Source organism: Gopherus flavomarginatus (genome assembly GCF_025201925.1).
Source record: "Gopherus flavomarginatus isolate rGopFla2 chromosome 13 unlocalized genomic scaffold, rGopFla2.mat.asm SUPER_13_unloc_3, whole genome shotgun sequence".
Classification (NCBI taxonomy): Eukaryota; Metazoa; Chordata; order Testudines; family Testudinidae; genus Gopherus; species Gopherus flavomarginatus.
In genome coordinates this window covers 2390694-2461146 of record NW_026114611.1, presented here as the reverse complement: position 1 = coordinate 2461146, position 70453 = coordinate 2390694, and the positions used below count along the sequence as shown (strand labels likewise).

The 70453-nt window shown below is 52.1% G+C and overlaps 1 long non-coding RNA gene and 5 other non-coding genes across 7 annotated transcripts in view; 5 read left to right on the top strand and 1 right to left on the bottom strand.

The window, feature by feature from the left end:
- Positions 1-13187, top strand: part of LOC127041585 (uncharacterized) — a 593788-nt gene extending 580601 nt beyond the window's left edge. The window contains exon 3 of one of the 2 annotated variants that reach the window (XR_007771680.1): positions 12955-13187. This is a non-coding gene — a long non-coding RNA (uncharacterized LOC127041585). The remainder of the gene's footprint in view (positions 1-12954) is intronic. The other variant, XR_007771679.1, reaches the window with a different exon arrangement.
- Positions 3567-3639, top strand: TRNAR-CCU (transfer RNA arginine (anticodon CCU)). The gene has a single exon. It is a non-coding gene; the product is annotated as a tRNA-Arg (tRNA).
- A 7396-nt stretch (positions 13188-20583) lies between the features above and the next one.
- On the top strand, positions 20584-20665 carry TRNAS-UGA (transfer RNA serine (anticodon UGA)). The gene has a single exon. It is a non-coding gene; the product is annotated as a tRNA-Ser (tRNA).
- A 21406-nt stretch (positions 20666-42071) lies between these two features.
- LOC127041605 (U2 spliceosomal RNA) lies at positions 42072-42267 on the top strand. Its single transcript, XR_007771695.1, has one exon. It is a non-coding gene; the product is annotated as a U2 spliceosomal RNA (small nuclear RNA).
- A 5867-nt stretch (positions 42268-48134) lies between these two features.
- Positions 48135-48206, bottom strand: TRNAQ-CUG (transfer RNA glutamine (anticodon CUG)). The gene has a single exon. It is a non-coding gene; the product is annotated as a tRNA-Gln (tRNA).
- A 2745-nt stretch (positions 48207-50951) lies between these two features.
- TRNAF-GAA (transfer RNA phenylalanine (anticodon GAA)) lies at positions 50952-51024 on the top strand. The gene has a single exon. It is a non-coding gene; the product is annotated as a tRNA-Phe (tRNA).
- The last annotated feature ends 19429 nt before the right edge of the window (positions 51025-70453 follow it).

Here is a 70453-nt window from a genome sequence, read left to right as displayed (position 1 = left end):
GAAAGGGATAGATAATAAGACAGAAAATATCATATCACCTGTATAGAAATCCATAGTATGCTCACACCTTGAATCCTGTGTGCTGATGTGGTCGCCCCATCTCAAAAAAGATAGATTGGAATTGGAAAGATTCAGAAAAGGGCAACAAAAATGATGAGGGGTATGGAACAGCTTCTGTAGAGACAACTAAAGGGGGTAAGATAGAGGTCTATACAAGCATGACTGGTGTGGAGAAAGTAAATAAGGAAGTGTTATTTAGTCCTTCTCACAACACAAGATCTGGGGGTCACCAAATGAAATTAATAGGCAGCAGATTTAAAACAAAGAAAAGTAAGTATTTCTTCACACAGCCAACCTATGGAACTCCTTGCCAGAGGATGTTGTGAAGGCCAAGACTAAAACGGGGTTCAAGAAAGAACTAGATACATTCATGGATGATAAGTCCATCAATGGCTCTTAGCCAGCGGTGTCCCTAGCGAGCATCTGTTTGCCAGAAGCTGGGAATGGGCGACAGGGGATGGATCACTTGATGATACCTGTTCTGTTCATTCCTTCTGGGGCACCTGGCACTGGCCACTGTCAGAAGACAGGACACTGGGCTAGATGGACTTTTGGTCTGACACAGGATGGCCGTTCTTACATTCTTATCCCATAACCACTTAGTTTTCTTTAGAGCCTTTGGTGAGAGACCCTGTCAAAGGCTTTCTGAAAATCCCAGTTCGCTATATCGACTGAATCATCCTTATCCACATGCTTGTTGAGATCCTCAAAGAATTCTAGAAGATTGGTGAGGTACAAGTTCCCTTTACAAAAGCTGTGTTCACCCTTTCCCAACAGAGCCTGTTTATCTGGATGTCTGATCATTCTTTGTCACGGAGTGTGGGGGAGTCCGGTCCTGCACCCCTCTTCCTGGGACCCACAGTGATTCTCAACCAGCCAGTAAAACAGAAGGTTTATTGGACAACCGGAACGCAGGTTACAGCAGAGCTTGCAGGCACAGTCAGGACCCCTCAATCGAGTCTTTCTGGAGTTTCAGGGTGCTTGGGTCCAGCATAGGATCCCCTGAATTCCCCTCACCCAGCCCAAAACTGAAACTGAACTGCCCCTCCTCCAGCCGGCAGATTCCTTTGTCCAGCTTCCCAGGCCAAGGTGCTAACCCCCACCCCCTTACCTGGCTCAGGTTACAGGCTTAAAGATCCTGTCCCTCACCTAAAGACATCCCCGGCTCTCCCATCCTCCACACAGATAGCCCCTACTCCATCACATTCTTTACTCTAGTTTCTACCAATTTGCCCATTGCTGAAGTTAGGCTCACCGGCCCACAATTGCCAGGATCACCCCTGGAGCCCATTTTAAAAATTGGCGTTACATTAGCTACCTGCCAGGCGTCTGCAACAGAGGCTTGCTTCAGTGGTAGCTTGTGTGCTACGGCTAGTTGTTCTGCAATTTAAAATTTGAGTTCCCTCAGAACTCATGGTTGAATGCCACCTGGTCCAGCTGACTTCTTCCTGTTTAATTGAACAATTTGTTCTAAAACTTCTTATACTGAGATGGTACCTCAGATTTGTCACCCAATAAGGAGAGCTCCAAGGTGGGACTCTCCCTCCTGTCCTCTGCAGTGAAGACCATTGCAGAGAGTTCACGGAGCTTCTCTGCAATGGCCTTGTCTTCATAGTGTGCTCCTTTGTCAGCTAGTGGCCCCACCACCTCTTTGGCAGGCTACCTGCTGCTGATGTACTTAAAAACATTCTTATGCTTAGCTTTTGTGTCTTTAGCACATTGCTTCTCAGATTCTTTCTTGGCCTGACTTCTTAGACTTTGACAATTAACAGGCCAGAGTTTGTGAACCTTCCTATTATCCTCACTAGGATCTGATTTCCAAATTTTGAAGAACGACTTTTTGCCTCTAACAGCCTCCATTACTCTGCCATTTACCTAGTGTGGCTTTCTGCTGGTCCTCCTATTGTTGTTTCTGATTTAGGGCATACGTTTCATCTGAGCCTCTAACTGCAGCGTTTTTAAAGGGTCTGCATGCTGCTTGCAGGCACCTAACACTTGTGACAGCAGCTCCTTTTAATTTCCATCCAACCATCTGTACTTATGCCGATAGGTTGACTTTAGGTCTTTAACTTTGATCGGTAGCTGAGAAGATGGTAAATCAGACAAACCCCTTAATTTCCTTGTTATTTCCTGACTTCTTTATTCATCGCCTTTTCCTTATTTCCAGGCTGAAGTGGCGGCCTGCCAGGGAGCTCCCTGGCACCTCTGGCTGCCTGGGCTGAAGGCAAGAGGCAGGCCTGGGCGTGGGGAGGGCCTCCTGTCCCGGCCTGAGGCTGCAGTGCTTCCTGGTCCCGGCAGGCGGCTGCTGTGGGAGAACACGAGGGAGGCTCTCGGGGTGCTAGGCAGCGCTGTGTGGCTTTCAGGGGAAAGAGCTGAGGCTCCCGACTAGACCTGCTATTGACTCGTGTGGCTCTGCGCACAGTCAGCCGTGGCAGGCCAGAGTGCGGACGTGACTCAGGCTTAGGCAGCATGGCCGCTCTTTTCTGACGAGGCATGAGGCAGGCCAAGAGCTTTGCACAGCGTACAGGGAAGTGGGAGGGAGGCGTCTTTGGGCCGGTGTGTCTCGTCCGTTTCTCACTTGCTGCTTGGACTGAAGTGGGAAAGGAGCAAAACATACACGACTGAAGATTCTGCACTTGAGTTAAGCCCGAGTCCCTGACATGGCTGCTCAGAGATGAGCATTTACGGTGCAGCCCCCACACGCTTCCAGCCAGCAGGTGAACCCACTATGTCCAAGAGGGAGCCTTTGAGGTGGCAAGAGAGGGACATCACAGTTCCCGGCAGACCTTGAGGAGCCCACAAGGAGGCTTCAGTGGCATCCCTAGGGAAGCATAAACTCCCCCTCCTTTCCCGCTTCTGTGCCCATAACACAGAGCTCGATTAATCAAAACCCTCTTCTCCCAGCACCAGACCTCCTTCTTCTTACACTGGGCCTGCAAGCGAGGGGGCAGCTTTCACAGCACCAAGAGTCTAACCTGTGAGGCAGGAGGCGGCTGATGCTTGCAGTCTGCTGGGGAGCTCCCAGAAGTTATTAATGGACAGAGACTCCTCAATGCCCTTAGTAACAAGGGTTTGGGGTTCATTGAGGCCAGTAAGGGGGTCACTATGTCAGCCCTGTAACCCTCAGTGTCAGGTCACTGTGCAGCTTTGATCTAGAGCTCAGATCCCAACAACTGACCAGTAGCCCACCTGGTTACTCCTTACAGGCTGACCTTACCCCTCTTCCAGCCCTGGATTCGCCCCCTAATCATCCTACTGCCACTCAAAGCCACAGACGTGGAGGTGCTGAAGGAGGGAGGGGTGACTCTAGGGTGGGGTTCTTCTCTAAAGATGGCTGGTAGAAAAGTGGTGCTCAGTTCTGTCAGCAACCTGCCCAGTTGCCTCGCTGCCAGGGGATGCACACATTTCTGTAAGGCCATTAAATAGGATATTTGGCTTCTGAGTGAATGTGAGGAATATGCAATTATGAGAGGGAATTTCCATCCCTCTTTCACATGCAATTAAGAGCCCCAGTGGCCTAATGGATAAGGCATTGGCTTCCTAAGCCAGAGATTGTGGGTTCAAGTCCCATCTGGGGTGACAAGCTACTTTCTTCTTGTATATTGCAAAGAAACCTGGTGTTATTTTCCCCAAGGAAGCTGGGAGATGTTTGAACACAAAGTACTCCAGCTTGGGAACAATCCCCCAGAAATGGCATCTTCCACTCCACAAATGCTTTCTAAACCCAGCAGTAGCAAACAGTTCATACCAGTGTTTGTCTGAGACTAGAGCGAAGGGAAGTGTTTACTCCAACACCTCAGTGAAAGAGCAGGGCCATACTGAAAGAGAATGGATCTGTCTGGAGGCAGAGCAGACCTTGAGAATGAGCAACAGTGAGAAAAGAAGAGGTTCAAGTGTGTGTTAGGTGTTAGTTAGGTTGGTCTGACAAATTTCAAGAAAATCCCAATGCCCGTAGACTGGTGCAGACACTGGCTGTTTCTGATCTTTTACTGGGAGTTCATTGAGAAATATTTTCCTTAACTATGTTATGGAATATTGAGTTGTCTATGAAGGCACCATTCTTCCTGCTTTCACCCTTTGAGGCAACACGGCTACATGGCATGAGGCCAATGTGCACCTTCCAGTCAACTGCTAGAGAAGACAACACAGACAGGGGTGGCAGCAGGGCAGACTGGAGCTCCACGGAGATGGTGGGACCAGATCTCATCAACAGGGAGGTGGCCACCCCAGCATGCACAAGGCTGAGCAAGTGCAGTGTGTGCTTCACCGTGCCCCTACTCACTGCACATGGTGGTGGTGGAGGCCAGTTACCCAGGTAGGTTGGTCTGGCAAATTTAGGGCTTGGCTACACTTACAGATGTAGAGCGCTGGGAGTTAAACCAGCCCTTGGAGACCGCAGCAGGGAAAACACTGCTCTGTGTTCACACTCTCAGCTGCAAGAATACTGGAGTGGCCACATTAGCAGCTCTTGCAATGCCACAAAGAGTAGTGCAGTGTGGTAGCTATCCCAGTGTGCAAGTGGCTGCAACGTGCTTTTCAAATGGGGTGTGGGGGTGGAGTGTGACAGGGAGTGTGTTGTATGTGTGTGTGGGGAGAGATAGTGTATTTGGGGGGCTGATAGTGTGTCAGCATGCTGTCTTGTGTGTTCAGACAGCAGCAGACACCGCCCCCCCCATACACGCTCACAACAGCAGCATTCCACACTAATGATTGCTTTGTCCCAGAGCAGATAAGCAGCCAGCTGTCAGAAACAGAGCTTTCAAAGGGGATATCCGCCTGCCTGCAGCCGATTTCAAAACAATGACCAGAGTGGGCACTTGACTTCAGGGGATTATGAGATGTTTCCTGAGGCCAATCACAGTGCAGTAACCCAACACGTCATCCACCCTGATGCCTGGCCGTTTCAGCCGAGGCACAGCGAGCTTTATGCTTCTCATGGAGGAGGATTACCAGGAGTGCTCCAGCTGCAGAGCCCAGGCGCTCCATGTGCCTTGCCAGTGTGGACACCTCAGGAGTTAGGGCACCCAGGGCTGCTTTAATGCACTCTAACTTGCAAGTGTAGCCAAGCCCCTAGACTTGCGACCTGACATCCAGGGTTATAGGGGAGACATAGTGACTCCCTTACTGGCCTTGGGGAACCCCAAACCCTTGTTACTAAGGGCATTGAGGAGTCTCTGTCCCTTAATAACTTCTGGGAGCTCCCCAGCAGGCTACGGGCGTCAGCCACCACCTGCCTCACAGGTTAGACTCTTGGTGCTGTGCCAGCCGCCCCCTCGCTTGAGAGCCCAGTGTAAGAAGAAGGAGGCCCAGTGCTAGCAGAAGGGGGTTTTGATTAATCGAGCTCTGTCGTATGGGCACAGGACTCTTCCACTGTGTCACTCTGCTGGCTTCTCTTCAGCAGCACCTAGCGGCCCTGGCTCCAGGCTAGCGCCTTGTGAGCTCTGGCACTGGCAGGAAGAGTTGCAGGGTGCTGGGCAGCAGCATTGACAAACCAGCTGCTGGTAGGTGTCTCTGTGGTATCATGGGTCAGTGAGTTCAGCTGTTGATTGAAAGAAAGGGGGTTTATGCTCCCTCAGGGATGGCACTTGAAGGCTCCTCGTGGGCTCCTCAAGGTCTGCTGGGAGCCGTGATGTCCCCCTTTTGCCTTTTGCCGCCTCGAAGGCTCCCTCTTGGACACAGTGGGTTCACCTGCTGCCTACAAGAGTGTGGGGGGCCGTGCTGCAAAAGCCCATCTCCAAACAGCCACGCCGGAGGCTTGGGCTTAATCCTCAAGGCCGAGCACAAAACCTTCAGCCGGGAACATTTCGCTCCCTTTCTGCCTCTGACCAAGGAGCAAGGGAGAAGCAGAGGAGACACGCCAGCTCGAGGACGCCTCCCTCTCACTTCCCTGTACGCTGTGCAAAGCCCTTGGCCTGTCTCATGCCTCGTCAGGAAAACGCGGCCATGCTGCCCAAGCCTAAGTCTTGTTCACAGCCTGGCCCACCTCAGCTGACGGAGCGTGGAGCCATGCGAGTCAATGGAAGGTTGAATTGGGAGCCTCAGCTCTTTCCCCTGACAGCCACATAGCGCTGCCTAGCACCCCGAGAGCCTCCCTTGTGTTCTCTCACAGCAGCCGCCTGCCGGCGTGGGTGGGAAAAGGGGACCAGGAAGTACTGCTGCCTCAGGCTGGGACAGGAGGCCCTTGCCACACCCAGGCCTGCCTCTTGCCTTCAGCCCAGGCAGCTAGAGGTGCCAGGGAGCTCCCTGGCAAGCTGCCACCTCAGCCAGGAAATAAGGAAAAGGCGATGAATAAAGAAGTCAGGAAATAACAAGGAAATGAAGAGGTTTGTTGAACGGGTTTCTGCCCGATTTACCATCTTCTCAGCTACTGCTCAGTGTAGGGGGGCAAGCAGATGATCCAGCACAAGGAGGGAGAGGAAATGTGTTTGGGGGGAGGAAAGGCCTTGGGTTGCACTGAGGGAGTGCAGAGCAGGGGTGACACCCCAGAAACCTGCAGCAAAGGGACGGACAGGTGGGCTGCGTGGATAGAAGAGGCAGCGAGCTAAAAGGGGAGTGGGATCTAATGGTCAGAGCAGGTGGGGGTTGGGCTCTATCCCTGGCTCTGGGAGCAGAGGTGGGTCTAGAGGTGAGAGCAAGGAGACTGGGAGCCAGGACTCCTGGGTTCCATAGTGGCGGCTGTTTTTAACTTTGTCTCCCTCCCTAGAGGTTACACCCCAGCCCCCTAGTGGAATCTGACTGGGGGAGGGGGTTGCCCTGCCACTGCAGATTCGTGATTCGAACCCCTCCCCCCACGGGCTCTGACATCACAGAATCTCCCCCCAAGTCAGAAAGTAGGAGCCCCTCTCTGCATGCGGAGGAAGCTAGTGAGATTCTAGGTGGTCTCCGGCAGAGATGACAGCACCTACCAGACACCCACTCATGGTTGCAAGGAGACCCTCCTGCACAGCCCCCTGCTATGAGGGACCGGGGGCGCCCAGCCAGGGTCAGGAGGTATGCTCCCCCGGAGCCCCTCCCCCATTACTCCAGGATCCGAGCATCTTCCTAATTCGCAGGGTAATTCTCCTCCCAGACTCATGCAAGTGTAGGAAGCGCCACCAGCCCCATTTCCCAGATGGGAGAACTGAGGCCCAGAGAGGCTGAGTGATGTGCCCAAGGACACCCAGGAAGTCTGTGGCACAGCAAAGCATGTTTCTGCCTTCCCCCTCCCAGGTCTGGCCTGCTCCTGGGTCACTGAATGGTGCGGGGGCGGGGCCTCGGGGCAAGGGGCAGTGCAAGGGGGGGCCTCAGGGGAAGGGGCAGTGCAGGGGCGGAGTCTCGGGAGAAGGAGCAGTAGGAGGGCAGGGTCTTGGGGGAATGTGAGGGTGGGGTCTCAGGTGAATGGGTGGTGCAGGGGTGGGGTCTTGGGGCAATGTGAGGGCAGGGTCTCAGGTGAATGGATGGTGCAGGGGCGGGGTCCCAGGAGAAGGAGCAGTGGGAGGGCGGGGTCTCAGGGGAATGTGAGGGCAGGGTCTCAGGTGAATCGATGTTGCAGGGGCGGGGTCCCAGGAGAAGCAGTGGGAGGGCGGGATCTCAGGGGAATGTGAGGGTGGGGTCTCATGTGAATGGGTGGTGCAGGGGCAGGGTCTCGGGGGAAGGGGCGGTGCAGGGGCAGGGAATCGGGAGAATGGGCAGTGTGGTATTGGGCACTTCGGGGAAGAGGCAGTGGGAGGCAGGGTCTCGGGGCAAAGGGGAAGCATGTGGGCGGGGTCTCAAGCAAAGTGGTGATGTAGGGATGGCGATTCAAGGGAATGGGTGGTGAAGGGGCGGGGACTAGAGGGAAGGGGCCAGGCTGGGACTGGGGGAAGGGGCAGTGCAGGGGCGGGGTCTTGGGGGGAAGGGCAATGCAGGGGTGAGGTCTCAGGGAAAGGGGCGGGGACTGGGGGTAGGGGTGGTGTAAGGGCAGGGCCTCGTGGGAAGGGACGATGCAGAGATGGGGGTTAGGGGAAGGGGCAGGGCCTCGGGGGAAGGGACGAAGCAGGGATGGGGCTTAGGGGAAGGGGCAGGGCCTTGGGGGAAGGGACGATGCAGAGATGGGGGTTAGGGGAAGGGACGATGCAGAGATGGGGGTTAGGGGAAGGGGCAGGGCCTCGGGGGAAGGGACGATGCAGAGATGGGGGTTAGGGGAAGGAGCAGAGCCTCGGGGGAAGGGGAGATCTGGGGGCAGGGATTAGAGGGAACAGGTGGCGCAGGGGCGGGGCCTTGGAGGAATGTGAGCACAGGGTCTCGGGTGAATGGGTGGTGCAGGGGCGGGGTCTCAGGGGGAAGGGGCGGTGTAGGGGCAGGGTCTCGGGGCAATGTGAGGGCGGGGTTCCAGGTGAATGGGTAGTGCAGGGGCGGGGTCTCGGGGCATTGTGAGGGTGGGGTCCCGGGTGAATGGGTGGTGCAGAGGCGGGGTCTCAGGGGGAAGGGGTGGTGCAGGGGCAGGGTCTTTGGGCCAGGGCCAGCTCCAGGCCACAGCACGCCAAGCGCGTGCTTGGTGCGGCACGCCACAGGGGGCGCTCTGCCGGTTGCCGGGAGGGCGGCAGGCGGCTCCGGTGGATCTCCCGCAGGCGTGCCTGCGGAGGGTCCACTGGTCTCGCGGCTCCGGTGGAGCATCCGCAGGCATGCCTGAGGGAGGTCCACCAGAGCCGTGGGACCACCGGATCCCGCCGCAGGGACGCCTGCGGGAGGTCTACCAGAGCCACAGGACCAGCAAACGGCAGAGTGCCCCCCGCAGTGTGCTGCCATGCTTGGGGCGGCGAAATTGCTAGAGCCAGCCCCTGCTTGGGGCAATGTAGAAGCGGGGTTCCAGGTGAATGGGAGGTGCAGGGGCAGGGTCTCAGGGCAATGTGAGTGCGGGGTCCCAGGTGAATGGGTAGTGTAGGGGAAGGGTCTCAGGGGGAAGGGGCAGTGCAGGGTCAGGCTCTCGGGGGGAAAGGGAACCTCAAGGGCAGGAACTCTCGAGAAGAGGCAATGTGAGGGTGGGGGTGGGTCCTTGGGGAAAGGGTGCAGGGGAGGGGTGTATTGGAGAACGGAAATGCAGGAGTGTGGATTTGAGGGAAGGGGCAGAGTTAGGGTGGGGTATTGGGGAAAAGGGGCAATGCGAAGGCAGTGCCTTGGAGGAAGGGGCAGGGGCAGGGCTTTGGGGAATGGGGCAGGGATTAGGGGGAACAGGTGATGTGAGGCCAGGACGTCGGGGCAGGGGCAGTTTGGGGGCAGGACCCCAGGAGGAGGGGGCAGGGGCAGGGCTTTGGGGGGACGGTGGAGCTCGGGGAATGAGGAGGATTCCAAGGACACCAGACTTTCCCCTACTTCCTGGAACAGGGGGGCTGTCCCCACTGTCCTGTAAACAGCCCCACCATGTAACCCAGAGGTGGCTGCATCTTAGCACCAAGACACCAGTGGTCACCGCTCCAGAGGAGATGGTACATACAGGCCACTGCCCTACGTGGCCACCAGACGTCACAGACTGTGCACTGTCTTAGCTGGCCCCACATGTTACTGCCCCAAGAGGTGAGGTACACACAGGCTACTACTCAAACTGGGCACCTGGGGTCACTGCAGCAAAGGTTAAGGGGGATACAGGCAGGGCTCTGCCGCACATGGCCACCAGGTGGCACTGCTGCAATGGCGCTGGTGCAGAGGAGATGATAAACAGGCCACTGCCTGACGTGGCCACTACCACAATGGCGTGGGGAGAGGGGGAGGGAGATACCAATAGGGCACTGCCACACCAGGGCACCAGAGGGAGGTAACTGCTCCAATTAGTAGAGATACACATCGGGTAGTGCCCCAACTGGGGGCCCTACCCTAGAGAGAGGGCGGGCTGGGGAGAGAAGAGGAAATCAAAGGCCACTGCCTCACTTAGCCATAGGGGTCACTACCTAAATAGGGGACACACACACACACACACACAGGGCACTGCCCCACCTGACCAACAGGGGTCACTGCCCCAATTGGGGGATATACAGAGGGTATTGCCCCACAGGGATGCCAGGGATCAGTGCCTGCCATACCTGGCACACGGGTAGAGGGGATAGGGTGACCAGATGTCCCGATTTTATAGGGACAGTCCCGATATTCGGGACTTTTTCTTATGTAGGTGCCTATTATCCTCCACCCTGTCCCGATTCTTCACACTTTCTATCTGGTCACCCTGGGGGCGGGGGAGAGAGGGGGCTACACAAAGGGCACTGCCATACTGGGCCACCAGTGCACATCCCTAGCGGGGGAGTGATACACACCAGAAGCAGGGCTCACTGCCACAAAGGGGTTGGAAGACACCCAGGGCACTGCTTGACACAGCCACCCAGGCACCCTGCCCCCTTGGGGGAGGTGAAGAATACACCTTGGGCACTGACTCCTCTGGCTATTAGTGGTCACATGCCCAATATAGTGGTTGGGGGGGAGTAAATATACACAGGGGACTGCCCCACCTGGGGAACACGTGTCAACGAGATGAGAGTGAGATACGCAGAGGGCCCTGCCCCAATGGCTGATATACACACAAGGCCCTGCCTCACCTACGCACCAGCACTAACAGGCACAATGGCAGTAGTGGGGGTCACACAGACAACTGACCTCAGTTGCCACCAGGGGTCGCTGCAGCAATGCTAGGGGGGATACATGCCAGGCATTGCTGCCCCTCGCCACCAGGAGTCACTGCTCCTACAAGAAGGCACCTACAGGACACTCCCGTGCCTGGCCAGCAGGGGTCACTATCACTGGGGAGGGGCTATGGGGAAGCAGAGAAAGAGCAACTAACTGCAGTGGGGAAAATCATAATCTACCGGGGAGAAAGAACGGACTCTGCTAGGACATCGCACCAACTCCGGACAGGTTGGATACCAGCAATTCGGGGCTGGAGCAGCTCCAGCTAGAGGCTGGGTGGAGACAGGTGACTTCTGTGCTGAGCAGGCTGCTTTGGCAGCGAGGAGGGACAGGGAACCCCCAGCCAGGGTCTTGCTGCCCAAGGAGGGGGAGATCTGCGGCACTCTTTGGAGTAGCTGGTTCAGGAGCCGTGAGCCACACGCTTCTCCCTGCCTGAGCTCTCCAGGAGCATATTAGGTACAGGTGTGCGCTGGATGTAGGTACCAGTGTAACAACAGGGCCAGACTCTGCTGAGTGCTGCCTGTGAGAGACAGGGCCAGAGTCAGATGGGTAAATGGGGGAAGGACATGACAGAGCCAGCGGCCATAAGCTGATCCCATCATAAGTCCAGCCTGTGACATCACCATCCGTCCCTGCAGCTCTCCATCTGTCCCGCTGTCCATCCAACCCTCAACCCCCCATCCATCCCCAATGTATGTCACACACACCCCTTCACCCATCTGCCTCACACACTCATCTATTTCCTCATGCATCCTGCTGTCCCTCTGATTGTCCCTGCAGTGCCCAGCACAAGGAGGCATAATGGACCCTGAGCAAGGCTTTTGGGTGATGCAGTAATGGAGCTAGCTGGTGATAAGAGGCATCTCTAATTCCAGCCCCACTTCTCCTCTGCCCAAAGCCACGACCGTGAGCCCACCCCTCTCAGTCTCAGACCTCACAGCCCCAAAGACATGAACGGCCACTCACACTGTGACCCAGTTACAGCAATGAGGTCTTCCTGAAGATAGGAGGTGGGAGGAGCAACCCCCAATCCTAGCAGGCAGGACACATCCTTCCCAGTATGGCAGAGACCCTGCCCATGGGCAGATAGACCCAGCTGAGCCCATAGGAGACTGGGGGAGGGGGAGCAGAGGAAGAGAATGCAGGCAACTGAACATGACAGGTGTCCATGAAAGGAAAGAGAGAGAGTTTGAGTGAAAGTTGGCCAACACAGAGAGAGAAACCTAGGAGGACGAAAGAAATTCACAACAGGGAGTCACCCTCATGGATCCAACTTTCTGCTAGGGAGCACACACCACTCCTGGCCAGAGAGATGATCAGCTCTCGCAAATGGCAACATCATCTCCCCTGAAGCCAAAGCTAGTCCGGAAACCAACACCCAGGTAACAAGAAGTCCCTGCCTGGAGCCAGGACGGCTGTGACCAGAGCCCTTCCCAAACCAGATACACATCTCACCGACAGAGACGGTTACTCTCGTTCCAGTTGGGCAGCTCTTGCCTGACATCAACAGGATTCACGCTGCACTGCTCTCGATCACTTTCCATCTCACCTCAGGGCTGGACTCCGTTCCTGCGACTTCTTTTCCCTTGGTATGAAACACAACACAAGAGGAAAAGAAAAAGCAATGGTGGTGAGGCTCCTCTTCTCGCTACTCCCGCACCCCAGGGCTTCGGCTTCAACCCTCCTCCCATTCTGCCATCACAGCTACAATTAGAAATCTGAACCCGGGGCTCACACCTGGTTGTCTCCCCAATCCTAGGCCCTGTCCAGTATGTCTCCCTCCACAGAAGTTATCTGGCCTCATCTTACACTCCATCTTCATATTGCTCTTCTCCTTCCCAGAGCTCCTGCTCTGCTCCTCAGACCTGTCTGTCCTCAGCTCTGCAGGCAGAGGGGAAGGGGCATGATGGGAACACACACGCCCCATTCCAGACACCACACAGCATCCACAGGGCTACCAAAACACCTCATCTTCGGCCAAAACCACACCCCACCCCGAGGGAGCAAAAAGCCTTTGTGAGCACAGCACACACAAGACAGGAAAAGATTAACACCCACACCCAGCCCAGCCAAAATAGGAGCTTCCTCACCTTCCCAGCCACAGGTCCATGGGGCTCATGGATGGAGAAGTTTGCTGGGCTGTGGGGGTCCCTGAAGAACTAGCTCAGCATGTGAATGACTGGGATGTATGTGGAGGCCTGACTGTGGGCTGGGGTGTCCAGGAGGACCTAAGGGAAGGGAATAGGGGGATTAGAGATAGAAGAGGGAGGGGTTACCAAGGTGCATTGTGGGAATGTGGGATTTAGAGAGCCCAGAGTGGATGGGTGTTGGCGGTTGGACGACCCCACAGTGGTTGAAAAGGGGAACCTGGCAGGTTTGGGTGTAGCAGAGATTGAAGATGAGGAACCTCACACCCTGGGGATGATCTGGGGGAGTGGGAGGATGGGAAAGTGGGGCCCAGCAATGAGAAATGGGTTGGAGGCAATTAGGGGTGGGGCGCTGAGAACAGGGATGAGGGGAGGAGGAGGAAGGGGGGGCGGGGTGCTGAGGATGGGGATGAGGGGGAGGGGGGGCTGCTGAGGACGGGAAGGAGGATGTGGGGGATGGGGCGAGAGGAGGAGGTCAGTGTCGGGGTGCTGAGGACAGGGGGGAGGAGGAGGTCGGGGCGAAGGGAAAGGGCAGGTGGAGTGTACATGATGGGGGAGGGGATGCTGGGGGCTGAGGGATCCCCACAGATGGGGGTGGGGCTGGCGAGAGGGTCACAACAGATGAGGGGACACTGGGGGGGCAGGTTGTGGGGGCTTGAAGGGGCTGCTGGGGCCCTACAGAGGGGGAGGAGGGGGCGGTGCTGGCAGGAGAGTCACAGCGGACGGGGGAGGGGACACTGGGGGGCAGGTTGGGGGAGGATGAAGGCCCCGCGGCCCCAGGCTGCCGCTTGCGGGGCTGCTCCCAGGCAGCTCAGCTCACCCCCACCTGTTGCCCCCCCCCCCAGGCCCAGCGGGGGGGGTGAAGCCCTTTCACTCGCACTGCCTCTGCCCTGTGCCCCCCCCGCCTGGCTCCCACGGGCCCGGGGCTGCTCCTGGGTACTCCCCCAGCTCGGGGAGGGCGGGCTAGGGGTTAGAGTGGGGGAGGGGCAGGGATGGGAGTCAGGACTCCTGGGTTCTCCCCCCAGCTCGGGGAAGGGGGGCTAGGGGTTAGAGTGGGGGAGGTGCAGGGATGGGAGCCAGGACTCCTCGGTTCTCCCCCCAGCTCGGGGAGGGGAGGTTAGGGGGTAGAGTGGGGGAGGGGCTGGGGGGTCTCCTGCCCAAGAGGCAAGTCCAGGAGCTGGTGTCAGGCAGCAGGTCACTTGTGGGCCCCAAGTGTCCGATCTGGAAACAGCTGCCTGTCCCTGTGCCCGGGGACTGCGCGTGGCTGGCAACCGTCTCCTTGTACCTGAGAATTATCCATACACCCCAGGGGTGTGAGCCCTGCGCTCCCCTGTCAGTGCCTGGGGCACAGAGCCATGTGTACGAGTCACTCTCTGTGCGGGGATGTCAGTTCGTACAGACTTTGCTGGTGCTTTTTCTGTAGCCTGTGGTAAAATGAGGCAATTAACTAGATGCGTTGATGGAAGTTCTCTGCGTACCCTCAGGGTACACGTACCCCTGGTTGAGAACCACTGATGTAGGGGAACCCAGGCCCACCCCCCTATTCTGACTTCCAACCCTGTACCCTGGGCAGCTGATTCTGCTTTGCTTATCTTGCATCAGCCTCAAGTCAGCTTCACTGGGTCACCACTTCCACCATAGCCAGACATCAGAGAGAGGAAGTTTCCTCTCAGCTGTAAAAGCAGCAAGGGCTCCATGAGGGGTCGGTGCTGCTGGAGAAATTATTGACACTTTCTCTAGTCTCCTTTTCAGATTTTGCCCCATTTTCTCTTTAATTCTCCAATATTAATTTAACAATCTCAGATTTGGGATATTTTCACATCTGTTTGACCTGCAGCAAATTTTATTCCTTTCTTTGGGAAATTGTCCTGAAACATTCCCCAAAGGAGAAGGGGCTTAATGGGTGCAGTTTGCAGAGCCCCGAGACACAGCTGCCTCTCGGGTGGGCTGGGGCGGCCTTTCTCTGCTGGCGAGGAAGGGGACAGGAGGAAAAAGGCTGCAGTGGAGACTGTCCAGCACAAGCCTACGCAGTCCTGGCTACTGCTACCCCCAACTGCCAGTCACCTGCCTGCCCCTGCTTCTGCCTCCTTCCCACTACCAGGAAGTTTTCCTGCTCCACACTCCCCTCACATACCCTCTTAAAGCACCTCCTGAAAGGGCTCCCTGCTGCCATGTGAATGGTGTGGGGGTGTGTGTAGGGGGGGGAATTATTGCTGTCTGTTAATTGAACTTCCACTGTCCAATTAATCTCACTTAATATAAAATATCTTCATATTCGGGTGGTTTTCTCTCATTAGCAAATGCTTCTTTTTAGACTCTTCCCCAGTTCTCAAAGATAGATATAAAATATCCTGTGTGCAGCGCTGTAGTAGGCAGGTTGGTCCCAGGGTATTGGAGGCTTCCCCCTTGGTTTGTATACAAATGTTTGGTGTTATTCTCCAGCCCATTCCTTATGAATACTAACTTGATGTTAACTTTTTTGCTGGCAGCTGTGAATTGAGGGGAGCTTTTCACTGATCTGTCTACAGCAACATGCAGATCCCGTTCTTGGGTTGTGTAGCCGATAATCTGTTCTGCTGCCGTCGCTAGGTGTAATGCATTTTCAGTAGGGGTTTCTCCCCTCTTCCCTTTTTGTATTTCCTCTCCCTACTAATGTTGGGGTGTCCTTCTCCTCAGGTTAGTGTATTAATGATCTCATCTTGGGGTCATATGTGTCAATTCGTTGCTACGTCTTCAGAGAACTATCCATGATGACTCCAAGATCTCTTTCCTGATTAGTTGTAGCTAAATTAGCCCCCATCATATTGTATGTATAGTTGGGGTTATGTTTTCCCAACGTGACATTTATCCACGTTAAATTTCATTTGCCATTTTGTTGCCCAATCATTTAGTTTTGTGAGATCTTTTTGAAGTTCTTCGCAGTCTGCTTTGGTCTTAACTATCTTGAACAGTTTACTATCGTCTGTGAACTTTGCCACCTCACTCTTTACCCCTTTCTGCAAATCATTTATGAATAAGTTGAATAGGATTGGTCCTAGGGCTGACTTCGGAAAATCACAGCAGCAAGATGGAGTTTGGAGTCACACGGGCAGGTCACATGTCCATGCATGATTCAATTTGCAGGCCTACGCCATTGTTTACATGTTAGTTTGAATGTTCCCAGGAAAGCTCAGATGTGGATTGGCATTTTCCAAAGTCCATTGTCAGTGAAGCGTTTCTTGATTGGGCACTTACTGAGAATAGTCCTTTCTCAAGAAGCTGACCAAATGCATCACTGACGCTACTTGAAATCAAATACATTTGAGATACAAGTACATAGCCCATATTCATAATTTCAAATACAAAAATGGTACACACATACAGCTAGTATAATTATAACCAGCAAATCATAACCTTTTCATAGACACCTCACATTACAACTTTTGCACAATATTTGTTGCAAATATGTAATAGTGGTGGCAGCAATGATCTATATGGTCCCAGTTGATATTAATAATGTCACAGCCTACAGAGAAGTGAGAGGGAGGTGTCTTCTAGCAGGCGTTTCTCCTACATTTCTCTATTGCCGCTTGGGCGGAGGCGAGAATGGAGCAAAACACGCCTGGCTCAAGGTTTTGCATTCAACTTTGAAGATTAACCCTGAGCCTCCGGCATGGGTGCTGGGAGATGGATTTCTGAGTTGCATCCAGCACAGTCTTCGGGCCTGAGCTGAAACCACTGAGGCCAAGAGAGACGGGTTTGAGGTGGCCTTTGAGGCTCCCAGCAGGTCTTGAGGAGCAAGGGGTTACCGCCATCCCTGGGGGAGCTCAAACCACCATCCTTTCGATTAACAGCAAAACACAAAGACCCACTGCGCCACAGAGACACATGTCTGCTGTTACCAAGGCTGCTGCCTAGCAGCGTGCGCATCTGCCTGCCAGCGCTACAGCTCGCAAGGCAAGTGTGGATGCTGGAGGTAAAGAGCCAGTAGAGTGACACAGCAGCTCTAAAGGGGGGTGAAGGCCAGGAGTGAGGGGTACAGGGCATGGGAAGGGGCTCTGGACTGGGGCAGGGGGGTAAGGATGCGGGAGGGGGTGAGAGCTCTAACAGGGGATGAAGGGCAGAAATGAGGGGTTCAGGGTACAGGAAGGGGCTCCAGGCTGGGCAGGGGGTTGGGGTGCAGGAAGGGGTGAGGGCTCCGGCTGGGGATGTGTGTAACCTTCCCCTTTCCATAGCCATGTGTCTGAGCCACCAGGGCCAGCACGTACAAGGCCTCCCTGCCGAAGCGCTGACAGTGTCCAGTGACGCTACACCTGGCCCTCTACTGACAGCTCAGGGGTTTGGCGTCCTCTGGCACTGAGACACCACAATAATTACAGGGTTATTTCTAATGGGTTAAAGCAGAACTTGTGCTGAGATTAACACGTCCCTCGTGGGTCTGGGGGTTTTACAGCATGAACTGGCTCTGCGTGTGGGTACTGTGCATGTGTTTCAGTGACACTAACATGGCTGAAACACATAACTCCCCATCCTGGGGGTTTCCATCCCCCCGATTCCTTCCACGGGGGGCGCTGACCCGGCTCCTCTACAGCCAGATGCCCTGATGGGCAGCAGTCGGGATGTTGGGAGAGGTTCTGTTTTCTGTGGCTAGTGACAGCCCCAAAGTGACTCCCACCAGCCCCCATTGCCTTGCCCTGCAGCTGCCAGTCTCTGAATCTTGGCCTGGAATTCGATTGGAACGAGGCCCCTGGGAGCTGGATAGACCATGGGTCAGACACTGCAACATTGTAGCCAGAACATCCATGTGTAGATTTTAAGGCCAGTCAAGACAACTAAATAATCCTGTCTAACTCCCATGCACGTGACAGGCCACAAAGTCACCCCTGCACTGAGCCCAACCACTGGGATTAAACCAAAATATTCCAGCCCTTAGGAAAATATCCTGTTGTGTGCCACAGACGGAGCATAGGAGAGGCAGAGGGGTACCAATACTGGAGGACCCTGAACTGGAATTGATTTGGTGAGATGTACCCAGCTGATCTGGGCAAGTGACTTGTGCCCCATGCCACAGAGGATGACAAAAACTCCAACATCCCTGCCAGAGTGAGCTGGGGGAAATTTCTTCCTGACCCCAGCAACGGAGATCAGGGAAACCCTGAGCATGAGAGCAAGGCCACCAGCCAAGCACCGGAGAGAAATGGTGTTCTATCTCACCCGAGAGCACTTTCTTCAGCCCCCCCCTGTCCCCTCTTGCCACCCCCACGTGGGGTGAAGAATCCATCATTGCCCTGAGTACTTTGTTCCAATGTTTAATCACCCGATTGCAAATGTATCCCTTATTTCTCATTTTAGTTTCTCTGCCATTAACTTCCAGCCACTGGTTCTTGTTCTGCCTTTTGCTGCTGGGTTAAAGAACCCGTCAGTACCCAGGATTTTCTCTTTGGGAGGGGATTTACATACTGTCATCAAGTGACCTCTTGGTCTTCTCTGTGATAAACTGAGCAGACTGAGCTCTTGTCTTGCACTGGAAGGCAACTTTTCAGCACTTTTTTTTCTCTTCTCTGCCCCCCATCCAATTTTTCATTCTTCATCTTAAAATGTGGCCAAGATGACAGTGTGCAAGAGTCCAGTGTTGGTCTGACCAATGTTGTACAGAGATAACACTAGTGCCTTATATCTAGTCACTGTTCTCCTATCTGTACATCCAAGGACAACCACAGCATCGCACGGGCATTTCATGCTGAGTTGTTTGTTCATTATGGCACCTAAACCCTTCTCCGAGTCACAGCAGTCTGGCCTTGCTCGTTAGTAAAGCTCAGTGTGTTTGAATGGACACAGCTTCCCAAGTGCTCTGTAACATGCACAAGGGATTCCCCTCCTCAGTCACCTTCACCTGCTGCTAGTCTCTTGTCTCTTTCTTCTTCTCCAGGATCTGCATGTGTCATTGTGGGGGGAGTTCTCCTCCTCTCTTTGCCTGGGAGCGATGTGACCCCCCCGGATGGACTGACCAAACCCAGGATTCCTTCAGCCTGAAAGCAGAGGGGAGCCTTCACCCGCTCCCTCTTTAAGGCTTCAGTCCCAGGTCCTAAATTTCCTGCCAAAGCACAAAAATCTACACTGAGCCCAACTCCTCTCTCGGTGGTGATTTCCTTTCTCCCACAAATCTGTCCTGAGGACACAGCCCTGGGAACAGGTGAACACAACCCCGGAGATTTCCCTTCGCAGCCTGCAAGGGGCAGTTCGCCCTATTAAACAGCTCGGGAATGTCGTCTTTTTCTTTTCTCCTTTCAAAAGTAATTTCTTGTATTTCTAGTCTCTTTATATGACCCACCGATTTGCCGCTTCCAATTCTCTGCTGTAGACGCCAGCACTGGATTGAGTGAGGTGCCTGGACCCATCCTGTACTGAGTACGTGGGGGACTTGCAGGATCAGACCCTAAAATCGCTTTGGAGGGAAATTCTAACCCCACTCAACCCCAACCTGTTCCTGGGAGGTGTCGGTATTGACCCAGGCCGCCGAGCACCAGGGAATGAAGAGACCAATTTTATCAGTAAGTCAGACCCCCTGGCTGCCCACTGCCTGGATCACCTCCCCCCAGGTGACGGGAGTCACCCTCCAGAGCCATTGCTGGGCCCCGGGGGGCAGCCACACAAGCCATGGGGATGGGCATCTCCCAGGAATCTCGACAACGAATCTCCAGGCCGGAGGGTTTCCCCTAGTGCCTGATCCACCCTCAGGGTCCAGCCAGCCAGCAGCTTCCACCCCAGGCTAGTGCGCTAACAGCAGCAGCGTGGCTGGGGGGTTCGGCCGGTAACTGGGGCCAGTCGTCTGAGCATGAACCCAGCCGACCCCAGGAGATGGACCCGGGTCACCAGCCCAACCCACCACACAGCTGCTGCCACTGCTCCATTAGTGCGTGAGCTCCCATGGACCACGCTGGGGAGATCCCCCAGCTGCAGGGTAGATGCCCCTGAGCGCCTGGCAGGGCACAGCTCCTGGCTGACCTGCCCTGCTGAGTTCTCTACTAGGCTGGGTGGATCTGGGGCCAAGGGTGCTGGGTGACAGGGAGGCGTTGGCTCTGGGCTGGGATTGTCACTTCCCCCCCTGCCCATCCAACAGGATCACAGCAAACGAAACCAGCTCAGCCTGCAGGGGAAGAGTTCAGTCCAGGGCCTGGTGCATTCTGGGAGCAGGGACGGTGCAGAGAAAGGGCAGATACAGGGCACCTCTGAACACTCTGCGCAGAACTGCCTGTCCTGACCCACAGCCCCTGTTATCCCAGCCCTGGGCTCCCCTCTCACTGCTCTGCCAGTGCCCCTCACTCCCGATCCACAGACCTCCCCCGCTGTATCTGTGACTTCTGCTACCGAACCACCAATGCGCTGACTCCTCTTGTGAGACATTTCTCTGCACAATACTGCTGCTATTCCGGTTACTGACTCCAGGAAACATTTTCCTTAGCCTGGTTCCGTGTGTCACTGGTTTCTATAGCAAAGATCAGTCCCTGGCCCTGTGGCCCAGACATCCTCATTCACATCAAGCTTCAAGTTGAGAATCATTTCCCATTCCCGCTCTGTGGGAGGGGAGACTTTTAAACGCACTCTCTGTGCAACTGCACGTGGCTAAGCAAAGAGAACAAACCCAAAATCCCCCCTGTGCTTTGGGAGCCAGGTTTGCTGTGGGAATTCTGTAGTTCAGATGACTTCATGCCTGGGCATTGTGATTCTTTACCAGTTTCTCTGGCAGTGGGGCAGTTTTGTTCTCACAGCTGTGATGGCCGAGTGGTTAAGGCGTTGGAGTTGAAATCCAATAGGGTTCCCCTGTGCAGGTTCAAATCCTGTTCACAGCGAGGCCTGTGTTTTAGCTACTCTCTAACCCGGGCAATACCTCTCTACAACCCCCTGAGACACTCTCAATTCTCTCCCCACCCCAAGTAAATCCTGTTCTGCTCCTTTCATAGAGATGCCTGGGACACCACTTCTCAGCACCTAAAGCTTCTGGCACTCACCTAGTGCCCCAGAGATCAGCCATAGCCCTGGTTCTGCTCCTCTCTCTAGCGTGTGAAAGGAGCCAAGTCAGCGACTCCATGGGGGCTGCAGAAGCAACAGAGAGAAAAAAAAAAAAAGGAACCCAGCAGCCATCTCTGCCCCTGCACCTCCCACCTGCTAGCAGGCCTGGCTGATAAGCTCCTCCTCTTCTCCTTCAGCGCCTCCCGCTGGCCATTGATGGGGTGTGCTGGAGGAGTGAGGAGAGAAAGAAGTGGGGCAGGGTCGGGTAGGAAGAGATTTGATGGTTTGGGGGCAGGGCCTGAGGTGGAGCAGGCATTGAGCACCGCCCAGGAACTCTCAAAGTCAGCACCTCTGAGCGCAGAAGCCTTCCCTGAGTCTGAGCTGCCAGGATCCCTGCCACAGAGCAGGTGCCACAAGTCTCAGCCTCTCTGTCCCACACATGGCTCTGGGCACCACCAGGAATCATTTGGCTCCTGGCACACAAGGCAACTTAAAAGTTGAGTCCCTGGACAGCAGCTCAAAACCTGGTTCCTCCCATTAAGAGCCTGATGCTCTACTGACTGAGCTAGCCAGGCTTGCTAGGAGCCTCCACCCCTCCACTTCTTTTCCACGGCCACTGCCAATTCCTCCTTCTCTTCCTCTCTCCTGCATCTGAGGGTCACTAAATCTCCTCACCTAGACAGCCAGCCCGTCCACTGCACTCCAATCCCCCATGCCTGAGCCTCCCTGCTAAAGTCCTGCACCTGGCTCCATAGAATTAATTCTCACATGTTGCTGGGAACTCTACTTCTTGTGCCCAGAGAGTCTCGGCCCCGCTCAGTAGAAGACCTGAGAAACACAGTGTCTGCCTTTTCTAAAGAAGTGTTTGGAGGGGCTTTTCTTACATGTCCTAATGGATAAGGTGTCGGACTTCAAATCAGGAGATTGAAGGTTTAAGTCTCTTCATGGTTGTGTTGCTGCAGTTTTACCTTCGTGCTGAAAGTCCTGCTACCTTCAGGGCTGGAACCTCTTCTTGGCTGCTCAGGCCAATGCTCTGGCTTCAGCTAGAGCCCTGGGAAGGAGTTGGGGGTTGGGTGTCACAAAGGCTGGGGCATGAGCCGCAGGTGCTTCCAATCAAGTCCTTGCCATTCCTGACTTGCCAAAGATAATGGGCGGCTGCCCGGGCTGGCGTGTAGAGCAGTTTCTCTCTTCCAAGTGTGCACCTGCCCCTGTGCTTGAGGGGGCTTGGTAAATAGCACCTTGGGAGCCTGGGTGTTTCTCTGCTTCTCGCCAGCTGGGGAAAAGCCTCTTGGGATAAAATCTTCTGCCCCACTGCAAAAGTGAGCACTGTGAGTGGGAACAGACAGAGGCCACACCAGGGGGCTGGCCCTGCTTTCCTACCCTCTTCTGATGTTGGCCACAGAGCATCAGCAGCTGCCCTTCATGCTGGTCTGTGAGTCGCTTTCAGTGGGTGTTTGGCATGGCAGGAAGCAGCCTGGCCGGGGGTCTTTGTGGCTGTCTGCTGGCCATGCATAGGCATGGGGTTCTCCCCTCCTCTTGCCCTGCCTTCAGTTGCTCTGTGGCTTATAAACCTTCCCTTTGAGTTGTCAGCACCAGCCGCCTTTGCTCTAGCTGTGCGGAGGAGGGAAAGTGTGAGGGGGTTCAGGCTGGGCTCCACCTCCCTCCTGCCAGGCCCTGATTATTAATCCCGGCCCTGGCACTCCTTTCGTCAAGCGCCATGTGGGTCAGAGGAAAGGTATGGCAGGAAGCACAAGGGCCAAACTTGTGGGCATTAGGTGAAGCAGCAAGAATCCCAACCAGGTCAAACCACAAGACTACAGGCAGCCATAGCCACCTCTGCACCCCAATCCATTGCAGCCATTTCAACCAAAGACCTGGCTCTAGTTTGTGTGAGTCACCCAGCAGGAGGGAAAAGACTCACTCTTAAACAACTGGAGACAGAAAAATTGAGCACTTTGAGCTCCAGGGCTTTACCACAATCCAACACAAGGTCCCACTGATATTTGAACTCAGACTGCAGGATTCAGAGGGCTGCCCATTACACCACGGGACTAGCTTGCATTGCCTTCTCTGGCCATTGGTGACCCTCATGGGGCTGGCTCGTGTAAGGGACTGTTGGCCCTTTACTGAAATTTAGTAGAGTTTTTGGTCGGCTAGTTCCCAGTCCCAATAAAAGGGGGAAGGGTCAATGGGAAATCAGGCCCCTGAGACTGACGTGCCCCTGGGGCAATGGTCACAAACTGGTAGAGAACATGTTAGAATTTGTTAATGGAGAAAAATTCCCGGTGAAAGTTGGCAAAGCTGTGAAGATTTTGAAAAATTCCAGTGAATTTGCACATGAAGATACAAACAGAGAGACAAACACACAGAGAGAAAGAGAAAATCACAGACTGCACAGGCCCACACAGACATAAACAAAAACCAAACCCACACAGCACACAGAGCCATATACACATAAGGGAAAGCCACACAAAATATAGAAAGAACAAATCCACACCAAAAAACACAGCAAAAGCCCACAACAAGAAAGCACAAAACCCACATACCAAAAGAATACTAAGCAAAAAAACAATCTGTATGCAAAAATCATACACACACGCACCCAAAACTATGCTAGGCATCCCCCAAAATCACACAGGACCCACATGCACATCAACACGACAGACGAAAACCACATCAACATACAGAAAGCCAGGCAGGGTTTGAGTCTCACAGCAAAGAGGGTGAACACACAGCTGGTTTGGGGAGCAAAGACTGAGGGGGAGTCAGGGGCAGTGCTCTGGGCTCTGCCTGACCCCTCCCTGAGGCAGGTGGAGAGCAGAGCCTGGTAGATTTGTGGAATCTGCCCTGCTCTCTGTAAAGCAAGGGGACCTCAATGTCTTCTGAGCTGCAACTGTATTTTCTGCAGGGCAAACTGATTGGTAGAACCCATTTGTTTAAAGAAAGCTAGTGCTTCAGGTGAGGTTTGAACTCACAACCTCAGCATTGCTGCCCTCAGCACTGCTACTATAAGTCCTGTACAGTAACCCATTGCCCCTCTGAGGGTTTTGCCTTCTTGATTCATGGATGGATTAGGGATTGAGGGGGTTGCATTAACTAAAACAAATCCATATTAATGGCTGCTGAATGGCAGCAGCAATGGTGGGGAGCCTCCTTCTGTGTGATAGAGCTGGTTCCCACCTTCTGTTGCTGAGAGGAAGGTTGGTGCTTTGAACCCACCCAGTGCTGGAATGTCCCATGGGTGTGATTAACAGAACTCAAGAGGAGAGAAGGAAAGAGAAGGGAAGTCTTTTCTAGTCCTGCCTAGCTCCATTGGTCTCCTGCGGCCCTTTCGGCTCTCTGCTCCCCTGTTGGGGAGATGCAGAGACAAACCCCCATCTGGGTGAGTCACCGAGAGGCTGTGTCCCATGGAGTGTGTGTGGGAGAGGGGGAGGGTTGGACTGGGCTCAAGGGGAGAAGGTTGTGTGTGACAGTGTGTGGGGGAGGGGGAGGGTGTGTTCCTTAGGATATAAATGATGGAAAACACAGGGGCAGTGACAGCGAAGCCCCGTGTCTCAGTGTTATGACCCTGTGTGTTGCTGCCGTTCACCTTCCCCTCCTATGGTCTCATCTTTCATTGAATCCAGCATTTTTTCACCTATCATCACCACAGAGGTGTCCCACATGCCTCAGATACAGAGTGTCCCTGTTAGAGACGCCGAGGTCTGGAACTGATTTCAGCTGCTGGACAGCTCTGCTAGGTCTTTATTCATTTGCATAGGAAAATGCTGAGTGTTTAAATTCATTTCAAGTCCACCCCCCCCGACATTCAGCGAACTCCTGAACATACTGGACATGGGTCTGGAAATCTATTTTCATTCGAAAAAGTTTTTCAAGGGAATCACTTGGATTGGAACTAGGAACCTATTATCCTGCAGGGAAACATTCACCCACTGATCTATACTCACAACAAAAAGTGTCATGTATAGCTCAAAACAGGAACAGTTTTAAACCTAGGGGTTACTAAATTTTCTCTCTATACAAACACCACAGCTTACAAACTTCCCACCCCCGCTCTGTGTCCCCAGAGTACAACAACAACTCTCCTTGGAGCACACACAGCTCCCCAGCTCCGTGGCCGTCAGTCTCTCCAGCATTGCTCCAATCCCTTAAAGCAGGGTCTCAACCTCAATTTACCTTAGGGCCAGTGCCAATCCTCCAGTCCTCCCAGTGGGCCAATAATGTCACTCATACCGCTCAGAACCCACCCCCCAAAACTCTGCCTCTCATCTGCCTAAGGCTCTGGGAGGGAGTTTGTGTGGGGTGAGGAGGTCTAGGGTTCAGACCCTGGGTTGGGGCTGAGGATTGGGGTGCAGGAGGAGTGCAAGCTCTGGGGGGAGTCTGGGTGCAGAAGGGGTGAGAGGCTGGTCTCTGGGAGGGAGTTTGGGTGGGGGAGGGGTTCTAGGGTGCAGGCTCTGGGATGGAGTTTGGGTGCTGGGTGCAGGCTCTGGGCTGGGACAGGGGTAGGGGGAATAGGAGGAGGGATGAGGGTGCAGGCTCTGGGAGGGAGATTGGAGCGGGTGTGTGGAGGGAGGGGGTGCAGGCTCTGGGAGGGAGATTGGAGCGGGTGGGAGGGGGAGTGTGGAGGGAGGGGGTGCAGGCTCTGGGAGGCAGTCAGTGGCGCAGCGCTTACTTAGGGCTCCAAGGCAGGGCAGGCTGGGGGGCCATCGCATGCTGCTGCCCCAGGAATCACCCCCACAGCGTCCCATTGGCTGCAGGAGCTTGGACTGGGGGCACCGCGTAGAGGCACAGCTCTGCCCCGCCTTGCCATGGGGAGGGGCCGGCAGCCACTGGAGCGAGCAGGCAGATACTGCACTGCCAGGGCCCCGGTGGGGAGCGCCTGGGGGCAGCAGGTGGGGCCAGGGAGTGAACTGGTCCCAAAACTGCTGAAGCCCCATGGGCAAGACCTGGGAACCAGGACTGCCAGCCAGACAAACACCTTTAAGAGGAGGCGTCCCTCTCCCTGTCAAAAAATGATCTTCCTCCTTCAGTTCAGTGACAGCCTGAATTGTTCCTTATCCCGGCAGAGCCAGAGGACTGAAAGCAGCAACATCAAACCCATGTGTAGCTCGCAGGGATGGAGATAAACACTCCCTGGTATCTGAGGAGATGTTCAGCTTTGCCCTTGGTCAACTACAAGGCGAAAGGGAAAGGAGGTGGCACCAGATATAAAAAGTGAAACATGACACATCATAGTTACGCCCATGGTGGCTGCAAAATCTTTTTATGTACTTCTTCTTATCATCAGTGTATTGTTTTCTCTGTGTTCTAGGCCTTCACAAGAAATTTGTACCTTGATAAAATAATCAACTGCTCTTGGTGAAGGCAATGGACTTAACACCCACTGGGGTGTCCCTACACAGGTACAAGTACTAACAACAGTAGCTGCCTTTTAGCCATGGTTTTTAATCAGGGCAAATAATTGAAACAAACCCCGTTAAATCATTTCTCAGCCCGAGTCCTTCACGCACATTCCTTAGGGCACTGGACCACCATGTGGACATTTCATTTCCCACCTCAATTTCACACAGAGACACAATTTCCTTTGCACAAATCTGTGAACAGCATAAACTCCCTGTATCTCTGGTCTGAGCCAGGGTATTCGATTCCAGTGAACCCTTCTCTCCTGCGATGGCGATGGGCAGACAGAGGGGTCGTGGCACCTGCATCCCTGCCAGGGAGATATTGGCTCGGCTCTTTCTTTCTGCTGCTGTTGTTCATCCATGAAACATCGAGGGTGAAATGCAAGGCTGAGTTCATGCACCAGCCCCCAGAAATATTTCAGTGCCCCAGAGAAATCCTGCCCCCTGCTATTGGAACGATGTGCTGGAGATTTGACTAGGAAAGAGACTGTCTGAATTGTCAGAGTGGGGAATGAACAGCAATCTACAGCAATGTCGTTCACACAAACACACTCTCATCCTGCTCCAGCCGGAAGGGAAATGGGAAGGAATTCTCACTGTTCAGCCAAGGACACACTTAAACTGATGCGCAGCCATGAGTGTGCTAGGGAAGCTGGTCTGAGCAAACAATGGGAATGACAATTCAGTGAGAACAGAATCATCATGTAGTTAAGCAAGTGTATGTTAAGTAGTTGTGGCTGAGTGGTTAAGGCGGTGAGTTAGAAATCCATTGGGGTTTCCCTACACAGGTTCAAATCCTGCCTACTGTGCTGTTGTTGTTATTGCACTCTTAGTGCCTGAGCATCCACAGTGTGAACTGGAGCCAGATCTAGTTTCACTCTGTCTATACTTAAAACACTGCTGTGGTGCTGCTATAGCTCTCTGGAGCAGACAGTGACTGAAGGGGTTTTCCCATCCCTGTAATAGCTACGTTGACAGAACAGTTCTTTCTTTTCTTTAGCACTATCTAACCAGGGCTTAGGTCACCTTAACTCTATGGGTTGCGGGGGAGGTCACACCCTGAGAGACGTCGCTCTGCCAGTTAAGTCCCCAGCGTACACCAGCCCTTAGATTCCTCTTGTTATTTCAGTGCAGGCACTGACCTGTGAGAGGAGAACATCAGCTCACAAACACAGAGACTGAATTCCCCACATTTAATCTCTCTGCACTTTACAGAAAGTCACAAAATTCAATTCATTCTTGCTAGGACAGAGAAAAAATAAGTGACACTAAGTTTTTGGCTTGGTTAAATAAAATTAAGTTTTTAATTAATATAGTAAAAAATCTGTACTGATTCCTCTAACTAACACCACAGCGTAAAATAGGAACAGAGACAAATCTTGTCCGTGGCGGCTAATTTCGCAAATGATCTTCCCATTATTAATTGCCACGCTGCCCCCATTGGAGGTCTGGGCATCTCCAGTGTCATTGCTCTCCATTCACCTTCCCCTTAGAATTCTTCTCAGACATTCACCTTCCTCTGCAGCGTGGGGCACGGGGTCACTTGCTGGAGGATGAATCTATGAATCTATTCCCAAATTTGGAAAATTGTGCAGTTCAGAATGTGAATAGTGACCCCGTCACATTCCTGCAGCTGCTCTACATTGCTCCCCAGCAGCTTCTCCCCCTGCAGAGTAACCCCAGCTCTGCAATGCAGCCGCCCAGGGTTCAGCAAGGGCCCCTGGCAAGGACAGTGGGTGCAGCTAACAGCCCGGTGTGGCAGGCAGTGAGGCAGTTTAAAAAAGCAACACTCCCCCAGAAGTACAGAGACTGAATTCCCCAACTTTAACATCATGATTCCCTGTAGAAAGCCACACGTGCCAGTTGTATTTTCACAGGGAGATGCAAAAATCAAGTGACACCAATTTTAAGTTGAGTAAATAAAGTTGAGGAGATAGTTATTAACCTCACAATAAAAAGGCTCATTTCCCAAACAATCCTCTAAATGTTATCAATTCCCACCCTTCCTCCACAGCAGTTCTGTGCAGTGTAACTGTTCTGCAGGCAGCTTCCCATTAAATGCTGTTGTGGGATATTTCCCGGCCTGGAACTTTATGAACGACAGAATTTGAAGCGCAAACCTGGCTCCCTGCACCAGGCAGGATTTGAGTGTTTTGTCCCTGTCACTTAGTGTTTGTCAATAGTACAGATGCCATGGGCAGGACTCCAGGCTCTGCTGGAGGGATCCTTGCACAGGGGCTGGTGGGGGAGAAAGGATTGTAGATTCTGACCTGCACTCTGGAGAAGAGCTAATAAGTGACAGGGGCATTTTTAACTTCTCCCCTGCCTCAGTGTCCCCAGGGCTGGAATTGTACATTCCACAGGGCCAAACGAGGGGTGATGCCACTTGGTTAATGAAAACCAGTGCTCTATGTGAGGTTTGAACTCACAACATCAGCATAGCTCTTCTCAGCACTGCCCTATAAGTACTGTACACTAACCAGTTGTGCCACTGGAGCACCTGTTAATTGCCATTCTCCCTAGGTTGATAAATGCAAGGAGTGACCCCAAAACATTCTCAGTGGAGTTGAGAGCAGGTTGCGACAAGCGTTGTACTTGGTGGGGTGGATTCTTCTTAAGGCTTCCAGGCACCATTTCACCCTTTTGTTTGTCCCTATGTAATAACAGAGCTGACTGAGACTCACTGTAGAGTCTTGCTGCAGACCAACAGATCTGAAATCACTGATCACCAGGTCTAAGCATTAGTCCTGCTTTGGGACAGTGTCTCTCATCCAACAAACTACTCAGTCTGCGCTAGCAGTGAGGCTCCCTCATTAACAGCTGAAATCAGGGAGAGTTGCATGAAGTGCAGGGCCCCAGGTGTGCCTGAACAGGGGGAAACAACACCCCAGAACTTTTAAAAATGGGAGGGCTCTGCCTTGCCACTTTGTAATGACCATAAGGGCTAGTGAAGGGGGAGGGGGGGAAAGCAGTGAGCAGGAAGTGGGGCCTTGGGGGGAAGGGGTGGTGCAGGTGTGTGGCCTCAAGGGGAAGGGATGGAGCTACTGTTCGGGCTCTGGTGGCCACTACTTTTAGGGAGCCTGTTCCGCTCCTGGTGGGACCACAAGACGTCCCAGAGCAGAGAGGGGCCAGCAGAGCAGTGACAGGGACGAACGGCAAGTGGCCGGCAATGTGCCCAGACAGTGGAGGGAGAAAGGGGCTTTCCCCCCGGAAGGTAAGAGGTGAACTCTGGGTTTTCATTGATCCAGAGCAGCAGCTGTGGGTGAGGTGCAGTGAAGGGAGGGGAACATCCACAGAGCTTTTGGTGTCTGGATTTAAGAGCCGGAGGCAAAAGGCCACTGCCCAGAGGGCTGTGGGTGGGTGTTCTGCTCATAGTGTTGTGTTATGAATCCTCATTGTGATGTTTTCCCAAGTTAATACAAGGTGAGTTTCCTCCTTTTTCTTAAAGTTTCTTTTCTACACTCAGTGCGTGTGAGTGGGGAAAGTATCACCTCTTAGAGGCACCCAGTGGCAGGGCTAGTTTTCGCAGGTTACTGGGTGGGAGATTAAGCAGATTGTGTGTTGTATTGTTGAAGAGGAGCCCCAAGCACCCAGACAGGGAATTGTAACTTCAACCTTCAGAGTAAGAGCCAGAGGTGCTGCCAGCTGAGCTAACCAGGCCGCCTAAACATATTAACCCCTTTCACCGCAAGAGCAAACACCGAGTACTTCTGTGCTTCTCAGCAGCTGGGAAAGAGCCTCTTGGGGGAAATCGTCCCCTCCTCTTGCCCCACCCTCAATTGATCTGTGGCTTTTAAGCCTTCCCTTGGAGCTGTCAGCACCAGCTGCCTCTGATCCAGATGCCCAGAGGAGGAGAGGTGTACTGGGGTCCAGCCTGGGACTCTTCCTCCCTCCTGCCTATCAATGACTATTAAACCTGGGCAAGAGGAAGAGGGTGGCAACTGGGCTGTTGACGTGCTCTCTTTCACATAAATCAGTGTGACTCCTGGCCTATCCCTGCAGAAAGGTGTGCCTCATCTGCGTCTGGTGTGAGCTCAGATCAGAGGAAATGGAGGCTACCTCCTGCCCTCCACTGGTTCCACTATGGAGAGACATGTCCTCTAAACCGACCTCACTACAAACCTGCATCAGGGAGTGGTCATCATAGAAGAGTTTCCTCTGACAGTTGGGAAAATGGGACCAGCGGTTCTCAGGCCATCTGACACAATTAAAATCCACCCCCTACACCAAACACTGTGTAGTCCAGAGGAAGGGAGCCAGTTCCTTTCACACCTTAACTGGGGACCATAAACACTAATCTAGCAGTAACAAGTGCCATGGAGCACTACAAATGTGAAGAACAAGACTCCAACCTCATCATTCTTCCCTGGCCAGGAGGGCCAGAAAGACAGGCCCTTCCTCCAACCACCCTCTACCCATCAAGCCACCCTAAAGCTGTGAATGTGCATTTCCTGAATGCACACCATGTCCAAGTCCAGCTTCTCCAAGTCACTGAACATCCTACAATCTCCTCCTGGGCCCTCCAATCCCTGCCACGTTCCACATGGACACTTTTACAGATGCCCCTTCCCCAGTACTGCCCTCGCTCAGCTGTGGAGAGGAGCTTTTGTCCCCAGCCCCTGCCCCCTCTGGCACCATCTCCGAGGGCCACCCTGCCTCACTCTCTTCCCACCATATTGGGTCAACCAGTAAGTCACATGGGAAATACAGGTCCCGTCTCTGATTTTAAAAGGTCAGGTGGGCCAACTGGGGCAGAAGTCCATGTTCCATTGTCTTGCTGGGGATCTCAAAATCAGGGATTCACCTCAGGTAAAAGTGCTGCTGCGCTCCCAGAAAACAAGCCACCTCCACACAAAGAAAGACAAAAGGGCTGTTAAAGCCAGGGATTAAACCAGAGACCTTTAGATTTTCACACTAATGCTTGCCCAACTGAGCTACTTTGGTACCTGCATACTGCTTTTTTGGCCTGCTGCTTCTCTGTCTGGGATGTTTTTATCGGCCATGGCCATGGCACACAAAAAGGACGTCATTGTGAGTGGCCCACGAAGACAAGACTTGCTTTTGCCTGCCATGCTCAGCTTGACTTGCTTCCTCACACCATTGCTGCCTTAGTTCCCGGGTTGACCTGGTGGCAGAAGGGGACTGGGGGCCAGTGATGTGGGGAGGAAGTTGAGCTGGACCATGAGCTAGACTAGAGTCTGGCAGTAAGAGTCTGGCCACCACTTGCTGCCCCACCTTGTTGTCCTGGCTTCCCCCACTGGACGTCATTTAGGAAGGGAAGTGGGGCTTCTACCTCCCCTCCCCGATTTTCACATCACAGAGGAGCACAAACAGGAAAACAAACGGCTGCTCCATACTTCTCCCATGAGAGGAACCAGACGACCTTAGTTGTGGTGAGTAAGAAGTGTCTGTTGGCTGACAGGGCCAGTCCTCGAGGAGCTGGAACAGCAGCTGACACCTCCCCCTTGGCTCCACGCTGTGGTAAATGCTCAGTGCCTGGCTGCATGGGTGAATGCTGCTCTGGGCTCTGGAGAAAGTCTGTATTGGTCTGTCAACCCCCCGTCTTCACTGAGCCAGTCTGGTAAGGTCTCAAGTGCCCCCTCTGGCCTGGAAGCTGAGAGTCTGTGCAGACATCAACCCCCCTGCCAGCCCCACAGGCAGCAGCAGCACCAGCCCCCCCAGCACCACAGGGGCACTCAATGCACTTCCTGTGGGGAAATGGCTCCTTGGCGTCCAGCTGCTAGAGTGAGAGCCAGGAGAGAGCAGTGTCTGGCTCACCTTGGGGGAGAGAAGAGACCTGATGAGAGCTGATCTTCAGTCTCCCCCGCAATGCTGGTCAGTTTTCTTGCCACTGTAATAGTCAGTGCTTCCCTTCAGGGCTGGCCCTAGAGGGGTGCAGGACCTGGGACAAATCCCCCCCTTTCTGCCCTTCCCCACTCCAACCCTTCCCCCAAGTCCCACCCCTTCCTGCCCTGCATCTTCCTGCTCCATTCCTCTCCCTCCTCTTCCTGCACCCCACTGAACAGCTGACCACTGGCAGGGGGAGGTGCTGAAGGGGAAGAGCAGGAGCTTGTCCACAAGGCCCGAAGCAGGGGCAGAGCTGGCTGCCAGTGGGTGCTGAGCACCATTTTTTCCCCCCTGTTGGTTCTGCAGCCCCGTAGCACCCCTGCATTCACTGACTCGGCTCCTTTCATGCTCTAAAGAGAGGAGCAGAACCAGGTGAGTGGCAGAGACTTCAGCTGCTGAGAGTTTGCCTGACCCCTCAGGGACACAGTGTGAGGTGGTGTCCCAGGGATCTCTATGAAAGGAGCAGAACAGGATTTACTTGGGGTGGGGAGAGAATTGAGAGCATCAGTTTGTATTAAGGTATTGCGTGGGTGAAAGGCTGTGAGCAGGATTCAATCCTACGGAGAGGAATACTATTGGATTTATCAATTCTAACACTTTAACCACTCAGCCATCAGCATAATAAGGTTTCAGTACCACAGAATAAATAATCACGATGAACTGGTCAATAATCACAATGCCCAGGCCTGAAGATTTCCCACAGCAAACCTGGCTCCCAAAGCACAGGGGGGATTTGAGGTCTGTTCTCTTTGCTTAGCCATGTGCAGTTGCACAGAGAGCACCTTCAAAAGTCTCCCCTCCCACAGAGCAGGAATGGGAAATGATTCTCAACTTGAAGCCTGATGTGAATGTGAATGTCTGGACCAAGGGGCCAGGGACTGGCCTTTGCTAGAGAAACCACTGTCAAGTTTTAGCCTATTAGGACAAGTCAGCAAATAAGAACAACCTCAGGTATCAGTAACTGCTACAGGTTGCGAATTCCTACATGTAGCAGTTTCTGGCACTACACCTGCACAGCTCTGCTCCCTGATCTTCTTGGGCTCTTGCTTTCTCCTTAGCTCCGCCCCACTCTGGCCCAGACAGTTGCAGCTCACACAGAGGATGGGACTCCCTCATTTGATTGCTTGGCCTGTCAGTCCGGCTAACTTCGAGCTTTGGCCTCTCCCCATTGCCCCTGGGGTCTGTCAGTCTCAGGGTCCTGATTTCCCATTGGCCCTTCCCCCTTCTATTGGGACTGGGAACTAGCCAACCAACCCGCCCCCCACCAAGTTTTAATAAAGGGCCAAGAGCAGGCCCATTACACAAACCAGCCTTGTGAGGGTCACCGATGGGCAGAGAAGGCCACGTAAGCTAGTCCCATGATGTAACACTCAGCAACCAGGATTCTGAATCCGGCAATCTGAGTTCAAATCTCAGTCAGACCTTGTGTTGGTTTGCAGTAAAGCCCTGGAGCTCAAAGTGCTCCTCTTTCCTGTCTCCAGTTGTGCAAGAGTGAGTCTGTCTTTTCCCTGCTGCTGGGTGACTCACACCCACTGGAGCCAGGTATTTGGTCAGGATGGCTGCAATGGTTTGGGGCTCCAGAACTTGCTACCCTGGCTACTGCTGTGTGCAGTCCTGCAGTTTGACTTTATGGTTGGGATTCTTGCTGCTTCACCTAATGCCCACAAGTTTGGCCATTGTGCTTCCCACCACACTTTTCCTCTGGCCCACGTGGAGCTTGAAGAAAGGAGTGCCAGGGCTGGGATTAATAGTCAGGCCTTGGCAGGAGGGAGGAAGAGTCCCAGGCTGGAGCCCCACACACCTTCCCTCCTCCAGGCACCTAGAGCAGAGGCAGCACAGCTCTGTTTGCTGCATACCTCAGCAGAATAGGTGAGTTCACATAAATACAGTCTGGTCCCAAAGCCTCGCCCTAACCCTGGCTCATCACTAGCTGTCAGGGGAGAGCTCATTCATACCTTGCTTGCAAATCATAATGCACCAACATTGTTAGCAAACACAACAGCTGGGTGATGAAACCAGTCTTTGTCCAGACTTTTAAAAAAACCTGTTATACTTTCTCAGGTACAAGTATTTTTCATACGTTGTATCTGCTTTTAAAGTGTGTGTTAACGTTTCAATTTCCATTCAAATTTGCAACCAATGACAACATTGGCAGCGCTGCATGTAACTACCTTAACACCTGGGAGTGGGGGAGTGTTAGGGAAATTCGGGGAAGGGGGTGCACAGCCCCCTGGCTGGGGGGCGTATAGGGAATGCCCAGTTTCACTGAATTGAGTTTCCTACTGCAGCACCTCAGTAGGTTATTCAGAGAGGAGCTGCAGTGTCTAGGCAGTGGGATGCCTGTGCCTTTAAGAGCCCAGCCCTGGGAAGCCCATGCTGAGACGTGCTGCCTGTGGGAGGGGAAATAAAAAAGCCCCTCTGCTCCCCTATCCTATTTTTGCAAACACTGAAGTCGCAGTCCCCCGGGATTACTGTTACCCTCTTCCCCTGCCTGTGCTGGGGTTTAACCCTCAGGCAGCGCCTCATCCCTGGGCTTAACTCTGGCTCTTTCCCCCCTTCCTGATTTTGCTCTTCAGTCCCTCTCCTAACTCTGCCTCCAACTGCTTGACACTCCTGACCAGTCAATTCCCCCCTGCCCCGTTCAGACCCTGGCCACCCCTTCTCCTCTGATTTGCCCTCCTTTGCCCCTTTTTAATCCCTGTAAAAAGTAGGCGGTGCTGGGTCCCATTCTGGGGGGGGGAGGGCTTGGTGCCTGGCCCCTGCCTGCCCAATGCTCAAAGTGCCCCACAATCTTGCGGATGTTTGCTGAGTGCTGCAGGGTCACCTGCAGGACGGAGAGGGACATGGTTAGGAAGTGATGCAGCCAAGGATGCCTCACCCAACACTGAGATGCAGCCACCTCTGAGGTGGGTTGCATAAGTCAGCAAATTAATTTGGAACAGAAAACGCACTGAAAGGACCGAGGCAACTGCAGGAGAAAAGCAGAAAAAGCAGGAGCCCTGGATCCCAGCCCTGCCCCTCCCCCGTATTTCCATATGACTCCATCCAACAGCTGCCTCCCCCACAATTGCAGGGCAGTGCCATGGAGCACACCGAGGCCTGCCTGTTTGCACAGGACAGCTGATATCAGTGCCCCGGGTGGAGAGAGATGATGCTAAGGGAGAAGCAGGCAGCAGACAGTCCCCGCAACAGAGGAAGAAATGCTAGGGTGTGCTGTGCTGCAAGGAGTGAGGGGGGTTGGCAGGGAATGGGTGGTGTGTCTGTCTCTTCCCTCCACAATTCCTCCCCAGCCCTACCCTGGCCCAGGCTAATCCCAGCCTAGCTACCACGGTTACATTTGGCCTGTATTTCCCAGTTGCTGGTGGCATGGGAGCTGAGGAGCATGAGCCTCTACTCCTCCTTCCCCTGACACAGTTGCATGGGAACTGACCAAAGGAACCTGCAGCACTGCTGCCTAGAGGAAACTGAGGCACCAGCCAGTGACAGACACATCATGGCTCTCCTCATCCTCATCCTCTTTTCCATATACAACACAGGGGGGAGGGGGTGTTTAAATTCAGGGCAGTTGCATAGTCAACCAGAGATGTTGTGAAGACCAAGACTATAACAGGGTTCAAAAAAGAACTAGATAAGTTTATGGTGGATAGATCCATCAAGGGCTCTTAGCCAGGGTGGGCAGGGATGGTGCCTGTAGCCTCTGTTTGCCAGAAGCTGCGAATGGGCAATAGGGGATGGATCACTTGGTGATTCCCTGCTCTGTTCACTCCCTCTGGGGCACCTGGCACTGGCCACTGTCAGAAGACAGGAGGATACTGGGCTAGATGGACTTTGCATCTGAACCAGTCTGGCCGTTCTTATGTCTCCCTTGGAGCAGCAGTGACACCCAGTGGGCAGTCAGAGTAATGCACAGAAGGTGTTTTCCTTGGCGCAGCAGTGACACCCAGTGGCCAGGTGGTGTAATGCACAGCGTGTGTCTGCCTTCTAGGAGCAGTGACACCCACGGACCAGTCACGGTAATGCACAGAATGTGTTTCCCATGAACAAGCAGTGACACCCAGTGACCAGCAGGGGTGGCTTCAGCCTCTTCCCATTTGATGGGGGACTGAGGTGGGCTACACAAAAAAATTGGGGGGCTGGGCCCCTCATCACCTGGCCCCACTCTTCATGAGGGCTATGCCTCTGCTCCTTCTCAGTTAAAGACCAGGCTCATCTCCTCGCCAGGGGTTACAGCAATACAACCTTTATTAATATCAAATAGTAAACAGAGCTTACTCTAAAAAAAAAATCTAAATCTATCCAAGTTTTAGTATTAAATTCAAAATCGTCTTAAAGATCCCATCAGAAACCAAAACCTAAATGAAAAATTGAAACCAAAAACAATGCTTAATTTAAAACTCAAACATTAAGAAAAATTTTGTTTTTAAAAATAAAAACTAACAAATGCCATAAATTAATTATTTCAGAATTTTATCAAAAAAGTGTGCTACAGCAGGATGATAAAATAATATAAAATAAAAAGCCCGACCACTAAAACCTCCTATAAAAGGAATTGAATCCTTGAATACTAGCCAAATCTGTATAAAATATGCAGAACTATGTCAAAACTGGTATTGCAGGTCAGCCATTCCATCCAGCAAATGGCAATGAAAAGCTCCACTCCAACTAAAAAAAAAAATTCCTAAACCAATAAATCAAAACAGTCACAGCCTACCTAAAAAAAACCTACACAGAAGGAAAATTAAACCTGTACCAACACTGGAACAAACGATGTAAATTTCTAATTCTAACTTCTTGTTTCTCCCAGGAGGAAAGTGTTTTGCACTCCACTGACCAGGCTGTTACTACAAATTTTTTCCAATGCCGCCTACTGGTGCACAGAGGGAATTGACTGAGTGACGTCCCTGCTAATTTAACTACCACCTTGTTCTCTGCCAGCAGGCACCACTGATGAGCTGGGGAGTGACCTGACCATGGCAGCACCCTATTTGCATATTAAAAGCTGGTGAGTACGTTTGGGGTGGGGACCCACATGCGAAGGGATGTGAACAAATTGAGGAGTCCAGCGGCAGGCAACAAAAATGGTTAGGGGGCTGGGGCACATGATTTATGAGGAGAGGCTGAGGGAACTGGGGTTATTTAGTCTGCAGAAGAGAAGAGTGACGGGGGATTTGATAGCAGCCTTCCTGAAGGGGGGTTCTGAAGAGGATGGAGCTCGGCTGTTCTCAGTGGTGGCAGATGACAGAACAAGGAGCAATGGTCTCAAGTTGCAATGGGGGACGTCTAGGTTGGTTGGATATTAGGAAACACTATTTCACTAGGAGAGTGATGAAGCACTGGAATGGGTTACCTAGGGAGGTGATGGAATAGCCATCCTTAGAGGTTTTTTAAGGTCAGGCTTGAGAAAGCTTTGGCTGGGATGATTTAGTTGGTGTTGGTCCTGCTTTGAGCAGGGGGTTGGACTAGATGACCTCCTGAGATCTCTTCCAACCCCGATATTCTATGATTTACAAATGGGCCCTGAGCAGTGTTCTCTTTAATTTGTTACGTCCATGTGTGGAATTAAATGTTTTAGGTGTGCCAATATGGAGGTGATGTGTGGTGGGATGTGGCTCAGGGGTTTGGACTGTGGGAGGGGGCTCAGGACTGGGGCAGAGGGTTGGTTTGTGGGAGGGTGAGGGCTCTGGCTGGGGGTGTGGGCACAGGGGGCTTGGGATGAGGGGTTCAGGATACAGGAGGGGACTAAGGGCTGGGTGTAGCCTATAGGACTAACCTGCTTGCTTGCATATATATATATCTTTTCTTAGAGTTTAAGTATTTGGCTTATTGTAAGAGGTTTATAGATTTATATGAAAGTAAGTTTGGCTGTAATGCACGGGACCTACTACAGGCCATATCCTGTATGTTAAGCTAAGGCAAAGTTAGCATATCTATATTATGACCTTTTACTCAGAAAGCAAAGTTGACCTTTATCTTGTTACTTAAATAGATAAGTACCCACGCCTGCCTAAGACCTTTACCTAGACCAATCGACAATGGAGAATGGCATGGGGGAGGGTTCAGTCTTGTACCCACAGACTTAATAGGTACACCACAAGGGAACTTCTGCGTGTATGCACATATCATCAATATGCACAAACATACTAGCCTGTGAAGTAAGCGTACCCTAATGTTTTGTGGGTGAGGAATGAAATGTGGGCATAGGAGGAAGGATTTCTGGCACTTGTGCCCTATAAAAGAGGTGACCCACCTCACTAGAGCACTTCACTCTATCATTCTGACTTCCCTCCTCCACTTTCTTTCTCTGTAATATCTATCTACTATCAGTAGGCTCTACTTGGTCTTCTTAACCTTTAAGTTTCAAGGGAACTAGGCTAAGTTCGGTTTCCCAAAGTTTTTAGTCTTTGTTTATTAGGTTTTGATTTTAAGTTTAACTTAGTCAAGTAAACCCTACGTAACATTCGCTTTTTCTAAGCACTACATCTTTCACTCAAGAATTGAGAAACCTGAACTGCAAGGCTGGTCCTGTGTCTCTTACCGCCAGATTATCAGGGAAGGGTGTGAGTATATTAAGTGAGTGTGTGCCTAGGGTGTGAGTATATGCCTAGAATGCCATATGTATCTTCTGAATAGCAGTAATGCAACTGTAACTTTGTACCTCTGCTTATTTTACTATTTACTTACTATTTCACTGATTTTAATAAAAAGGTCTTTAAGGCTATAATCTGTCTCAGTGTGAGTTTCCTGTCATATCCCCAAGGGTCCTTTGTAAATTCTGTGGAGCCTGATTCGGGATAAGAACTTTCATCTTCTGGTCAAACAGATTGGCAAGCCTAAAACCCATATTAATAATACTGATAATTAATTAGTATTCATATTAGTAATTAAATTAAATACAATTAAAATTAAACTAATACATTCAATTTCCACCATATTATCCTAATTAATATTATTAGTATACCCTAAATCAAGCGACATGGGGCAGAGAGTTGGGGTGCAGGGGGATGAGGGCACTGGCTCTGGGGGTGCAGCTCCAGGGTGGGGTTGGAATGAGAGGTTCGGGATGCAGGAGAGGGCTCAGGGTTAGGGCAGAGGGTTGGGCTGAGGGGGGTGAGGGCTCTGGTTGGGGGTGTGGGTTCTGGGGTGAGGCCAGGGAAGAGGGGATTGAGGTACGAGAGGGGAGTCAGGCTAGGGCAGAGGGTTGTGGTGGGGGAGTGAGGGGTTGGGGTGCCAGCTGCCCCAGGGCTGCAGTGGGGAGAGAGGACTTCTCCCATCCCCCTCTCACCAGAGCAGCTAGGGGCCAGGTGAGATGCACCTCTCCCCTCCTGCAGGAGCTCCGGTGGGCCTGGGCTGAGGGAGGGGCTCCTCTGGAGGGCCTGGGCTGGGCCAGGCTGGGCCATAGACTCCTCTCTCCCACAGCTCTGGTGTGCCTGGGCTGGGACAGGGGAGGGGCTCCTCTCCCAGCCTGCACTGCCCTTGAGAGCCTGCTGCATGGCTGCGCAGCTTACAGGGAACTGAGGTCTTAAACCCAGACAGGTTGAGATCCACTGGTCTCATCTGGAGATGGCTCCTTTCTGAGCTCCCTGCAGTGCCCAGCTCAGAGAGGAGCGGCTAGCTGGAAGGCTGGTGGAGAGGAGCGGCTAGCTGGATGGCTGGTGGAGAGGAGCAGCTAGCTGGAAGGCTGGCAGAGAGGAGCAGCTCACTGGATGGCTGGTGGAGAGGAGCAGCTAGCTGGAAGGCTGGTGGAGAGGAGCGGCTAGCTGGATGGCTGGTAGAGAGGAGCGGCTAGCTGGATGGCTGGCGGAGAGGAGCAGCCGGTGGTGGAGGTTGCAGCAGAACCCCATGGAGAGGTGTGGCAATCAGCCATCAACACAAGCAGCAGAACATGTAAGATGCCTCCCCATGCCTCCCCCTGCTTCCACTCAGGCTGGGAGGTAAAGTCTGCAGATGAACTTCTGAACTCTGGGGCTGCACTGACCAAGGACAGAAACTGTGGGTGGGGTGACTGTTGGGTTGCTGGACTTAAGACCCTGAGGGGAAAAAGACACTGACAAACTTAATTGGGGTGGATCTTTTGCTCATGATTTTTGTTATGGAGCCTGTTTGTGGTGTTTCCTCACATAATGCCACATTGTTTCCCTCCTTTATTAAAAGGCTTTTGCTACACTCAGACTCTGTGCTTGCGAGAGGGGAAGTATTGCCTCTTAGAGGCACCCAGGGGGTGGTGTATAATTGTCCCAGGTCAGTGGGTGGAGGCTCACGCTAGTTTTGCATTGTGTTATTGAAACAGAACCCCTAGATACTGACCCCGGTCCTTGTTGCTGCCAACTCTGACGGGCAGAAGGTTTCCATTTTGGGCGGCTCGTCCATGATCCCTGGATCAGTATCCCTAGCAAGCACCTGTTGAGCAATCCACAACACTGGGAAACTGTCATGTTTATATTTTGAGGAAATGACTGTTTGTATAAGGGCTAATATGTCAGGTTTGTTGGGCCCTGGCTCAACAGCCTCTAGTTCAAGGGCCGAAGCCTCAGCCAACGATTGGGCAAAAGCACTGGGGAAAACATTGGAAAAGGTTGTGCTGTCCCATGCTACATCAGACTCTTGTTGTATGTTCAGGTTATTTGCTGGTGAAGAGGAGTTTGAACCCTGGTTAGAGCACACCACTGAAATTTTGCAGGAATGGGCCATACCCGATGCAGATGCCCAATGCAGAAAAGCACAGACGTCTACTAGAGAGCCTTATGGGCCCAGCATTAGATGGAATTTGCACCCTGAAGCTCATTGACGCTGGGGTCAGTGTGAAAGACTGCCTAGAGGCCCTTGATCACACGTTTGGGAGCATAGAGGGCTCTGAAGACAGGTACTGTAAGTTCCTTAATTCCCAACAGCTAAGGGGCGAGAAGGCTTCCGCCTATATACCGAGGCTGGAGAGATCGCTTCCGAGAGCTGTCATGAGGTGAGCAGTGACTGCTGAGCAGATGGATCAGACAAGACTGGCTCAAATTGTAAGAAGAACTCAGTATCAGAACCAGATTTTACTTCATCTCCCGCTCAGAGAACAACAGTAACATTCCCCAAGAAATGAGCCATCACTGAGAAATTTGGAGACTACTTATATGGTGCTCAGTTTCAAGTATGGACAGACAACAGATAACAATCCACTGACTTACTTGTTAACAAGGGCTAAGCTGGATGCTGCAGGGCAGAGATGGGTGGCCACTTTTGCTAGCTGTGACTTCAGCATTCAATACCAATGAGATGGTGTACAGAGTGTGATTTGTGGGAACCACAAATCCTTGGCTGGGGAGAAGATGTAAGCAGGGTCAGTTTGAACTCTACCCTGACATTTGTTGGTGATCTGTTGTAAAGGACTTTTGGGGCTGATGTAATTTGCATGGTCACATCCACCCTGCATTGCATGATTGCTTGTCCAAACCATGACTTCAGCTGCTGTGGGATCCCCAGTCTCTTTGTTATTAGGGCAGGAGCAATAAAGTGTAGTTATAGTGGTTGTATGAATGAAGGACAGCAGAAAGGTACTTGGCATTTCATGATTGATGGACTAACAGTAGCCTAAATCATTCTTGCTAGACAAGGCACATGAGTTCTAAAGCATAATGAATTGAAAGGCTGGTCAATCTATTTCTCTATTTCATTTTCTACTTTAGAAGCCTGCTATTTACCACTTTCAGTAGTAAAAGTAGGCCATTGATTCCTACCTTTTCTTTCCTATCTGCTAAAGGGTTACTGATCCAGGAGAAGGAGGGGCTTGAGCTCTCTGGAATAGCTCTTGACTGTGAGTGGCAATCTTAGGCCAGACTGTTGAGAAGCAGGGCACAGCCCCAGAATCAGTGGTGGGTTTGAGACTTAGCTTTCACCAAGTGTCAGATTCTGGAGGATGTGCCTTTTATGACTTTTTAAACCAAAACTTGCTATTTGGAAATAATTTAAATGTTCTGTGCAGAGGACTAGAAATGTTTTCATTAACCTGTATTTTAGATCATTTTAACATTTGCTGGAATCAAAGTTTTAAATCTGTTCTTACCACTTTAAGAACTGCTACTTCCTCTATCTCAGGACTAGCTATGAAACTGATTTTTGGGAAGCGGGAAATGGAACAGCAGCTTCCTGCATCCACTGCACTCAGCGCCCTGTTATTGAGGCACTGAACCTCCAGGAACGGTGGCGCTTTCTTTGGGGAGAATATCGTGGTTGAAGAGCAGCGAAGAAAAGTGGTGTTGTCTGTCTTACCATTTGGTTTGTACTAAGAGTATGGTTTCCAGTCATTTGTAACTCTTTCATCAGTTACGTCTCATAAATACCTTCATACATACCTAGCCCTCTGCTTGACTCCTTCATCCCCCCACCACCACCCACAACCCTAGCCCTGACTCTTGCACCCCCACCCATTCCCAGTGCCCCCTCTGCCCTGACACCTACAGCCCCTCACATACCCAGCCCTGACCCCAGCCCTCTGCCCCCAGCCCTCTGGGTCCTGGCCGCCAGCCCCGCACAGCCCACTGCTGGTTTGGGGTTCTGGCTGAGGACCCTTGCCAGCCGGGGTCCCGGCCGCAGGCCCCGCTCAGCCCGCTGCCGGCCTAGGTCAACAGAACTCCAGACCAGCAGCAGGCTGAGCGGGCCAGCAGCATGAGATCAACATTTTAATTTCATTTTAAATGAAGCTTCTTAAACATTTTGAAAACCCTGTTTATTTTACAATACAACACTATTTTAGTTATATAATATATAGACTTATAGAGAGAGACCTTCTAAAAAATGTTAACATGTATTATCGGCACGCAAAACCTTACATTAGACTGAATAACTGAAGACTCGGCACACCGCTTCTGAAAGGTTGCCGACCCCTGAGCTAATGTTACTTAGGGTTCATTTGACTATGTTCAACCTAAAATCAAAACCTAATAAACAAAGAATAAAAATGTAGGGAAACCGAACTTAGCCTAGTTCCCTTGAAACTTAAAGTTTAAGAACAAGTACAGCCTGCTGATAGTACATAGAGAGAGAGTGGAGGAAGTAAGTCACAATGATAGAGCAAAGTGCTCTAGCGAGGTGGGTTACCTCTTTTATAGGGCACAAGGGCCGGAAATCCTTCCTCCTATGCCCAAATTTCATTCCTCACCCACAAAACATTAGGGTACGTTTACTTCATAGGCTAGTATGTTTGTGCTTGGTGATGACATGTACATATGCACATAAGTTCCCTTGTGGTGTACCTGTTAAATCTGTGGGTACAACACTGAAAAAAACCCTATGCCATTCTCCATTGTCAATTGGTCTAGGTAAAGGTCTTAGACAGGAATAGGTACTTATCTATTTAAGTAACAAGATAAAGGTCAAATTTCGTTTCTTAGTAAAATGTCACAACATAGGTATGCTAACTTTGCCTTAGCTTAACATACAGGATATGGCCTGTAGTTCCTTGTAAGTCATGTGCCCCAGTTCCCTAATCATTTTTATTGCCCTCTGCTGGACTCTCTCCAGTTTGTCCACATCCCTTCTCATGTGGGTCCCAACCCCAAAAGTACTCACATTTCACCCCATTGGCCCCAAAATGCCAGCTTTTAATATGTAAATAGGGTGCTGCCATGATCAAGTCACTCCCGAGTTCTCCAGTGGAGCCTGCTGGCCCAGAACAAGGTGAAGATTAGCCAGGATGTCACTCAGTCAAATCCCTCTGCTCCCAGCACGTGGTATCAGAAAGCTCCAAGATCGCTCACTTCCCTTTCTCTCATCAGCTTCAGGCCCCAGGGTTACAAATCCACAAACCAGCTGGGATTCTCCCCTGGCCTCAGGGTGTGGGGCTGCTCTGAGGGGATGGACTTGCACACTTGGGCTATTAGTGCAAAGATACAATTTCAATTTCTCTTAGAGAAATTGGAGGGCAATTTATATTTGGTAAAAATCTTATTTAGTGAAAGGAAAGCTGCAGTGACAGTCTGGTTACTGGGGTGCAAAACACCTTCCTCCTGGGAGAAACAAGAAGTTAGAATTAGAAATTTACATCGTTTGTTCCTGCGTTGGTATAGGTTTAATTTTGCTTCTGTGTAGGTTTGTTACAGGCTGTGACCATTTTGGTTTATTGAGTTGTTTTGGTTTTTTTAGTTGGACTGGAGCTTTTAATTGACATTTGCTGGATCGAATGGCTGTCCTGCAACACCAGTTTTGACATAGTTCTGCATATTTTATACAGATTTGACCAGTATTCAAGGATTCAGTTCCTTTATAGGAGGTTTTAGTGGTCATGCTTATTTATTTGATGTTATTTTATCATTCTGCTGTAGCACACTTTTTTGATAAAATGTTGAAATTATTAATTTACAGCATTTGTTAGTTTTTATTTTTACAAACAAAGTTTTTCTTAATGTTTGGGTTTTAAATTAAGCCTTGTTTTTGGTTTCCATTTAGGTTTTGGTTACTGATGGGATCTTTAAGAGAACTTTGGATTCAGTACTAAAATTTGGACAGATTTAGAATATTTAAAGTAAACTCTGTTTACTATTTTATTGTAATAAAGTTTGTATTGCTGTAAACCCTGGCCCGGGGGAGAGGAGATGAGCCTGGCCTTTAACTGAGAAGGAGCAGAGTTATGGCCCCCGTGAAGGGTGGGGCCAGGTGATGGGGGGCACAGCCCCTCAAATTTTTTTGTCTAGCCCATCTCAGTCCCCCACTAAAGGAGAAGAGTCTGATGCCACACCTGCTGGTCACTGGGTGTCACTGCTGCTCCATGGGAAACATGCTCTGTGCCTTACCCAGATTGGTGGGAAACACACTATGTGCCTTATCGTGACTGGTCCGTGGGTGTCACTGCTCGTAGAGGGCAGACACACGCTGTGCATTACACCACCTGACCAGTCGGTATCACTGCTGTATCAAGGGAAACACCTTCTGTGCATTACCTTGAATGACCAGGAGGTGTCACTGCTGCGCCAAGCAAAACACCTTCTGTGCATTACTCTGACTGCCCACTGGGTGTCACTGCTGCGCCAAGGGAGACATAAGAGCGGCCAGACTGGTTCAGACGCAAAGTCCATCTAGTCCAGTATCCTCCTGTCTTCTGACAGTGGCCAGTGCCAGGTGCCCCAGAGGGAATGAACAGAGCAGGGAATCATCAAGTGATCCATCCCCTATTGCCCATTCCCAGCTTCTGGCAAACAGAGGCTATCTAGTTCTTTTTTGAACCCTGTTATAGTCTTGGCCTTCACAACATCCTCTTGCAAGGAGTTCCACAGGTTAACTATGCAACTGCCCTGATTTTACCCCCCCTCCACTGACCAGGTTGTATATGGAAAAGAGGATGAGGATGAGGAGAGCCATGATGTGTCTGTCAGTGGCTGGTGCCTCAGTTTCCTCTAGGCAGCAGTGCTGCAGGCTCCTTTGGTCTGTGCCCATGCAACTGTGTCTGGGGAAGGGGGAGTAGAGGCTCATTCTTCCCAACCCCACGGCCCACCCCCAGCAACTGGGGAATCCAGGCCAAATTTAACCCTGGTAGCTGGGCCGGGATTAGCCTGGGCTGGGGTAGGGCTGGGGAGGAATTGGGAGGGAGACAGACACACCTGGTGTGAGGGAAGATCCTCCCATTCCCTGCCAACCCCCTTCACTCCTTGCAGCATAGCACCCCCAGCGTTTCTTTCTCTGTCATGGGAGCTGTCTGCTGCCTGCTTCTCCCTTAGCATGGTCTCTCCTCACCCTGGGGCACTGGCATTGCCCATCCTGTGCAAACAGGCAGGCCCCAGTGTGCCCCATGGCACTGCTCTGCAATTGTGGGGGCAGCTGTTGGATGGAGCCATATCAAAATATGGGAGTGGGCAAAGCTGGGGACCAGAACTCCTGGGTTCTCCCCTCGCATGTGGAAGGGGAGTGGAGGTTAGGGGGTAGATTAGGGAGAGGCAGGGCTGGGATCCAGGGATACTGCTTTTTCTGGTTTTCTCCACCTCCTGCAGCTGCCTCGGTCCTTTCAGTGCATTTCTTGTTCCAAATTCATTTGCTGACTTGTGTAACTCACCCCAGAGGTGGCTGCATCTCAGTGTTGGGTGAGGCACCCTTGGCTGCATCACCTCCTAACTGCGTCTCTCTCCCCCTTCGGGTGACCCTGCAGCACTCAGCAAACATCCACAAGATCATGGGGCACTTTGAGCACTGGGCAGGCAGGGGTCAGGCGCCCAGCCCTCCCTTCAGAGAATGGGACCCAGCACCCCCTACTTATTACAGGGATTAAAAAGGGGCAAAGGAGGGCAAATCAGAGGAGGGGGTGGCCAGGGTCTGAGCAGGGAGTGGAAATTGACTGGTTGGGGGGTCAAGCAGCTGGAGGCAGAGTTAGGAGAGGGACTGAAGGGCAAAGTCAGGGAGGGGGGAAGGAGCCGGAGTTAAGCCCAGGGGGAGGCGCTGCCAGAGGGTTAAACCCTGGCACAGGCAGAGACAGAGGGGTAACAGTTATCCCGGTGGGCTGAGACTCCAGTGTTTGCAAACTTGGGTGGGGGGAGCAGAGGGCTTTTTTATTTCCCTTCTCACAGGCAGCACCTCTCAGCATGGGCTTCCCAGGGCTGGGCTCTTAAAGGCACAGGCATCCCACTGCCTAGACACTGCAGCTCCTCTCTGATGTAACCTACTGAGGTGCTACAGTAGGAGACCCAATTCAGTGAAACCAGGCATTCCCTATACGCCCCCCAGCCAGGCGGCTGTGCACCCCCTTCCCCGAATTTCCCCAACACCCCCTCCCTCAGTGGTCAGGTAGTTACATGCAGCGCTGCCAATGTTGTCATTGGTTGCAAATTTGAATGGAAATTGAAACGTTAACACACTTTAAAAGCAGATACAACGTATGAAAACTACTTGTACCTGAGAAAGAAAAATAGCTTTGGAAAGTCTGGACAAAGCCGGGTTTCCTCACCCAGCTCTTGTGTTTGCTGGCAATGTCGGTGTATTGGCTTCGGCAGTGTTGGCCAACCTTAGGATTTCAAATGATGATTTGTAAGCGAGGTGTGAATGAGCTCTCTCCTGGCAGCTACTGATGACCAGGGTTGGGAGGAGGCTTTGGGACCAGACTGTATTTACATGAACTCACCTACTCTGCTAAAGTATCCAGCGGACAGAGCTGGGCTGCCTCTGCTCTAGGTGCCCAGAGGAGGAGGGAAGGTGTGTGGAGCTCCAGCCTGGGACTCTTCCTCCCTCCTGCCAAGACCTGACTATTAATCCCAGCCCTGGCACTCCTTTCTTCAAGCGCCATGTGGGCCAGAGGAAACGTGTGGTAGGAAGCACAAGGGCCAAGCTTGTGAACATCAGGTGCAGCAGCAAGAATCCCAACTATCAGGGTAGCAAGTTCTAGAGCCCTAATCCATTGTAGCCACCCCAGCCAAAGACCTGGCTCCAGGAGGTGTGAGTCACCCAGCAGGAGGGGAAAGATTCACTCTTACACACAGCTGGAGACAGGGAAGTTCATCTCTGGGGCTTCACCGCAAGCATGGGGGGCAAGTTTGTAGAAATTTTGGTGGTGTCCAGAACCCGCCCCCAACTCCGCCCCCCAAACTCCACCCCCACCTGCCTAAGGCTCTGGGAGAGGGATTGGGTGGGAGGTCTAGGGTGCAGGCTTTGGGATAGAGTTTGGTTGCAGGCTCCAGGCGTGGGGTTGTAAGAAGGGGTGAGAGGTGCAGACTCTGGGAGGGAGTGCAGAGCTGAGGATGAGGGATTCCTGATGCAGGAGGGGGCTCAGGACTGGGACACAGGATCAGGGTGCAGAGGCTCAGGGCAGCCTGCCTTGCCATTACTGGTGGGTTGGCACTAGGACCCCGGGGGAAGCAGACAGCAGTTCTGCCCAATATCCCTCTACTCCAGCTGCAGGAGCAGGCAGGGGACAGGCACATGCTGCTTTTTGTCTGGCAGGGACGCAGCGCAGCAGGGGGGACATGGCAGGCAGGGGCCAGGGCCCAGGGGAAGAGACCCAACTCCAAATATTGCTGGAGCAGGGCCCCCAGCCCTGAATATTCCTGGAGCCCGAGCACTGCAAATGTATATAACCTGCCGCCTATGACCACAAGCCAACACAAGGTCCCACTGAGATTTGAACTCAGATTACAGGATTCAGAGTCCTGAGTGCTGCCCATTACACCATGGGACCAGCTTGTTCTACCTTCTCTGCACATCGGTGACCCTCATGGGGCTGCTCGTGTAAGGGGGCTCTTGGCCCTTTACTAAAACTTAGTGTGTGTGTGTGTGGGGGGGGGGTTGGTTGGCTAGTTCCCAGCACCAATAGAAGGGGGAAGGATCAATGGGAAATCAGGACCCTGAGACTGACAGTCCCCAGGGACAATGGGGAGAGGCCAAAGCTCCAAGTTAGCTGCACTGACAGGCCAGACAGTGTAATGAGAGAGTCACCAGGCCAGGGGGTCCCATCCTCCATGTGAGCTGGAACTGCCTGGGCGAGAGTGGGGCAGAGCTAAGGAGAGAGCAGGAGCCCGAGAAGAGCCAGGGAGCAGAGCTGTGCAGGTGTAGTGCCAGAAACTGCTATATGTAGGAATTTGCAACCTGTAGCAGTTACTGATACCTGAAGTTGTTCTTATTTGCTGACTTGTCCTAAGTGGCTAAAACTTGACAGTGGTTTCTCTAGCAAAGGCCAGTTCCTGGCCCCTTGGTCCAGACATCCTCCTTCATATCAGGCTAGGGTGACCAGATGTCAAGATGAAATATTGGGACGTGGGGGGCGGAGCAAAAATAAAAGCCGGAGGGCCCCCCCGCCGCCAAGCGGCAGTGGCACAGCCCCATCTCCAACCAACTCTCGGCTGCAACCGCCACTACACCCCCAGCTCCCCCATCCCCTCACTCCTGGGCCCAGCCTGGGCTCCGAGCTCTGCAGCCGAGCCATGATCCGGGCCCCTCCTGCAGCTCCCGGGCAAGGGGTGAACCAGGCAGCTCCCGGCAGGAGCGTGTCCGCCCCACTTGTGTCTCCGCCCCCTGCCCACTTGGGCCCTGCCTGCTCCATGCTGCCCCCAGCCCCACTGCGCTGCCCCGCAGGCTGCAGGGCTGGAGCAGCTTCCGCGCTGCGCTCCCGGCTGTGGCCATGGCCCGTGTGTGCAAACCTGGGAGGGAGCAAGAATGCTGTGTGCTTGGGGAAGAGGCAGGGCCAGGGCGAGGATTTGGGGAGGGATCCAATGGGGGAATGAGGGGGTGGAGTTGGGGGGGGCAAGTATCCCTCCAGACTATGCCTGTGTGCCGGAGAAGAGGACAAAGATATTTGTTTGTCCAGGATCCCGACCAAACATAGGTCGGGTTGCGGGACAAACAAGAAAATATCAGGACAGTCCCGATAAAATCGGGCCGTCTGGTCACCCTCCATCAGGCTTCAAGTTGAGAATCATTTCCCATTCCTGCTGTGTGGGAGGGGATACTTTTAAACGCACTCTCTGTGCGACTGCACATGGCTAAGCAAAGAGAACAAACCCTAAATCCCCCCTGTGCTTTGGGAGCCAGGTTTGCAGTGGGAATTCTGTAGTTCAGATGACTTCACACCTGGTCATTGTGATTCTTTACCAGTTTCTCTAGCATTGGGGCAGTTTTTTACTCACAGCTGTGATGGCCAAGTGGTTAAGATGTGGGAGTTGAAGTATAATAGGGTTTTCCTGTGCAGGTTTGAATCCTGCTCACAGCATGGCCTGTGTTTTGGCCAGACTCTCACACGGGCAACACCTCTGTACCACCTCCTGAGATTCTCTCAATTCTCTCCCCACCCCAAGTAAATCCTGTTCTGCTCCTTTCATAGAGATCCCTGGGGCACCACCTCACACTGTGATCCTGAGGGGTCAGGCAAACTCTCAGCACCTGAAGCCTCTGCCACTCACCTGGTGCCCCATGGATGAGCCATAGCCCTGGTTCAGCTCCTCTCTCTAGAGTACGAAGGAAGCCAAGTCAGCGACTCCATGGGAGCTATGGGGCTGCAGAACCAGCTGAGAAAAAATAGGTGCTCAGGACTCACTGGCAGCCAGCTCCTCCCCCACCCACTACAGGCCTTGCTGACAAGCTCCTCCTATTCCCCTTGAGCACCTCCCACTTGCCAGTGATCAGTGGGGTTCAGGAGGCACTGGGTGGGGAGGGGGATGAGCAGGAACGGGAAGAGGTTGGGGAGGTTGAGGAATGGTGCAGGAAGTTGCAGGGTGGGAAGAGATGGGACGGGTGGGGCAGGGCCTGGGGATGAAAGAGGGGATTTGTCCTTGACCCCAGGCCCCTCTAGGGCCAGCGCTGAAGGAAAACGCTGGCTATGACAGTGACAATACAACTGACCAGCATTGCAGGGGAGGCTGAGGGAGATCCGCACTCATCAGGTCTCTTCTCTCCCCCACGGTGAGCCAGACACTGCTCTCTCCTGGCTCTCACTCTAGCAGCTGGACGCCAAGGAGCCATTTCCCCACAGGAAGTGCATTGAGTGCCCCTGTGGTGCTGGGGGGTGGGGATGGGGCTGGCGCTGCTGCTGCCTGTGGGGCTGGCAGGGGGGTTGATGTCTGCACAGACTCTCAGCTGCCAGGTCGGAGGGGGGCACTTGGGGCCTTACCAGACAGGCTCAGTGAAGACGGGGGGTTGACAGAGCAATACAGATGCTTTCCAGAGCACGGAGCAGCATCCGCCCATGCAGCCAGTCAATGAGCATTTCCCACAGCCTGGAGCCGAGGGGGAGGCAGCAGCTGCTGTTCCAGCTGCTCGGGGACAAGCCCTGCCAGCCAACAGACACTTCTTACTCACCACAGCTAAAGGTGCCCGGTTCCTCCGGTGGGAGTATGAAGCAGCCGTTTGTTTTCCTCTCCTTTTTGTGTGCAACTGCTTACAAAAACATCCCAGACAGAGAAGCAACAGGCCAAAATGCTGTCCTACAGCTGCCAAAGTAGCTCAGTTGGGAGAGCATTAGACTGAAGATCTAAAAGTACCTGGTTCAATCCCAGGCTTTGGCAGGCCCTGTCATTCCTCTTTGTGAAGGGGTGGCTTGTTTTCTGGGAGCACAGCAGTGCTTGCACCCAAGCTAAGTTACTGATCTTGGGCTCTGCAGTAGGAAAACATTGAATGGGCTTCTGCCCCTAGTTGGCCCACCTGACCTTTAATAATGAGAACTGTCTTTCTCAATATGGTAGGAAGAAAGTGAGGCAGGGTAGCCCTCAGGAATGGTGCCAGAGGGCTGCTAGGCAGGGATTGGGGATGGAAGCTCCTCTGGGCAGCTGAGCCAGGGCAGTACCAGGGAAGGGGCATCTGTAAAAGTGACCCCACACACCTCTCCTCCTCTGGGCACCTAGAGCAGAAGCAGGTGGTGCTGACAGCTCCAAGGGAAGGCTTAAAAGCCACAGAGCAACTGAGGTCAGGGCTAGAGGAGGGCAGGACCATGCCTAGATGTGGCCTTCAAACATGCACAAAAACACCCAGCCAGCCTTCTCCCTGCCATGCTGAACACCCACTGAAGGTCACCAGCACACGGGGCAGCTGCTGATGCTCTGTGGCCAACATCACAAGATGGTAGGAAGGCAGGGTCAGACTCCATGGTGGGGCCTCTGACTGGTCCCACTCAAGGTGCTCACTTTTGCAGTGGGGCAGGAGATTTTTCCCCAAGAGGCTTTTCCCCAGCTGGCGAGAAGCAAAGAAACACCCAGGCTCCGAAGGTGCTATATAGCAAATCCCCTCAAACACAGGGACTGGCGCACATTTGGAAGGGGGAAACTGCTCTACACACTAGCCCGGGCAGCCGCCCATTTTCTTTGGCAAGTCAGGAAGGGCAAAGGCAAGACTGGAAGCACCTGAGACTTCTGCCCCAGCCTTTGTGACACCCAACCCCCAACTCCTTCCCAGGGCTCTAGCTGAAGGCAGAGCATTGGTCTGAGCAGCCAAGAAGAGGTTCCAGCCCTGAAGGGAGCAGGACTTTCAGCACGAAGGTAAAAGTGCACCAGCACAACCATGAAGGGACTCAAACCCTCAATGACCTCATCTGAGGTCAGAAGCCTTATCCATTAGGCCACATGATCACACAAGAAAAGGCCCTCCAGGCATTTCTTTGGAAAAGGCAGACACTAATACATCCGACAAAGTGGGGATTCACCCATGAAAGCTCATGCTCCAGTACGTCTGTTAGTCTATAAGGTGCCACACGACTCTTTGCTGCTTATGGAGACATTGTGTTTCTCAGGTCAGCTACTGAGGGGGGCCGAGACTCTCTGGTCACAAGAAGTGGAGTTCCCAGTGAGATGTGAGACTTAATTATCTGGAGCCGAGTGCAGGGCTTTGGCAGGGAGTCTCAGGCATGAGGGATTGTGGTGCAGCAGATGGACTGGCTCTTTAGGTGCGGAGATTTAGTCTCACTGAGGAGGAGGAGAAATCCTGCTGACAGGCAGTGTCTAGGGCCGGTGCAACCGCTAGGTGAACTAGTCAGCCGCCTATGGTGCTAAGTGGTTGGGGGCACCAAAAATCGCATTCAGGGGAGGCGGTGGAGTGGAGGAGAGCTGGGGCAGGGGGCTGTGGGGGGGGAGTTGGGTGACCTGGCCCCAGCCTGCGCCGCTCTGCCAGCTCGGGCTGGGGGACGGGGTGCTGTGTAGGGAACCAAAATGTCTAGAGACAACCCTGAATAGATCATTTTTCCACAGTTACCGATGGCTGTTAGAATAGAGCTATTCAGGCTGCTTGTACAGGCCTAGACTTTAAGAATTTAGGTGTATTTTTATCACTTAGCTAGTGACAAGGGTATAAACCAAAGAACCAAAATCCCAGTCTGCCTGTGTCTGGGCCTTCTCTCCCTAGGAGAGTCTGAGCCCTTGTTCGTAGGTGTCATAAACAGATAGTTAAGGGTTAATGTCTCTTTTACCTGTAAAGGGTTAAGAAGCTCCATAAACCTAGCTGACACCTGACCAGATGACCAATAGGGGGACAAGATACTTTCAAATCTTGGTGGAGGGAAGTCTTTGTTTGTGCTCTTTGTTTTGGGGGTTGTTCGCTCTTGGGACCAAGAAGGACCAGACATCCATCCAGGCTCTCCAAATCTTTCTGAATCAGTCTCTCATGTTTCAAACTTGTAAGTAATTAGCCAAGCAAAGCGTGTTAGTCTTATTTTTGTTTTCTCAACTTGTAAATGATCCTTGTTTGCTGAGAGGATTTTACCTCTGCTTGCTGTAACTTTGAACCTAAGGCTAGAGGGGTTTCCTCTGGGCTATATAAATCTGAGTACCCTGTAAAGTATTTTCCATCCTGATTTTACAGAGATGATTTTTATCTTTCTTTCTTTAATTAAAAGTTTTTTCTTTTAAGAACCTGATTGATTTTTCCTTGTTTTAAGATCCAAGGGGATTGGGTCTGGACTCACCAGGGATTGGTGGGGGGAAAGGAATGGGGATGGTTAATTTCTCCTTATTTTAAGATCCAAGGGGTTTGGATCTGTGTTCACCAGGGAATTGCTGAAGGCTCTCAAAGCTGCCCAGGGAGGGGAATGTTTTGGGGGGACAGTGAGTGATCCAGACAATAACTTCTGGATGGTGGCAGTGTTGCCAGATCTAAGCTAGTAATTAAGCTTAGAAGAGTCCATGCAGGTCCCCCACGTCTGTACCCTAAAGTTCAGAGTGGGGAAAAAACCTTGACAGTAGGCTAAGGCCTTTGGCTAAACAGCAGGGGCAGCCATATGCTGGGAAGTGAAGGGTCACATCCTCACCTCCCAAACCCGTCACACTGAACTAAGGTGGGGTTGGGCTGTTAGGAAGACGATCCTGTCCCAATAGTGCCCATCACCACCAGATAAAGAACCAGATCTTAAGGGAGCATCCGGTCTGGCAAGAAATCCCTTCTCAATGGTTGTGGTTGTGAAACCGTCATTTCTGTAGGGTTTATCTTTATGGCCCCAGCTTTTCTGTTGTCAATCTGTCTGGTCCTCTTATTCTTTCTGTCTGCAGCAGAATTAATTTTGCTGGGTGTAAGTTAATTAGGGGAGTGGGATGTAATTGGTTAGAGAATTCTGTTACAATAGGTTAGAATTGGTTAATTACATTTCAGTAAAATGATTGGTTAAGGTCTCGCTGAGAATATTACTGTATAAACTGGGGTCAAAGAGGCAGTGGGTGGGGAAATTGGCATCATGCTTGCTAACGGGGGGTAGGAATAGGGAACGGGGAACAGGGACACAGGCAAGGCTCTGCAGTGTTGGAGCTGGGAAGGGGGACGTGAGGTAAACACTCTGCAGTGTCAGAGCTCATAGACTCATAGATTTTAAGGTCAGAAGGGACCATTATGATCATCTAGTCTGACCTCCTGCACAACGCAGGCCACAGACTCTCACCCACCCACTCCTGTAACAAACCCCTGACCTATGTCTGAGCTATTGAAGTCCTCAACTCGTTGTTTAAAGACTTCAGGGTGCAGAGAATCCTCCAGCAAGTGACCCGTGCCCTACGCTGCAGAGAAAGGTGAACCCCCCCCAGGGTCTCTGCCAATCTGCCCTGGAGGAAAATTTCTTCCTGACCCCAAATATGGTGATCAGCTAAACCCTGAGCATGTGGGCAAGACTCACCAGCCAGACACCCAGGAAAGAATTGTCTGTAGGGATGTGGGGTAAACGCTCTGTGGTGTCAGAGCTGGGTAGGGAACACAGGGGAACAGACTCTGTCCCTGTATAGAGATCAGCCTGACTGGTGTGAAGGGCTTTGGAATCTGCTTGCTTGGAAACTAACCCCAGTAAACATCCCTTTGTCTGTGCTTCGGACTTCTGGTCTTTTGCTGCTTGCTGTCCGTGCGACAAAAGCCAGGGAAGTGGGTAGGGGAAGGGAAAGCCAAAGCCCTCTAACAATGGCTCCTTGCTCCTCTCCCTCCAGGCTCAGTGGTCAAGGATGGGCAGGACTCCAGGCTCTGCTTGAGGGATCCTGGCACAGGGGCTCGCTGTCCCTGCTCACCTCTGCTCCGTCTTCTCCCCTGAGCAGGCTGCCCCCTGTCTAATTCTCCTCCCCTCCCAGGCTTGCCGCACTAAACAGCTGATTAGCACTGCAAGTCTGGGAGGCAGGAGAAGTGGAGCGGCACCAGCGTGCTCAGGGGAGAAGGCAGAAGGGAGGTGAGCTGGGGTGGGGAGCTGCTGCAGGGGGGGGGCTGCCTGGCTCTTTGCCATGGCCCCCGCCCCTGCTCCGCCCCAGTCCTGCCCCCCCTGCCCATGCACTCACTGCATGGTCCACTCCTCTGGCTCCCAGCCACGCTGCCGGCGAGTGCTGTGGGGCAGTTCCCCCCTCCCCCCAAACTTGGGAGCCAGAGGAGCTGTCATAAACAGATAAGTAAGAGTTAATAGAACAGAAGTGCTTCATATCTCTTTGCCTGGAAAGGGTTAACAAGATCAGAAAGCCTGGCTGTCACCTGACCCGAGGACCAATCAGAGGACAGGATACTTTCAAATCTTGAGGGAGGGAAGTTTTTGTGCTGTGCTGTTAGTTTTGGTTGTTGTTCACTCTGGGGGCTCAGAGGGACCCGACGTGCAACCAGGTTTCTCTCCAATTAATAGGTTTCAGAATGGAAGCCATGTTAGTCTGTATCAGCAAAAAGAACGAGGAGTACTTATGGCACCTTAGAGACTAACAAATTTATTTGAGCAACAACTCTGACATCATAATAAAAAAGGCTGACAAAGGAGGTGCTGTCGTCATCATGACTAGGTCGGAATATGAACAAGAGGCTGCTAGGCAGCTCTCTAACTCCACATTCTACAGGCCATTACCCTCTGATCCCACTGAGAGTTACCAAAAGAAACGACACCATCTGCTCAAAAAACTCCCTGAAAAAGCACAAGAACAAATCTGCACAGACACACCCCTAGAACTCCAACCAGGGGTATTCTATCGTCTACCCAAGATCCATAAACCTGGAAATTCTGGATGCTCCATCATCTCAGGGATTGGTACTCTGACAGCAGGATTGTTTGGTTATGTAAACTCCCTCCTCAGGCCGTACATTACCAGCACGCCTAGCTATCTTTGAGACACCACTGATTTCCTGAGGAGACTACAGTCCATTGGTGATATTCCAGAAAACACCATCTTGGCCACTATAGAGATAGAAGCCCTCTACACCAACAAAGATGGATTACAAGCCGTCAGGAATAGTATCCCCAATAATGTCACGGCAAACTTGGTGGCTGAACTTCGTGACTTTGTCCTCTTCCACAACTATTTCACATTTGGGAACAAAGCATACCTTCAAGTCAGTGGCACTGAGGTGGGTACTCACATGGCCCCACAGTATGCCAAAATTTTTATGGATGACTTAGAACAACGCTTCCTCAGCTCTCATCCCCTAACTCCCCTACTCTACTTGCGCTACACTGATGACATCTTCATCATCTGGACCCGTGGAAAAGAAGATCTTGAGGAATTCCACTGTGATTTAAACAATTTCCATCCCACCATCAATCTCAGCCTGGACCAGTCCACACAAGAGATCCACTTCCTGGATACTACAGTGCTAATAAGCGATGGTCACATAAACACCACCCTATACTGGAAACCTACTGACCACTCTACTTACCTACATGCCTCCCGCTTCCATCCAGACCACACCACACGATCCATTGTCTACAACCAAGCTCTAAGATACAACCGCATTTGCTCCAACCCCTCAGACAGAGACAAACACATACAAGATCTCTATTTAGTGTTCTTACAACTACAATACCCACCTGCTGAAGTGAAGAAACAGATTGACAGAGTCAGAAGAGTATCACACCACCCAACCCCGACCTGTTCCTGGGAGGTGTCGGTATTGACCCAGGCCGCCGAGCACCATGGAGTGAAGAGACCAATTTTATCAGTAAGTCAGACCCCCTGGCTGCCCACTGCCTGGATCACCTCCCCCCAGGTAATGCAAGCCACCGTCCAGAGCCATTGCTGGGCCCCAGGGGCAGCCACACAAGCCACGGGGATTGGCAGCTCCCAGGAATCTCGGCAAGGAATCTCCAGGCTGGAGGGTTTCCCCTAGTGCCGGATCCACCCTCAGGGTCCAGCCAGGCAGCAGCTTCCACCCAAGGCTAGTGAGCTAACAGCAGCAGCGTGGCTGGGGGGCTCGGCCGGTGACTGGGGCCAGTCGCCTGAGCATGAACCCAGCTGACCCCAGGAGATGGACCCGGGTCACCAGCCCAACCCACCACGCGGCTGCTGCCGCTACCCCTTTAGTGCGCGAGCTCCCATGGATCACGCTGGGGAGATCCCCTAGCTGCAGGGTAGATGCCCCAGAGCATCTGGCAGGGCACAGCTCCTGGCTGCCCTGCCCTGCTGAGTTCTCTACTAGGCTGGGTGGATTTGGGGCCAAGGGTGCTGGGTGACAGGGGGGCATTGGCTGTGGGCTGGGACTGTCACTTCCCCCCCGCCCATCCAACAGGATCACAGCAAACGAAACCAGCTCAGCCTGCAGGGGAAGAGTTCAGTCCAGGGCCTGGTGCATTCTGGGAGCAGGGATGGTGCAGAGAAAGGGCAGATACAGGGCACCTCTGAACACTCCATGCAGAACTGCTTGTCCTGACCCACAGCCCCTGTTATCCCAGTCCTGGGCTCCCATCTCACTGCTCTGCCAGTGCCCCTCACTCCCGATCCACAGACCTCCCCTCTCTGTATCTGTGACTTCTGCTACTGAACCACCAATGCGCTGACTCCTCTTGTGAGACATTTCTCTGCACAATACTGCTGCTATTCCAGTTACTGACTCCAGGAAACATTTTCCTTAGCCTGGTTGTGTGTGTCACTGGTTTCTATAGCAAAGATCAGTCCCTGGCCCTGTGGCCCAGACATCCTCATTCACATCAAGCTTCAAGTTGAGAATCATTTCCCATTCCCGCTCTGTGGGAGGGGAGACGTTTAAACGTGCTCTCTGTGCGACTGCACATGGCTAAGCAAAGAGAACAAACCCCAAATCCCCCCTGTGCTTTGGGAGCCAGGTTAGCTGTGGGAATTCTGTAGTTCAGATGACTTCACGCCTGGGCATTATGATTCTCTACCAGTTTCTCTGGCAGTGGGGTAGTTTTGTGCTCACAGCTGTGATGGCAGAGTGGGTAAGGCATTGGAGTTGAAATCCGATAGGATTCCGCTGTGCAGGTTTGAATCTTGCTCACAGTGAGGCCTGTGTTTTAGCCAGTCTCTCATCCGGGCAATACCTCTCTACAACCCCCGAGACACTCTCAATTCTCTCCCCACTCCAAGTAAATCCTGTTCTGCTCCTTTCATAGAGATGCCTGGGACACCACTTCTCAGCACCTGAAGCCTCTGGCACTCACCTAGTGCCCCATAGATCAGCCATAACCCTGGTTCTGCTTCTCTCTCTAGCGTGCGAAAGGAGCCAAGTCAGTGACTCTATGGGTGCTACAGGGCTGCAGAACCAACAGAGAGAAAAAAAAAAAAAAGGTGCCCAGCAGCCATCTCTGCCCCTGCACCTCCCACCTGCTAGGAGGCCTGGCTGATAAGCTCCTCCTCTTCTCCTCCTTCAGCGCCTCTCGCTGGCCATTGATGGGGTGTGCTGGAGGAGTGAGGAGAGAAAGAAGTGGGGCAGGGTCGGGTGGGAAGAGATTTGATGGTTTGGGGGCAGGGCCTGAGGTGGAGCAGGCATTGAGCACCGCCCAGGAACTCTCAAAGTCAGCACCTCTGAGCGCAGAAGCCTTCCCTGAGTCTGAGCTGCCAGGATCCCTGCCGCAGAGCAGGTGCCACAAGTCTCAGCCTCTCTGTCCCACACATGGCTCTTGGCACCACCAGGAATCATTTGGCTCCTGGCACACAAGGCAACTTTAAATCTGAGTCACTGGACAGCAGCTCAAACCCTGGCTCCTCCCATTAAGAGCCTGATGCTTTACTGACTGAGCTAGCCAGGCTTGCTAGGAGCCTCTACCCCTCCTCTTCTTCTCCACGGCCACTGCCAATTCCTCCTCCTCTTCCTCCCTCCTGCACCTGAGGGTCACTAAATCTCCTCACCTAGACAGCCAGCCTGTTCCCTGCACCCCAATCCCTCATGCCTGAGCCTCCCTGCTAAAGTCCTGCACCTGGCTCCATAGAATTAATTCTCACGTGTCACTGGGAACTCTGCTTCTTGTGCCCAGAGAGTCTTGGCCTCCCTCAGTAGAAGACCCATGAAACACAGTGTCTGCCTTTTCTAAAGAAGTGCTTGGAGGGGCTTTTCTTCCCTGGCCTAATGGATAAGATGTCTGACTTCAAATCAGGAGATTGAGGGTTTAAGTCTCTTCATGGTTGTGATGCTGAATTTTTACCTTCGTGCTGAAAGTCCTGCTACCTTCAGGGCTGGAACCTCTTCTTGGCCGCTCAGGCCAATGCTCTGGCTTCAGCTAGAGCCCCGGGAAGGAGTTGGGGGTTGGGTGTCACAAAGGCTGGGGCATGAGCCGCAGGTGGTTCCAGTCAAGCCCTTGCCATTCCTGACTTGCCAAAGATAATGGGCGGCTGCCCGGGCTAGCGTGTAGAGCAGTTTTCCTCTTCCAAGTGTGCACCTGCCCCTGTGCTTGAGGGGGTTGGTAAATAGCACCTTGGGAGCCTGGGTGTTTCTCTGCTTCTCGCCAGCTGGGGAAAAGCCTCTTGGGGTAAAATCTTCTGCCCCACTGCAAAAGTGAGCACTGTGAGTGCGAACAGACAGAGTCCACACCAGGGGGCTGGCCCTGCTTTCCTACCTTCTTCTGATGTTGGCCACAGAACATCAGCAGCTGCCCTGCATGCTGGTCTGCAGGTCGCTTTCAGTGGGTGTTTGGCAGGGAGCAGCCTGGCCGAGGGTCTTTGTGGCTGTCTGCTGGCCATGCATAGGCATGGTTCTCCCCTCCTCTTGCCCTGCCTTCAGTTGCTCTGTGGCTTATAAACCTTCCCTTGAAGCTGTGAGCACCAGCTGCCTCTGCTCTAGGTGTCCGAAGGAGGGAAGGTGTGAGGGGCTCCAGGCTGGGCTCCACCTCCCTCCTGCCAAGCCCTGACTATTAATCCCAGCCCTGGTGCTCCTTTGGTCAAGCGCCATGTGGGCCAGAGGAAAGGTGTGGCAGGAAGTACAAGGGCCAAACTTGTGGCCATCAGGTGAAGCAGGAAGAATCCCAACCACCAGGTCAAACCACAGGACTACAGGCGGCCATAGCCACCTCTGCACCTCAATCCATTGCAGCCATCTCAACCAAAGACCTGGCTCTAGTGTGTGTGAGTCACTCAGCAGGAGGGAAAAGACTCACTCTTAAACAACTAGAGACAGGAAAATTGAGCACTTTGAGCTCCAGGGCTTTACCACAAACCAACACAAGGTCCCACTGACGTTTGAACTCAGACTGCAGGATTCAGAGTCCTGAGTGCTGCCCATTTCACCATGGCACCATCTTGTGCTGCCTTCTCTGGCCATCGGTGACCCTCACGGGGCTGGCTCGTGTAAGGGACTGTTGGCCCTTTACTAAAATTTAGTGGAGTTATTGGTTGGCTAGTTCCCAGTTCCAATAAAAGGGGGAAGGGTCAATGGGAAATCAGGCCCCTGAGACTGACGTGCCCCTGGGGCAATGGTCACAAACTGATAGGGAACATGTTAGAATTTGTTAATGGAGAAAAATTCCCGGTGAAAATTGGCAAAGCCGTGAAGATTTTGAAAAATTCCAGTGAATTTACACATGAAGATACAAACAGAGAGACAAACACACAGAAAGAGAAAATCACAGACTGCACAGGCCCACACAGACATAAACAAAAACCAAACCCACACAGCACGCAGAGCCATATACGCAAAAGGGAAAGCCACACAAAATATAGAAAGAACAAATCCACACCAAAAAATACAGCAAAAGCCCACAACAAGAAAGCACAAAACCCACATACCAAAAGAATACTAAGCAAAAAACCAATCTGTATGCAAAAATCATACACACACGCACCCAAAACTATGCCAGGCATCCACCAAAATCACACAGGACCCACATGCACATCAACACGACAGACGAAAACCACATCAACATACAGAAAGCCAGGCAGGGTTTGAGTCTCACAGCAAAGAGGGTGAACACACAGCTGGTTTGGGGAGCAAAGACTGATGGGGAGTCAGGGGCAGCGCTCTGGGCTCTGCCTGACCCCTCCCTGACACAGGTGGCTGGTGGAGAGCAGAGCCTGGTAGATCTGTGGAATCTGCCCTGCTCTCCGTAAAGCAAGGGGACCTCAGTGTCTTCTGAGCTGCAATTGTATTTTCTGCAGGGCAAACTGATTGGCAGAACCCATTTGCTTAAAGAAAGCTAGTGCTTTAGGTGAGATTTGAATTTACAACCTCAGCATCATTCCACTTAGCACTGCTATTATAAGTCCTGTACACTAACCCATTGCCACTCTGGTCCCCAGCTGAGGGTCTTGCCTCCTTGATTCATGGCTGGATTAGGGGTTGAGGGGGTTGCATTAACTAAAACAAATCCATATTAATGGCTGCTGAATGGCAGCAGCAGAGGTGGGGAGTCTCCTTCTGTGTGATAGAGCTGGTTCCCCCTTCCGTTGCTGAGGAGAAGGTTGATGCTTTGAGCCCACCCGGGGTAGGAATGTCCCATGGGTGAGATTAACTGGACTCAAGAGAAGGGAAGGGAAGTCTTTTCTATTCCTGCCTAGCTCCATTGGTCTCCTGTGGCCCTTTCGGCTCTCTCCTCCTCTGTTGGGGAGATGCAGAGACAAGCCCCCATCTGGGTGAGTCACCGAGAGGCTGTGTCCCATGGCATGTGTGTGGGAGAGGGGGAGGGTTGGATTGGGCTGAAGGGGAGAAGGTTGTGTGTGACAGTGTGTGGGGGAGGGGGAGGGTGTGTTCCTTAGGATATAAATGATGGAAAACACAGGGGTAGTGATAGTGAAGCCCCGTGTCTCAGGGTTATGACCCTGTGTGGTGCTGCCATTCACTTTCCCCTCCTATGGTCTCAGCTTTCATTGAATCCAGCATTTTTTCACCTGTCATCACCACAGAGGTGTCCCACATGCCTCACATACAGAGTGTCCCTCTTAGAGGTGCTGAGGACTGGAACTGATTTCAGCTGCTGGACAGCTCTGCTAGGTTTTTATACATTTGCACAGGAAAATGCTGAGTGTTTAAATTCATTTCAAGCCCCCCGCCCCCATTCAGCGAACTCCTGAACATACTGGAGATGGGTCTGGAAATCCATTTTCATTTGAAAAAGTTTTTAAAGGGAATCACTTGGATTGGAACTAGGAACCTATTATCCTGCAGGGAAACATTCACCCACTGATCTATACTCGCAACAAAGAGTGTCATGTATAGCTCTGAGCAGGAACAGTTTTTAACCTAGGGGTTACTAAACTTTCTCTCTATACAAACACCACAGCTTACAAACTCCTCATCCCTGCTCTGTGTCACCAGAGCACAACAATGACTCTCCTTGGAGCACACACAGCTCCCCAGCTCTGTGCCCGTCAGTCTCTCCAGCATTGCTCCAATCCCTTAAAGCAGGGCCTCAACCTCAATTTACCTTAGGTCCAGTGCCAGTCCTCCAATCCTACCAGTGGGCCAAAAATGTCACTCATACCACTCAGAACCCACCCCCTAAAACTCTGCCTCTCACCTGCCTAAGGCTCTGGAAGGGAGTCTGGGTGGGGGGAAGAGGTCTAGGGTTCAGGCCCTGGGTTGGGGCTGGGGATTGGGATGCAAGTGGCGTGCAGGCTCTGGGGGGAGTTTGGGTGCAGAAGGGGTGAGAGGCTGGTCTCTGGGAGGGAGTTTGGGTGGGGGAGGTGTTCTAGGGTGCGGGCTATGGGATGGAGTTTGGGTGCTGGGTGCAGGCTCTGGGCTGGGGCAGAGGGTAGGGGGAACAGGAGGAGGGGTGGTGGTGCAGGCTCTGGGAGGGAGATTGGAGGTGGATGGGAGGGGGTGTGTGGAGGGAGGGATGTGCAGGTTGTGGGAGGGAGTTTGGGGGCTGGGGGGTGTGGAGGGAGGAGTGCAGGCTCTGGGAGGGAATTTGGTGGCTGGGATGTGTGGAGGGGGTGCAGGCTCTGGGAGGGAGTTTGGGGGTTGCGGGGTGTGGAGGGAGGAGTGCAGGCTCTGGGAGGGAATTTGGGGGCTGGGATGTGTGGAGGGGGTGCAGGCTCTGGGAGGAAGTTTGTGGGGAGGAGGAGGTATGTGAGGAGGGGGTGGTGGTGCAGGCTTTGGGAGGGAGTCAGGGGTGCAGCGCTTACCTGGGGCTCCAAGGCAGGGCAGGCTGGGGGTCCTCCACATGCTGCTGCCCCCAGGCATCACCCCCGCAGCGTCCCATTGGCTGCAGGGGCTTGGGGTGGGGGCAGCGTGTTGAGGCACAGCTCTGCCCTGCCCTGCCATGGGGAGGGGCCGGCAGCCACTGGAGCGAGCAGGCAGATGCTGCACTGCCAGGGCCCCTGGAGGGGAGCGCCTGGGGGCGGCAGGTGGGGCCAAGGGAGTGACCCAAAACTTCTGGAGCCCCATTGGCAAGATCTGGGAACCAGGACTGCCAGCCATACCAACACCTTTAAGAGGAGACGTCCCTCTCCCTGTCAAAAAATGATCTTCCTCCTTCCGTTCAGTGACAGCCTGAATTGTTCCTTATCCCGGCAGAGCCAGAGGATTGAAAGCAGCAACATCAAACCCTTGTGTAGCTCGCAGGAATGGACATAAACACTCCCTGGTATCTGAAGAGATGTTCAGCTTTGCCTTTGGTCAACTACAAGGCTAAAGGGAAAGGAGGTGACGCCAGATATAAAGAGTGAAACACGACACATCATAGTTATGCCCATGGTGGCTGCAAAATCTTTTTATGTACTTCTTCTTATCATCAGTGTATTGTTTTTTCTGGAGTCTAGGCCTTGACCAAGAAATTTGTACCTTGATAAAATAATCAACTGCCTCTGGTGAAAACAATGGACTTACCCACTGCGGTGTCCCTACACAGCTACAAGTACTAACAACAGTGGCTGCCTTTTAGCCATAGTTTTAGTCAGGGCAATAAATTGAAACAAACCCCCGTTAATCATTTCTCAGCTCAACTCCTTCACCCACATTCCCTAGAGTGTTGGGCCACCATGTGGACGTTTCATTTCCTGCCTCTGAAACCAGCTCGGCCCACAGGGGAAGAGTTCAGTCCAGGGCCTGGTGCACTCTGGGAGCAGGGACGGTGCAGAGAAAGGGCAGATACAGAGCAGCTCTGAACACTCTGCACAGAACTGCCTGTCCTGACCCGCAGCCCCTGTTACAGGGGGCTTTTAGCCATAGTTTTAATCAGGCCAATAAATTGAAACGAGCCCCTGTTAAATCATTTCTCAGCCCGAGTCCTTCACCCACATTCCTTAGGGCATTAGGCCACCATGTGGATGTTTCATTTCCTGCCTCAATTTCACGCAGAGACACAATTTCCTTTGCACAGATCCGGTTTATGTTAAATCGTAATTATTCCGTAGTGTAGACGTACCCCTTGTCTTGTGGACCAACTCCTGCTGGGGAAAGAGAGAAGCTGCATTCTGCTTCTGTCTCTCCCCACCAGAATCTGGTCTAATACAAGAATGACCTCCCCTGCCTTGGCTCACGTCAGTTTCTTGTCATTGCAGAAGGTCAGCTCTTGTCATCCACTCCGGCCACTTAATGCCTTTTCTCACCTGCCAAGTGTGGGCAGGCAAGTGCACAGGCAGCCAGCGCTGTTTCAAGCTGTTCTGTGGGAAGGAGCAGACAAGAGCATTAGGGCTGTGGTATAATGCTTGCATAGGCTTGCTTTGCCCTGGTTTGCTGTACGAGTTAACAGTGAGAGATTGGTAGTCACAGGTCAGTGGGTGGATTTGTGCAAACTAAGAGTGTAAAGGGAACTGTCTTTGAACAGAATTGTGTATTAAGGGGTCTTGCTTTGAATTCTTCCACTGGAGTCATTTCGGGGAAGTGAGCCTCACTTAGAGTTACCTCGTTAGGGTGTTCGTGGCGTTGCTGGGAGCTCGTCACGGTGAGGTTGAAAGCGGTGGGAGCAGGGGTGCACGTGCATCACACAGTCTTGGCATTGCTTTTCAGTGCTCTGTGAGCTAAGATCAAGTGCAATAGGCTGCTGCTAATACTGACAGTAAGCCAGCATGACTTCATGCACCCACAAGGGGGCAGAGATCTGTAAACCTTTCCTGCTGGACTTTATCCCCTTGAGCCCTGACCCCAACAAACTAAACTCCACCCTGTGAGGGTCATCCTATCCCCATTAGCGAACCTGCTTATTTAGACACATGACTGTCTGTAATGTTGTGTGTGAGTGATGTATCCTCACTGTTTGCTGACTGTATCTTGATCTTACCTGCTGTATACTCACTGGGGACATTGCAGACTGTGTATGTTATGTGCTGTCCAATACCAAAATACTAGCATCCCCCTATACTTTGTATGTTACCCCCGATGACCAATAACTGAAGTTTCAAATTCTCTGTATCATCTATTTTTAAACATTTTCTAATAAACTTTTAAATCTGCTCTTATCAGTTTAATTCTCTCAAATGGACATCTGCAAACCATTGTGCTGAAGATGGAATCTCCTGCAGCTATTTTTGAAAAATTGATGCTACTTTATAGAGCTACTCTAGTGCTCAAGCTGATTTGCATATACATGATGCTGATACCGTGAAAGAAAATTCTCTTTCTTCTTCTCTTTCAGCTACACCATCATCGACCGCTGCTATTCCTGTGTGTTCCACTTCCCAGAAAACCCAATGAAAGCCTGTCCCAAAGACCTGGACCACCAGCAAGGATGAAAACATCAGGAGCTGGCAGAAGAAAACCCCGGTGGACATTTCTACAGGAAGATTGAGCAGCAGAAGGCCAGCTCTTTGGGACCTCACATCCAGGAGCAAGAACATCTCAACAGCTCCCCCGGAGGAGGACCCCGGAAGAACCTTGCCTGCTTCCCAGGTCAAGGATCCTGAACTCCACCCTGCTGCTCCCGAGAAGGATGCCGCCAGAGGAGCCCCCCCAATGACCGAGGACTGGGATGCTGATTGCCACGCCACCGGGAAGGATGCTGCCAAAGAAGCCCCCCTGACGACCGCGGACCGGGATGCTGGTCACCACCCCACCGGGAGGGACGCCACCGGAGGAGCCCCCCGACGATTGAGGACAGAGAGGCTGATCACCGCACTGCCGGGAATGATGCTGCCAGAGAAGTCCCTCAGATGACCGAGGACCGAGACGCTGATCGCAAGCCTGCCAGTAAGGATGCTGCCAGAGGAGCCCCCCCAATGACTGAGACCAGGATGCTGATCGCCGCCCCGCCGGGACGGATGCCACCAGAAAAGCCCCCCAGACAACCAAGGACTGAGAGGCTGATCGCAGCCCTGCTGGCAGGGCCGCCGCCGGAGGAACCTCCCAGATGACCCAGGACCAGGATGCTGAGCGCTGCCCTGCCAGGAAGGATGCTGCCAGAGGAGCCCACCAGAGGCTGCAACTGCCAAAGGATCCCCCTGCTATCCCCCAGCTGTCAAGAAACCTCTGCTCTACACCCCAGCAGCCACAGCCACCACGGGATGGCTCCCCTGTTCTCTGGCGGACACCAGACACACCCACTGCTCTCCAGCAACCACTGCCAACTAGGGACAACTCCCTCAACCCTCAACAGACCACCCCCACTGCTTCCAAGGGGCTCCAGCCACTGGGAGGCATCCCCGGTGATCCTGAGGCACAGTTACCGCAGAAAGATCCCCCCCCACCACCAGCCGTGCGCCAGAAAGCAGCCAGGAGGGCCACGACACCCCACGAGATGGCTGCTCAGCTCCAGACACCAACCAGAGGGGCTCTCAACCTGTGTATATTTCATTTCACACATTTACTTTAATAAAATTTTTAAATCCAAGGGTGTCAGCATTGCTTCTTGGCTCTTTAGAGCTTAGATCAAAGGGTATGTTTCTCAGATAGGCAATCTCTGGCACATGTGCCAAAGGCAGTATAAGAGCTGATTTTCAATAGCACTCATACTGCCCTGGTCCTGGCTCTACATTTTAAATTATTTTTAAATGAAGCTTCTTAAAACATTTTTAAAACCTTATTTACTTTAGCTACAACAATAGTTTAGTTATATATTAAAGATTTATAGAAAGAGATCTTCTAGAAATATTAAAATGTATTATTTGCACATGGAACCTGAAATTAGAGTGAATAAATGAAGATTTAGCACACGCCTTCTGAAAGGTTGCTGATCCCTGGTATGTTCAAACTACCCATGGGATTGGTGGGTAATAATTGATCTATTGGGCTTTGATTTATTGTGTCTTGTCTGGATGTAATAAATCAATCCTCAAATGTGCTCCTGTTCACTCTGGAACTTTACCAGGGTAAGAAGTGAAAGTGGAGTGGATGGGGGTGCCACAGCTGTCAATCCTGTGCTGTGAGAACAGGAGGTAAGTCAAAATAAGTTATATCAACTTCAGCTACACTATTCCTGCTGTGATCAAGTGTCTTGGGGTGTATCTATACTATGAAATTAGGTCAAATGTAGAGAAGTCGTTGTTTTAGAAATTGTTTTTATGCAGTCAGTTGTGTGTGTTCCAACACAAAGTGCTAGAAGTGCATTAAGTTGGTGGACTGCCTCCACAGTACCAAGGCGAGCGTCGATTTCCAGAGCATTGCAATTTGGGTAGCTGTAGGTAGCTATCCCACAGTTCCTGCAGTCTGTGCCACCCATTGGGATTCTGGGTTGAGATCCCAATGCCTGATGTGGCAAAAACAGTGTTGCAGGTGATTCTGGGTATGTCATCAGACCCCCCTCCCCATGAAAGTAATGGCGGACAATCATTTCACACCTTTTTTCCTGGGTTACCTGAGCAGACGCCATACCACAGCAAGCATGGAGCCCGCTCATTTCACTGTCACCATACGTCTCCGGGGTTCTGGCAGATGTGGGACTGCATTGCTACACAGCAGTAACTCATTGCCTTTTGGCAGCAGAAAGTGCATTATGATGGATAGCTATCATTGTCATACTCTTAGGTGCTCTTTTAGTCAATCTCAGTGAAGTCAGTTGGGGTGCCTGGGCAAACATGGGAGTGACTCAGCCAGGTTATTCTCATCTTCTGCCAAGCACCCAGGAGATGATGATGGCTAGCAGTCATACAGCACCGTCTTCTGGTGAGTAGCCAGGAGATGCCAATGGCTAGCAGTTATACTGCACTGTTTGCTACCTACCTAAGATGTAAAAGCTAGATGGATCAAAACAAGAAATTGACCTGATTTGTTCTGTGAAATCAACAGCCTGCTAAACCCAGGGTTTTGAGTTCAATCCTTGAGGGGACCATTCTGTGTGGCAGTTGTTTGTGTTTCTCCCCTTTTGTTGATTTTAATTCCCTGTAAGCCATGCCATCAGTTGCCCCTCCCTCCATCAGAGCAATGGCAGACAATTGTTTCGTGCCTTTTTTCAGCACAGAACCAGAAGTTGCAAAAGCAAAACCAGGCAAGGAGGCGACAGCAGTGCGATGACGAGAGTGATGAGGACAGAGACATGCCGGTTCCTAGAGAAGGGCGACAAAGGTGTGACAAGATTATGGCAATCAACAGATGGCTCAGGCAGTGGTGCTATAAGGAGGGCTTTGGGATGTACAGTCATTGGGAAGCATTTACGGACAGAAGACTGTTCTCTCGGGATGGACTTCATCTGAGCAAGGAGGGAAATAGATTTCTAGGATGGAGGCTCGCCGACCTGATTAAGAGAGCTTTAAACTAGAAATTTGGGGGAGATGGTTGGGAGATGTTCGGGAGATCTCCACGCCGGAATTTAACCTTGAGAGGGAAGTAAACAAAGTAAGAGGGGATACAGCCATGGACAGAAGAATTGGCATAAGGAGGAAGGGTAGTGTAGATAACAGACTAACAGGTGATGTTGGTGGTAGAATGTCCATGTCTAACAGGGTACAGAATGTGAGTGAAGCCAAAAGGCAAAAATTAAGATGTCTGTACACTAATGCGAGGAGCGTAGGGAACAAAATGGAGGAACTAGAGCTACTGGTGCAGGAAGTGAAACCAGATATTATAGGGATAACAGAAACGTGGTGGAATAGTAGTCATGACTGGAGTACAGGTATTGAAGGCTATGTGCTGTTTAGGAAAGATAGAAATAAAGGCAAAGGTGGTGGAGTAGCATTGTACATCAATGAGGAGGTTAACTGTAAAGAAATAAGAAGTGATGGAATGGACAAGACAGAGTCTGTCTGGGCAAAAATCACACTGTGAAAGAAAGCTACTAGAGCCTCCCCTGAGATAGTGCTTGGGGTGTGCTACAGATCGCCGGGATCTGATTTGGATATGGATAGAGACCTCTTTAATGTTTTTAATGAAGTAAACACTAATGGGAAATGTGTGATCATGGGAGACTTTAACTTCCCAGATATAGACTGGAGTATAAGTGCTAGCAAGAATAGTAGGGATCAGATTTTTCTGGATGTGATAGCTGATGGATTCCTTCACCAGGTAGTTGAAGAACCGACAAGAGGGGATGCCATTTTAGATTTGGTTTTGGTGAGTAGTGAGGACCTCATAGAAGAAATGGTTGTAGGGGACAACCTTGGTTCGAGTGATCATGAGCTAATTCAGTTCAAACTAGATGGAAGGATAAACAAAAATAGATCTGGGACTAGAGTTTTTGATTTCAAAAGGGCTAACTTTAAAGAATTAAGGAAATTAGTAAGGGAAGTGATTTGGACTGAAGAACTTGTGGATCTAAATGTGGAGGAGGCCTGGAATTACTTTAAGTCGCAGCTGCAGAAACTATCGGAAGCCTGCATCCCAAGAAAGGGGAAAAAAACCACCATAGGCAGGAGTTGTAGACCAAGCTGGATGAGCAAGCATCTCAGAGAGGTGATTAAGAAAAAGCAGAAAGCCTACAAGGAGTGGAAGAAGGGTGGGATTAGCAAGGAAAGCTATCTTAGTGAGGTCAGAACATGTAGGGATAAAGTGAGAAAGGCTAAAAGCCAAGTAGAGTTGAACCTTGCAAAGGGAATTAAAACCAATAGTAAAAGGTTCTATAGCCATATAAATAAGAAGAAAACAAAGAAAGAAGAAGTGGGACCGCTAGACACTGAGAATGGAAAGGAGGTTAAGGATAATCTAGGCATGGCCCAATATCTAAATAAGTACTTTGCCTCAGTCTTTAATAAGGCTAATGGGGAGCTTAGGGGTAATGGAAGGATGACAAATGGGAATGAGGATATGGAGGTGGATATTACCACATCTGAGGTAGAAGCCATACTTGAACAGCTTAAAGGGACAAAATCAGAGGGCCCGTATGATCTTCATCCGAGAATATTAAAGGAATTGGCACATGAAATTGCAAGCCCGTTAGCAAGAATTTTTAATTAATCAGTAAACTCAGGGGTTGTACCGTACGACTGGAGAATTGCTAACGTAGTTCCTATCTTTAAGAAAGGGAGAAAGAGTGATCCGAGTAACTATAGG